The 72,089-nt window shown below is 38.9% G+C and overlaps 2 protein-coding genes across 2 annotated transcripts; one reads left to right on the forward strand and one right to left on the reverse strand.

Annotated features, from left to right (window-relative positions):
- Nucleotides 1-10,101: 10,101 nt before the first annotated feature.
- Nucleotides 10,102-33,680, reverse strand: PTAR1 (protein prenyltransferase alpha subunit repeat containing 1). Its single transcript, XM_070742643.1, has 7 exons — nt 33,412-33,680; nt 23,828-23,997; nt 18,983-19,049; nt 15,859-15,963; nt 14,437-14,650; nt 11,982-12,298; nt 10,102-11,255 (listed from the first exon to the last, which is right to left on the reverse strand). Exons 1-7 carry the CDS (start codon nt 33,495-33,497, stop codon nt 10,913-10,915), a joined length of 1,302 nt encoding a protein of 433 aa, XP_070598744.1. The 5' UTR covers nt 33,498-33,680; the 3' UTR covers nt 10,102-10,912.
- A 3,175-nt stretch (nt 33,681-36,855) lies between these two features.
- On the forward strand, nt 36,856-50,338 carry CFAP95 (cilia and flagella associated protein 95). The gene is made up of 6 exons (XM_070742644.1): nt 36,856-37,223; nt 37,619-37,727; nt 38,325-38,446; nt 39,012-39,080; nt 45,445-45,502; nt 49,595-50,338. The coding sequence occupies exons 1-6, from the start codon at nt 37,126-37,128 to the stop codon at nt 49,793-49,795; spliced, it is 657 nt and encodes a 218-aa protein (XP_070598745.1). The 5' UTR covers nt 36,856-37,125; the 3' UTR covers nt 49,796-50,338.
- The last annotated feature ends 21,751 nt before the right edge of the window (nt 50,339-72,089 follow it).

Raw genomic sequence — 72,089 nt, forward strand, 5'->3', positions numbered from 1 at the left:
CTCTTTAATAGTCAACCTCTATTGAGTGATGGGATGAGGAATAGATTTTTTAATGAAACTAAATGTGGCTTAATTTCCTTTATGTAGATGTCACTTGTTCTTTTTCCTTTAGCGTGTTGTGTACTGGTAATGCGTTGAAATAGATGTTCATGAGAAATTAATCATATAAACTAATGTTTTGTTATAGCAAAAGACTAACAATTTAAAATAGTTTTATAAGTATTGAAATGCCTAGACCAGTGATGGTGAACCTATGGCACGGTGCCGTAGGTGGCACACAAAGTCATATCTGCTGGCATGCGAGCCGTTGCCCTAGCTCAGCTCCAACATGCATATGTGTGCCAGACAGCTGATTTTTGACTCTCACAGAGGCTCTGGGAGGGCGTATTTGGCTTCCAGAGTGCCTCTGGGGGGATCGGGGAGGGCATTTTTACCCTCCCCTGGCTCTAGGGAAGCCTTTGGAGCCTGGGGAGGGCAAAACACAAGCCTACTGGGCCCACCAGAAGTTGGGAAACAGGCAGTTTCCGGCCTCCAGTGGACGTCCAGGAGGTGGGGGGAGTTTTCACCCTCCCCAGGCATTAAATTATGGTTGTGAGCACTTGTACATGCACAATAGTGAAAATACACCCTCTTTCAACACCCAAAGAAAAAAAGTTCGCCATCACTGGCTAGACAATAGGCTGCACAAATTGAGAGCACACAATCAAACATTTTATTAACTTTTTCTTATTTTACCTGCTTCATATTTATTGTTCCTGTTCTTATAAATTGCTAGACAAGGATAGAAATATTTAGTTGTATTTGATTATTGTTTTAATATTTAAGAGGAAATTAAGGTTTAACGGGGTATTTCTGGGTGTGATGTGCAAGTAGAACATAGCTGAGAAAGGTTAAACACTTGGTATTATGATCGTCTTTTTTCTTTTTAAGGATGATGTGATGTATTTACTGTTCACAACTAGTGTGATGCATTTGAATTTACTGGAGGCATAAAAGTGCTTGCAATAAATAAATACACTATTGATGTCTCAACTGTACCAATTCCTTTGCTGCAAGGAGTTTCTCAAACTTCATGATTAAAAAATGACTCACTTCTGATTTCTTGTCAATCAGGCTGGCTCCTCCAGGCTACTTCCTGTCAGATTGTTGGGCCCAAGTGAAATAAATGGATTAAATAGTAATGATAACAACAATAGAGTGCTGAAGTGTCCAAATGCCTATTTGATGTGACAGCTGCCAGAAGCACGGAGCCTTCAACACTGAAGTCCCCTGGTACTTCAAACTCTCTAAGTGACAGCTGCTATTCAGGAGACTACCATATGGAATATAATGCAATCCTCTGTAATATATGCAAGAGCGACGAAATCACTATTTGTTTCCTCTAGGATCTGTTTTTAATCAACGTTTTCATTCAAATGGATTCCTGCTTAGCTCTAATACAGGGGTGAAATCCATCAGGTTCTGACAGGTTCTAGAGAACTGGTAGTGGAAATTTTGAGTAGTCTGAAGAACCAGCAAATGCCACCTCTAGCTGGCCCCAGAGTGGGGTGGGAATGGAGATTTTGCAATATCCTTCCTCTGGAGTGCGGTGGAATGAAGATTTTGCAGTATTCTTCCTCTGCCATGCCCACCAAGCCATACCCATAGAACCGGTAGTAAAAAAAAAAATGATTTCACCACTGCTATAATCTCATTCTTTACAACTAAACGATAGAAGTGTCATCCCCATGATCCAATGTTAAGTGTTTGCAGAAAGTTTTAATAACTAATGCAGAAGTGTCCAAGCTTGGCAACTTTAAGACTTGTGGACCTCATCTCCCAGAATTCCTTGGCCAGCATGGCTGACTGGGAAATTCAGGGAGTTGAAACCCAAAAGTCTTAAAGTTGCCAAAGTTGTACATTTCTTATCTAAAGATATGAATAGCAGGTAGAAATATTTTTTTTAAATGTTTTTAGTGTATGAAAAAATGAAAGAGGAAAACAGAGATTCTAGGAGAAAATTTTATTTAAAAACTGCCTATATTTAACCAGAAAAAGTACACTATTTTTTCTTTTTATACACTAATACAATAACTTACACTGTGCTTAGTACTAGAACATTCTATAGAAACACATACAAAATCCCCATAAACACCCAAATGTAAATGATAAATAGTGAAAAATTCACTTTGTTGCTCAATGCCTTTGTCACTATTGTGATTTTGCTAATTAGAATTGGAAGATATCTGCTTAGGGATGGAAGGAAACCCAAGTGTTAGTCTGTAATCCAAAGTTTCATATAATCAGGAAAAAAAATCAATTTAACATACATAATCTCCAAAGCTGGACATCGGTAGTTGTCATCCACTTTTACTGTGACAACCAGCAAGTGTCATTTTAAGCAGAATAACATTTCCAACTCTTCTCCAGATCCACAGAGAATTTAATAAAATCACAAAATTAAGCATCAGTTTGCAAAATAAAAGATGCCAAATCTATAAAGAGAGGATATAATGATAATGAATATGGAAATATTAAGGGTTCCTAAGTAGTTACAGTACAATAACTTAAATCTAAATTATAGCAGCAATTAAAAATGATGAAAACAGCTATAAAGGACATTTTATTGCACCAAAATAGGTACCGTGTAGTTTGAAAATGGCATAGTCAATGAAATTACACACAAAAGTATTACAAAGTCTTCTACTAAGTAATACTGTAGCAGAAAAAGGTCTACATTTGTACTGCATCACCTCATCATAGTTTCACTGCCTTTGATTTAATACTGAGGTCAATAATCCGAACCATATTTTTGCATCAAAAATGGATCCTTCAGTGAAGCAGTTTGGCATATTTGCCTTATTTTTCTTTAGGAAAGAACAAAAATCTACAAGCTGGGGACAAACCAAAAACGTGAATTCAAAACGCTTCTGTGGTTTATTCAAACTGTTCAGGTTGCTCTGTTTCTTTAGTGAATCATCCTCAAAGGGAAAAAAAACCCCTTCAGTTTTGTCAACTTCAACTCCCAGAATTCTGAGAATGCTGGCTGAGGAATTCTGGGAATTGAAGTCCTCGGGTCTTAAACTTGCCATGGTTGGACACCCTTTATTTAAACTGTACAGTATTTTAAAAAATGCTTTTTCAAAGTGTCCATTACTGTTCTAAATCCTTTGTCAGTATTTTAAGTAGGAAGCAGCGATATTTAAAAATATATAAATATAGCTGAGATTAGCTACTGATAACAATAGTACACATGAAGTGCAGCATAGAAAGAGGCCAAGCCTGTCCAAGTGCAGTCTTCATTGCCTCAAAACTACTATGACAAGTATATTTTTTGTCAATAATATTTGTATATTTTCTACTTTTTCTTTTACAATGTGGCTTAATCATTAGCCTGTAAAGATTGTAAGCTATTCCTAAACTCAGTCAACTATTCAGACTGATCAAGTATCATAAAGCTATCACAATTACTGTCAGGAAACACTGAGTAAGTATGTGTATGTCAGCTGATTAAAACTTTAAAATGAGTTTGTTGCAATTTTTGTTAACACACTTCCTCAATGTAATTTCAAAGAACATCAGAAATGGTTGGAGGAGGAGCTATAACTCAGATTAACATTTCAACTAATGTTCTGCTCTATACTCAAGATATATTATTTTTCCTTAAGGACAAACCAGTGGAATTCCAGAATGTATCTACGCAGAGAAACAAACTACTTAATATTTACTTACGGTAATTTATTCTACCCAATCTGTACTATCCAACAATTTAGGGCAGCGCACAATATTTTGAAGGGCAGCATAAAATTAAATGAATACATACACAAACCCTTCCCCATCAATTTACGAATGCATATGTAGATAGGGACACTAAGAGTGAATTATAATTTTTACTTTTTCGCTTATATTTTTGCTAAATCCAAATTTGGCAGATGTTAGAATCATGTAACCACCATTAACAAATTGGTATCAATTAGAACATCTGCAGTTAAATCAACAACTGCATTGATATAGTTATTGCTTTATCGACATAGAAAGATTCTAAGTTATTAATTGCGAGTACAATGTAGAACAAATGCAGAACATTAAACTGTAGTGTTTTGAAATAAATTGAAATTAATATGCTGCAAGTAATTTACTAGCCATTTGTTACCACTTATTGCAATACAATGCAAAAGCTAGAAGACTAATTCCTTCTTTACATCTGAACAACAGAACAAGCTATTTAGATCTTTATTTTTGATGCTACGCACGCAACTTCATTTCGTCATTTTTTCACAAGGAATGAAAAACGTATTATGTAGACCGGGAGTGCCCAACCTTGGCCCTTTAAGACTTGCAGATTTAACAAGGTTGATTAGGGAATTCTGGGAGTTGAAGTCTACAAGTCTTAAAGTTGCCATGGATGGACACTCCCAATTTAGATGAAAATGGCAAAATGCATTCCCACATCACTACTGAAGGATTAAAAAGCAGGTATAATAGAAAACCAAATATTTCATGATGTATAAACTGAGTTGTGGTAAATTATGAATTTGCTTGTAAGTCCTTCTTTCATGAGGTTAGAAGCTTTCCCCTTGGATTTCAAATAAATCACAGTCCTCCACAATGTTCAGATGTGCACATATTTCTCACCGTGTGTATGTTTCGTGTACTCTCATTCGGATTACTTACTAAAGCTAATTTAAGCCTATTGTGTCAGTCTCCCCCTCTGGCAAGGAGGGGCAAGGGGGGGGGCAATCCCTCTGCTTTTTGCTATCTCGTGAAATACTTTGTTTTCAATTACCGTACATCTGAATCATGCTTTTTAATTCTTCAGTAGTTATGTGGGAATGCATTCTGCCAGTTTATTTGAAATCAAAAGGGGAAACTTCTAACCTTATGAAAGAAGGAACTTACAAGCAAAGTCGTGGTTCACCACAACTCATTTCACATAGTGGGAAAGAATTATTGTATGGGCTTCAGCTTTGTTCTGTTTAACAGGAAGTTCTCCTATCCGAATTAATCTACTTGATTACTTTGGAGCAACAGAACATATGAACTGAAACTAGTTTTGCTAGAAAATTTATGCTGAAATTTCAACAAGGCAGAAAATTTTACTTTCACAAAGTAAAAAACAACAACAGCAACCTAATAAAATAATTCTGGAAAAGCTTCTAAGATTTCAAATAAATGAATTAAAAAACATTTAATTCACTTGTGTTTAAAGTTACTTATGTAACTTTATGTAAGCTGCATTCAGTATAGTGGAAATAAACAAGCTTTTTAAAAGCACATTGTTATACACTATTGTGTTTCATTCCTCTCTTATGTTTAATTCCACACTTAGCTCTGAATACTTTCCACACATTTCAAAATGTAAATCTAACCAATTTAAAATGTAATACACTACTGTTCTATACAAAGACTTGGTAATACACAGTGAGATTTACCTCGTATGTATGAATATTTAGTATTCTTAAAGCCTTATTTTCAGAGATGGGATTTAAATGTGCCCTAAGCTGCAATTCTATGAATATTTATCTGGGAGTAAACTTACTAAAGACCATGTGTTTACATCAGAGTAAATATTAATTAAGTTTCATTGAAGTTTGCCCCATGTTAAAAAGTATTTTCTTAATAATTTATTCTATTAAATATACACAAATATCAACCTAATTGCTAAGGTTTGCATCTTAGAGTATAATATATCTAATCATATAATATTGAATCTACACGAGATTCATATCCTTGGTATTAGAAGAGATTCTCAGTTAAGATGTCGTATTGAGCAGAAGAAATTAATAACATGTTCTGTTAAGTGAAACATAATTTTACCTCTTGATTTCAGGAACCCTCCAATACAAAGAGACTGGTATTTAATTCTAAGATGGGACCCATAGCTATTTTGATTTAAAAGACGAAATAAGTTGTTTCAAACACAAAAAACCCAGAAGAACTACAGCAATTTTTTAAAAGCCATTTTTAAAATAAGATAGAAAGCTAGACTGATAAAATACCATTTTACAACAGTAGACGACATAATGGTAAAAAAGTATTTAATGCACTAGTTAATCTATGCCCTGAGTAAAATTAGCGTAATGAGTTGGAAATCACAGGGAAAAGTCCATTTTCACTACTGAGTTTACTATCTAATGAAAGCATTAACTGACCGCATGTGGCCATTTCCTTCTTTTGACAACAGCAGAGTGCTCAGTTGATGGAAATGGAAAAATGAAGTCTAGGCACTGAAATTTTTTGACTTAGAAAACTATTTGAAACAAGCGCTTCCTAAGGTATCAGATAGGCTTCCCGACAGTTCTCGCTTTTTCAACCCCAAGGATGAGGTTCCACATAAAAAGCAGCTCATCTGAAGAGATGGCCTTATCCCTGTTTTTTGGGAGGTAGTCAAGTGTTACCTATAAGAGACAACATTCCCTATGGTACCACCATGCTCTTTAAGAAGGAAACAACTTAGGACACAAGAAATTAAGCACAGCAAGAGAGAAAAAACGTCTCATCAACGAGTACTGGCTTTGTTCAATAAAAGCTGCCTCAAAACATTTTAGAGTACTGGATTCCCCAGCTTTTTTATCAAAAAGTGTTAAAATCCCAACAGAAACTCTGTCATTTGAAGGAATGTATCTAGGTAAGTGTTTCTGAAAGTTTGGCGACTTTAAAAATGGAGGAATTCTGGGAGTTGAAGTCCACACTGAAGTTCAAGCCTCAGAAACATTGGTCTATAGGTGCGTGTACAATTCACATTGATTTTTCCCTTGAAGCACCCAGGACAAATAAAAAGTTCTGTTGTTTAAAAAAAGATTGTAAAGTTCAGGTTCAGTTATATCCAGAATAAAGTGATATACTTTTTTGGGGTTGATATTATCCAAAAATGCTACTATTTTCAACGGGAACCAGGGAACAGAACTTTCTAAAACAGGTTATTAGATTTAACTGTACATTAATAGTCATTTCCTAATACTGGCAGACAACTTTATTTTCTTAGAAGAGTTACAAACTGCATTATTATGCAAATAATATTCCAGATAAGATATAAAGAGGTAATGAACTGCAGTTTAAAGCAGATGTTAAGGTATAAGGCGAATTAATAATAAAGTGTAATTTTTTTGATATTTTCCTGATGTTTTCTACATAGAGCTAACAGTATGTTTCATAATAACTTAAGTAAATTGCTTAAGTTCTTTAATTCTTTCATTAAAACAACACTATTTAAAAACAATGTATATACACTCTGTCAGTTGTAATAAGCAGGGCAAAACAAATCAACCACTGCTGCAAACATAAAGGTCAAAACCAATGGCTTCTGTTGGGGTGTTGGTTACATTCATACAGACCTTATTAAAAGGATCAGCATCATTTTCTGTCTGGGATAAACATGACTATAAAGCAATAAAGGGAGGAAGGAAAGCCCAATAATGTAACTATCAAGAAAGCTTTTGAAATAGGTCAAACCTTTCAATTCTTTATTCATTAAGACAAGCGTATTTACCCGTACTGAGAAAATACAGGTAATCCTTCACTCTGTGACAACTGAGCCCAAAATTTCTATTGCTAAGAGAGACAGTTGTTAAGTGAATTTTGCCCATTTTACTATCTTTCTTTCCATAGTTGTTAAATGAATCACTGCAGTTAAGTAAGTAACACAGTTCAGTGAATCTGCCTTCCCTATTGACTTTGTTTGTCGGAAGGTAGCAAAAGGGGATCACATGACCACGGGACATTGCAATCCCCATAAATACATACCGCTAGTAAAGTGTCCGAATTTTGATCATGCGATCACAGGTTTGCTGCAACAATCTCAAAATTTGAAAAACAGTCGTCGGTCACTTTTTTCCGTGCCATTGTAACTTTGAACGGTCACTGAATGAATGGCTATAACTCAAAAACTACCTGTAATCATAGTAGGCATTCTGCTTTCACAATACACAATTAAAAGTAAAATAATCTTTAGCAGAGAGTTAATATGATGCAAACAGTATCAAAACAAGGCTAAAACTGGGAAAAAATTATAAAGGCTAATAAAAATTCAACTCTCAATGGCATCTGGGGTACAACTATCATCCAGAAGATACTAGCAATTATATCTGAGGTGGTATCGGAGATGAAGTGTTAACTTTTGGATCAATTCACAAATAATGATGTACTTGCTGTTTGTTTGCTTGTGTTGATCTTCTAATTTATTGTTTTAAAGCAGTGATCCCTAACCTTTCCAGCCCAGCAGTGCAGTGGGGCGAGAGGTAAAAGGATGGTTTTACACACACCTGCTGTTCACAATAATGGAGCTTCGCACACTCGCCTACCGCTTATGTGGCCTGGTTCCCAACCAGTATTGGGCCAGGAACCGAGAGTTGGGTACCCCTTTTTTAAAGGGATTTTGATTTTTGAAGTACCCCATGATATCCAGAAACATCTGCAGTTTACATTTAAGAAAAAGATAGCATTCTTATCAATTATATAAGGAAAAGTAAAAATGGACCGGTTAAAATGTGATGCAATCTCACAAACAGCAAAGTAATAGTCAATTACAAGTGAGCAAAATAGCCTAATGAGCTGAAAAGATACTGGTTAAACTGTGTATATATAACTGTGAATAGGGGAGAATTAGATTATTTGTTGAGAGTTCTAATGAACTCAAGACTACTTGCAATTAGTTGAGGTCAGCATTGTCCATGACACAGGTGTGAATGTGGGATAGTTTAATTTTTCCTTTCTTCAGTTCATTCCAAGCCAAATTTAAATTACTCCATTAGCTATTGGCTTATTTACAGATCAACAAAATTTAAGATGTGAGATTAATAAAATAGCTAATCTTCTAGAATCTTTCTAGCGGAGGCCTCATTTTCAGAGCCAACTAAGGATTGCATTGTAACACTTCCTGAATTCTTAACCCCATCCACGGACTATGCTGTGCTTATAGTGTGCTTGTATTGATACAATTAACAAATTTTATGAAGAAACACTTGGTTTTGAATAAGGTGGTCAGGTGTTTCCTCACTAGCGTCATGGTTGAGTTATTAGGTCTCAGTATTTTGACTTCTGACATGCTAAATGCTTAATATATTGCTATTTAGTAGTGCAGAGCTCCGCTAGGTGCCTTTAATGTATGGTAATAAGCATTAGCGCCCAGAGGCACAGTTAAATATACGTGATTCTTGTATGCCATTTTTCCTATTCTGAGACTTCAAAGGAACCAGTCAAATTAGTGTTCACAAATGGATTTTCAATAAATCCAACTTCAGAAGTTTTTATCTCTACTCTAAATACATACCGTGTATAACGTTTAGAGATGCCTGTCATGTTTCTCTGTGAATTTGTATTTCTAGACAACCCCCGTTTCAGAAAACATGCTTGCTATGCTCATTTATTTAACTTCCAGGTTGCTTGCAACAGCCTCTTAATATTATGCAGTTAGGGCTATAAAAGGCAGGTTCTTATTTGTTCTTCCGCTTCTAATTGGAATTGTTCATCCGTTGTTTCTCTGAATCTTAAAATTGTACTTTTCTTCAGTCATTCTGGTTATATTTCTGTAAACCTTGCAGACATGCCCTCTGTGCTTTGAAAGCTATAAGCAAAGGTTAAAATACAGAAATACTGTGAAATTTAATTTCAGACTAGGAATTTGATTTTATTACATATAAAAAGGGAAGGACAAATGCAAATTTAAAGATAGAATTTGACCGTACTCTATAATGAAAAGGCAGCCAAATTGAATAGCTATAGTTGCCTCTATGTAACTGCAGCGAATCTAACTTGAATTGCAGCTTAAAACTACAAATAAATAAAGCAAAAATGGATTTCAAGTCATGTCCCATTAGGGTCCTCAAAAGCCTTCACAAACTCAGTCCAGCTGAAGCACAGAGGGGATTGTCTCTCCCACCATGAACATGGTTAACCTGAAGAAAACTCAAAACAAGCACATCATTTTGTTGTGCACTGTAATGGGTCTTGCAGAGGAGCCATATGTGGCCCTGTTGCAATAAATGAAAGATGAACAAACCTGCTAGATGTCCATTGCATGCTAGATTGTCCATTAAATGAAACATCGTTACAAAGATAACATTGATAGTCAGCATTGTCTATCATACCCTGTACCTATCATATATATCACCACATACAATAAAATCCAAGTATGAAACGCTTATTATATTTTAGGAATGGAAAAATCTACATGTGCCAAGAAAATTGCAGGAAGGGATAAGATTCGATAGAAGTTTGTTCCTTGGTCATCATCTTTTATTACCATATCTTCCAACCTTAAAATTCACGAAAGCCTCCAAATCCACAAAAGCCAGAGAAAACCCTAAACACCAGCATTCTTATATTGAACAAATTCGTTTTAGTTTGGATGACTTTTTTTTTTTACAAAATTATCCAATTTCACATAACCATATCCCACTTTCACTATAATAATAAAAAGTCACAGAACTGTCAGATTATCAGAGCAATTCGAATGTGAAATAAAAAGAGTTCAGAGGAGCAGTGATGCAATGCAATTATAAAATGAAGACTTGTACTCAAAACCATTTTGACATTGTCACGCTGAATGATTTTCAATTGTTGTCACCAACCAATGACTTTGATTAGGTGTATTTATTATGGATGAGGTATTTAGGAATGAAATCATTTGTTCACCGGTAGATCTATCTTTCTGTTTTCCTATTACTCCAGTTATATTAGTGACTTTAAAATTTGCACTTAATTTATATTAACACCAAACAGTTCCTTTTTAGGTGGGGCTATCCTACAAAGATCCATAAAAATTAACATAAAGTGGCTTAAAAAATATAAATAGAACTAAACCCAACATCAGTAAATGAAGTTTAGCAGTGGCAGGAATAACAGAAGGGTGAAAAGTGCCAGGAGTCCTAACGTACACCTGTCTGTAAAGAGGATATTGCACTAAACAAAGACCCTAAAGAGTTTTAAAAGATCTTCACTGGCCTAGAAAAGAAACTAGCCATTTTCTGTATGAACTTGCAAACCTTGCCTGATCCTCCTCCCTACATGTAGACAAAACGTGATCAATGAACTTATATTCTTCTTCCACGCTGACACTGTCCTGCAGAGGAGCCCGTTTGAGGCGCTTGGTTTCCTGACTGTAGCCTTGTTTGTTGCATTCCGTTAAGCCGTCAACATCCATGGCTTGTGTCGTATGGCAAGTTGTAACATGAGTATGTGAATTATTAACTGTTCCATCAGTATTGTTTGAAGATGATGACCAGCTGTTTGGAACTAGACACTTCTTTAAGTGGTGCTGAAGGTAGAAGATTTGACGCCTTTAAAGAACGGAAAAAAAAAAAGGAAATCAAACTTTTATGTCTTTTAATATGTTCTAAATATAGAGCATTACAGAAAGTTTGAAGGACTATGTTCCTATTAAACATAACCTACATTTTGTAAATAATGTCTGAATGCAACAGCTAAAGACTGTAAATTCCCTGAAAAAGCAGGGAAGCAATTTGTATCGTTTTGTCCATCTGTCAGCAGAATTTACCTTGCTGACCGATCATATTCTCATTCTTCATATATCCTCAACAAACCTATTCTACAGCAGTGGTTCTCAACCTTTATAATGCCGCGACCCCTTAATATATTTCCTCATGTTGTGGTGACCCCCAACCATAAATCTAGCGTCAATTCTCCCAACAAAGCTTTAAGCTGATTGACAGGAAGGACAGAGGGGGACACCCACACTGTAAACGCCTGATTGGTCGGATTGTAAAAATAAGTTCCAAGGTGCCAGAATAGAAGCTTTAGTTCCTGACACCATGGGAAATTTGTCTTTTCCCATGGTCTTAGGCAACCCCTGTGAAATGTTTCTCCGACCCCAAAGGAGTCCTGACCCCCAGGTTGAGGACCACTATTCTAGAAGCTTGGGAATTTAGAGGAGGAATTCAACTTATCACAAGACACAGAAAGACAAACCGGACTTTGGAAAAAGTGCATCCGATTTGAATGGGGTAACTGTCCCTTTCAATCCTCTATTCTTTAAATATTCTTACCTGTGATACCACAACGTTTCATGCCCTGGATAAGTGTTAATTAAATCAGTGCAGAGCTCTATTTCCTCTTTCAGATACAGCGAATGATCTGGCTGTTGCTTTTCCATGCAAAAGGCTTCTCCGCCTTCATCTGCTTCATCTTTTGAAAAACAGCACGTTTGTTGATTGGTTGGGTGATCACATAACTTTATAAGACAATCAGTCCCAGTTCTGACAATCAAGGATTTTAATAGAAACTGGCGGTAGTGGAACCCACTATGGTCTGAAACATGTATGGAGACCCAGTGTTTAGTGGAAGAAAGCTCATCAACAAGAATCTGAGAATTAAAAACATAACAGAATGAAACATTCAACATAAACACTAATCAGCTTTCACTGTCAGATTTTCCTTTATGATAAAGTACTCTAAACTATGGACCTCTGTAGAAATTCAGGCTCCGTGCCGTTTGTTACAAGGAGGCAAATTGCTGGGAGGTAGAAGCCAAAGGGAAGGGGTGGCTGGGAGGGAAGGCTATATTCGGTATATAAGACGCACCCAAGTTTTCACCCCTTTTAAGGGGGAAAAGGTGCGTCTTATACTCAAAAAATACGGTAATTTTCATTTTTATGATGAATTGTTTTGACATCTCCCTACTTTTTGTACCTTTCAGTCAATGTTGACTCCTGTTGAATGCCACAGGTGGCATGTGGAGCCATATCTGAGGGCACGTGATGCATTGCGCTATGTCAGCTCCAGTGCTCATGTGCGTGCTAGCCAGCTGATTTTCAGCTTTCCGGAGTGCGGGGGGGGGAGGCTGTTTTCGAAAACGAACTTCCAGCAGGCCTTTTGAGCCTGTTTTTTGCCATCCACAGGCTCTGGAGGCTTTCCTAAAGGCTGGGGAGGGCGAAAAATGGCCTAATGGACCTACTGGAAGACTGGAGTGCGCGGGTTGAAACAACATTGCATTATGGGTGTGGGCACACACACACAGGCGAGTGTCCTTTTGGTACCCAAGCCAAAAAAGGTTCACTATCACTGGCCTAGACTATCCCTGAAGTTTTCTTGGCAAGATTTTCGGAAGTGGTTGAGTCCAAGGTCACCAAGCTGGCCTTGTGCCTTAATATGGAACTAGAACTCATGGTATTTTGGTTTCTATAACCTAGTGATTTAACCACTTCATCAAATTGGCTCTCATATTCAAATTATTTATTTATTTATTTATTCATTTATTTATTTATTTTAAGAAAATATAATCTTTATTAAAGATAAATAACATAAAGCAAAAGGACTATGTGAATATTGGTACAAATGTATATGAATTTAGAGTATACAGTTATAAATCAAAATACACGCTTACATAAAGAAAGAAAATAAAGAAGGAAATAAAGCTAAAGAGAGAGAAAGAAAAAGATAAAAGGGAAAGTGAAAGAGAAGAGGAAAAAATAAAAAATAAAAAAAGAAAGAAGAGATAAATTCATCTATAAATTTATCAAATGTTGTAAATAGTGTCAACTTATCTGTTGACCCGATTAGTCTACAGATTTTAAGATCTTTACTGTCAACATAGATGAAAGTTTTAGGTTTCTAAACTTGAGTTAGAGTTTAAGTTTTCTCATTTTGAATTTGTTCATCCTTTTATCAATGATTCATAATGTTATTTTATAAGGTTTATGGGATAATTGTTTGGTTGAAGGGATCATGATGGAGTTGTATATTGTCTTTTATCCAGCCAGATGTACCATTTATCCCACACTTTATAGAACTCTGATTCCTCTTTGTCTTGAAGTTCATATTTAAATTTAAGATCATAGATAGTAGAAATGAAAATAAATGGCATTTAAATATCTGAACAAAATATGGTAATGGTAAAGATGCCTTTGTGTCAAGCTCGACCCCTAGTTCCTACATTGACATATCTATGTCATTTTGCGACATAAAGGGGGCAACATTACCAAAGTTTCTTCTAGAATGTTTTTCAGCTTCTCAGTTTATCTTAAAGTCTTGGAATTCTCTAACACAGTGGTTCCCAACTTGTGGCCTGTGGACCCCTGGGGGACTGTGATGTGATCACAAGGTTGATGAAATGCTATGATTTAAATCTTGAATTAAGTCTTGGGAGTCTTAGGATCAGTGGCCACACAAAGTATTTAAAGGGGGTCCCATGGTGAAGAAAAAGTTGAGTGCCACGAATTCTAGGACTAATCAGGCTTGCAAGCTCAAACAAGAATGGTGAAACCCTGCCATCTCATATCTGTTTTCATTTTAATCCTATTGTGCTTTTCTACTGATTTCTGTCCCGAGAGGTCATACTTCTAGGTGACTTCAGCTTTAATCTATTTTTGCATGAATTAGCTCAATTCTTTTTATTATTTTCTTTCCGTCCCAAATACTTGTTAGTTATTTAATTGAATTCAGTGCAAACGTTTTCAAGAAATGTGTCAACGAACATATATACAACTTCTATTGCATCCATACCTTTGCATTGAGCTTTGCTAGATTCTGTATCACCCAGATACGATGGGACCAGGCATTATAATTACTTGGATATCGTCCAGCAGCGTCACAACAGACATCCATTTCTTCTTTCACCAGCCGCTGTATTTTTTCCGTGGGTAATGCTTCTAAGTTCCCTTTAGTCACAAGAGTGGGCAAGGAGTTTTCCTGCATTAAATGTTGCAGAACCCATCGTCTGGTTGTGCAGAATTAAAAATGCAAAAGCCAATTTAATGAAAACATTTTAATTCATTATGTTATTAAATTAGTTCTTAATACAGCACGTAAGGATGTGCTCATGGAATCACCCAGAGTTAGTCAGATCGCCATATGTAATTTCTCAATAAATAACAAAAATAAATATTTGAAAAGAAGTTCACTTATACTATAAAATATTATCTAGGATAATGGAATTCTTTTGTTAATAATTCCAAACAATAAGCTCCTGTTTTATGGCAATAGGTCCTTTAAAAACTGACACTAAAATAAGTCCTGAATACTGATTGTACACATATTCAATCCTAATCTTAGGATGTCATGACTTAAACAAGCCACATATTTTGTTTCAAAATTATTTCATGTGCAAAGCAAAAATATAAAACTATATATACCAAATGCTGGGTTGTTTCTGGTTCAGCTATGATGGTTAGTTATGGCTTCCTGATTTATTTTACTGCTCATTTATAACAGTGGTTCTCAACCTGATGGTCAGGATCCCTTTGGGGGTCAAACAATTGTTTCACAGGGGTTGCTAAGACCATGGGAAAAGACAAATTTCCCATGGTGTTAGGAACTAAAGCTTCTATTCTGGCACCTTGGAACATATTTTTACAATCTGACCAATCAGGCATTTATAGTGTCCCTCCGACCTTTCTGCCAATCAGCTTAAAGCTCTGTTGGGAGAATTGGTGCTAGACCTATGGTTGGAGGGTCACTACAACATTAGGAACTGTATTAAGGATTTGTGGCATTAGAAAGGTTGAGGACCACTGATTTTAAAGAATTAACAAAGGAGCTGCATGCAGGTTAACAACTCTTGTATATAATGGAAATAAAACTGAATTCCTAACCTAACATACATTTTTCATCCTTTTTTCACAATATTAAAGAAATAGACAGAGAAAAAATATATGTAAACTTACTATTTATTCATTCATTCATTCATTCATTCATTCATTCATTCATTCATTCATACATACATACATTCATTCTGTGACTTGTATGCCACCCATCTCCAAAATGGACTCTGAGCTGCTAACAGCAATATAAGTAATAAAAACATCAATATAAAACTTTAAAAACAATTATAAATCCCTTAATTCACACACATACATCCATTCAACAATATAAAACAACAAGATAACACAAATGTGCAATTCAATATAAAGAAGTAAAACCACAAACCTATGAATCCATGTTTCTGGACTTTTTGGAAACTTGGTTAGTGCCAATTTCCCAAGATATAAGTCTTTAATGGGGTTCAAAGTGCCAGACAATATCAATTCTTTTCTGAAACAAAAATCAAAGACACCGCTACTAAATATAATTTGCTGAGTACTTGCTTCCTAATAAAAGTAATGATACATGATACCCATCCCGTATCTATCATTAGTAAAAAGCATGATTTATAATATTAGAACTTCACAACCAAGCGCCCTGGCCTGGTCTGAAGAGTCATTATCAGATGAAGATCAGGAGGACATATCCTGTGCTGCCAAGCCATTAGCCAGGATCACTGTTTTGACACTTTGGAATCAGCAGATATTGACCCAGAAAAGAGTCCCCTCTATATAGGAATGTGGTAATTGTGTGTTTCTAAATACTAAATTATGTATTTCTAAATATTGAATACACAGAGATTTCAAAATGAAAACTCTGATAAATATGCAAGAAGTGCTTCATAATAATATATAGGCCTCCCTGACTTATGACAATTTCTGCTGTTAAGTTATTTATTTGTTTGTTTGTTTGTTTGATTTTTATGCCGCCCTTCTCCTTAGACTCACGGCGGCTTACAACATGTTAGCAATAGCACTTTTTAACAGCCAGTGTATTTCCCCCACAATCCAGGTCCTCATTTTACCCACCTTGGAAGGATGGAAGGCTGAGTCAACCTTGAGCTGGTGATGAGATTTGAACCGCTGACTTACAGATCTACAGTCAGCTTCAGTGGCCTGCAGTACAGCACTCTACCTGCTGCGCCACCCCGGCTCATTGCACCATTTTATGACCTTTCTTGCCACAGTTGTTAAGTGAATTACTTCAGCTGTTAAGTTAGTAACACAGTTGTTAAGTGATTCTGGCTTCTCCATTGACTTTGGTCGCCAGGTCACAAAAGGTGATCCCATGTCCCTATAAAGTTGATCCTATGGCCCCATTTTCAGCCCATGGCCATGCCCCCTCCTCAACATTTCCCCCCCAGAGATTTAGCTTTATGCTTCTACCCTTCCCTTTTAATGGGGAAAGGTAGCAAGTTAAGCAACAGCTTTCCTGTAAGAATCCTAACCAGAAGAAGAGTAGGGTATCATTCTTCAATTCCTTTGGAAAGGGATTAACATTTGGAAAGAGATACATCCTGGGTAAAACACTCAGTGAAGGATAAGGCAGGGAGTGATGTCTCTTATTTTGTCCTACTTGCATTATTTTCACTGTTTAGGAAAATATGATGCAATGGCTATTTGCATCTTCCATCTTCAAGAGGCATAATTGGGATCACATGAATAAATTAAATTAATGGAAACATCTTCCATTGATCTCTCAATTCTCTCTCATTCTTTTCACTAATCACCAGTCTCCTAATTAGAGCTGCTTCAAGTATCACTGTTTTCTGTATTCTTCCATGTATTAAAATGTAGAAATAAGTGATATAGCATTCATGCAATACATTAGTAAGAGGGTGCATCTATGCCTGACAACTGGCATACAGCCTCCTAAGTGCATTCACAACATAGAGTTCAATTTCTGATGTGTCTTTATGCAATTTTTCAGCTACTGAATAAATAATTCAGGCTTATATAAATAACATGAATCACTATTTACAAATGATTTAAAAACTGACACTCCCAAATTATAAATCTAAAATTAAACTAAGATATAAAAAATGACATTTTTACCATAAATTTCATCAATCTACATCAATAGAACATGAAACAGAATGATTTATATTATAGAAGTTTTGATTGTTTCCCATTTCTCAGTAAAAATGATTAAGCACCATTTTACTCTTGTATTAGTCTTAATTAGCATACAAAAATAAAATATAATACAGCAAGATATGAATCTTAATAACCTCTTAGAAGGTGAATGGAAAATGCAGGCTCTGCTTCACAGTGATGATCAGAATTTAAAGTAGTGATTACAGATCAAACTTTAAGACTTAGCAAGAAAGTATATATTTAATCCATCCTTCAGTTATTTTATTAAAAGTAGCAAAAGCCAATGTTGCAGGATTCACGTTCAATCTTTTCATTCATTTAATTATCGTGTTCTGCCTTCATGGCAGTTTTCATCTTTCACTGGGCAAATTATTCAGTGTCTCTTCGCAATCTTTACCAGTAATATATCTCTACCAATAACTCAAGAATAATTTAAAAGTGGACAATTCTGAGATTTTTCAAAATATGGCCAAAAAACCTGGAATTTCTTATAAATCCCATTAATGGCTTAGACAACTTAAAACTACCCCACCTTAAATATGACTTAAGCATAATTCATCAAATTATCCACTGCAATGTGCTACCTATCAATGACTCCTTCAGCTGCAACCACAACAATACACAAGCACACACTAGATACAAACTTAAAGTGAACCATTCCAAACTCGATTGCAGAAAATACGACTTCAGCAACAGAGTGGTCAATGCCTGGAATACACTATCGACTCTGGTTTCATTCCCAACCCCCACAAAACTTTACCCATAGACTGCCTACTGTTGACCTCACCCCACTCCTAAGAGGTCTGTAAGGCGCGTGCATAAGTACACCAGCATGCCTATCGTCAGTGTCCCGTTCCCTTTTATTTTTATTCATTTCATGTATACAAATGATGTATATGTATTATTTAATATGAGATTGACTAAATAAATAAATAAATAAATATTACATAATACAGTAAATAATGGCTTCACGTTCTTAAAAATGTTAAAATGGTGTCTACAGATTTGAAACCAAGATTGATTCATGATTCATGGTGTACTGGACTCCCCAAAAATACACTGCTCAAAAAAAAATAAAGGGAACACTCAAATAACACATCCTAGATCTGAATGAATGAAATATTCTCATTGAATACTTTGTTCTGTACAAAGTTGAATGTACACAACAGCATGTGAAATTGATTGTCAGTGTTGCTTCCTAAGTGGACAGTTTGATTTCAGAGAACTTTGATTTACTTGGAGTTATATTGTGTTGTTTAAGTGTTCCCTTTATTTTTTTTGAGCAGTATATAGTCTATACAGTATATAGTATATAATCATAGTCTAAAACATGAGGCTATCAGAAGTCTTAATATCTGATTTACTAATCTTACCTTACATTCCATGCAGTGGTGAAATCTGGGTTCAGCAGCAACAAGGTACATGTGATATCTATCAACTCTAAACGGAGATAAAGAAGATGAACTATTTTATCAAAATACATATACAGTACACACTTTTGGTGTATCATACCAAATCATACCTAATGCTATTTTTAAAACATTTATTTAGCTTTAGACTTTATATGTGAAACTTGCTCTGTTATTTCTATTTGTGTAGTTTTGATGAGATTCTTATCCCTTTTTCAAACCTTTTCAATTTGTGTGAGAAGTGGAACATTTTCCCAAAATTATGCATCAGACATTGTGTATAAAACATCTGAAATGGCTAATGATATTGGGGGTTAAGAGTTCAGCAATATTTGAGAAATTAAAGGTTCAGCGGTCTGATCGTAATAACATCAGACATTATGTTAGCAATACAACAAATGATGCACTTAATGAATCAGTTTCACATGAAATAGAGCCAAAGTCCATCAAAATCGCATTAAAAGGAAAGAGGGAAAATGTTATTCTTGAAACTTAAAAGCTTCCCCACAATGTGAACAGCTTCTCTTGTGTTACAGAACTCAATATCTGTGCACTATGCAAACAGCAAACTAAAAAAGAAAGGAAGAAAAAGAAAGGAAGGAAAGAAGGAACAAAGAAAGAACAAAGAGGAAGAAAAAAGAAATATGGCACTACATGGAGACCTTTTGGAAACAGTAAGAGAGAGCAGGATGTACAGACCAGACGAGAAAAGGATGCTGGCGGTATAGAAAGTGACAAAACAAAACAAACACAATGCAGTTTAGAGGGGCATGTTATGGAATGCAATAGCAAAGACAAGACAAAATTGTGTTTAAAAAGGGAATGTTTTACTTTATAATGGAAACATCTACTATTCTGCAGGTGGCACTTTAATGCTGGCCTCTTTGAGTTAAAAAAATGTAAAAACGTGACCTTCTGAGTAATTGCAACTATAACAATGGCTTCATTACAATTTGAATTTGTGTGAGAAACAGTATGAAAACACCTTATAGTTGTGAAATGATATTGTAGCAGATGATTTCAAAGACATGTTTCTTATCAGAAGACATGCATCAAAAGGAAATTTACATAAAACAAATATCTATAGAATTCTTCAATAAAGTATTTCTATTTCATTTCATCTTCACAAGAATCAATCAGTCAGGTTTCTGAGCATAATCTTCATAGGTCTACTTATGGTTTACTCTTAGATTTTTAAGGAAAGTTACATGATGTGTTCATACAGTCAGGCAAGGTTTGAGCAAAACTGCAGGGGGTCTTTATGATTTTAATTTAGATTCTTATTATAAATGTCAGCAAGCAATTTATAGTACGGGGAAAAAATACAGCATCCAGCCTGTTTTTATTACATTAATGCATGCAATTTGTACAATGATTATTTGGCGCAACAAATACATATGTCAACAGAAATATACAGATTGCACCAAAAGTCAGGCCTCAGTGACAAGAGTTCCCCAACCTTTTCCGCTTTGTAAAATGGCGGGAGGGAGGAGGGGAAGCTCCCCTATATGTTGCAGACAAGCACGCATAGGCCCATTTGTGCAATCACAAACGTGTGCCTGCCACTCAAGTAAATGGAGCACACATGCATGCAATGCCTGCTGCCTACACAACTGGGGATGCACACATGCAGTCACCCATCACTTCTGCGGCCTAGTTCCGAAAGGCTCAAGTGGGCCGTGGCCTGGAGGTTGGGGACTACTGCCAGATAATTTAATATATAAATATAAAAGCTCAGTGTTTGAATTGGTTACCATTTTCTTCTAAGCAGTTCCTTACTCATTTGATGCATGACATTTATACATTCCTAAGTACCGGAACAATTTCTCTGAAAAAATACTAATAAAATATATTTTGATTGGCCCATGAAGCCTGTCATTCGATACACTGTAAACACTGTATCACAGCAGTAACAGGCATGTTATCTTTCAATACTACAAGATGTGATAATGTATATCAGGCTTTCAATTTCATCAGCACAATCGAGATAAAATACAAAAAGCAATAAAAACAGTGGTACATCTGTACTGTATTTATAAAACTTACTAGCATTTCTCTTTAAATGGATTAAAGTCAATATAAGATTAAATCTATTTAAACTATTTTTATTAAAATCAAGGCTGAAAATCAGGTCTCGATTTCCTCAATTTGCATTAAAAAGAAAGAAATTTTCTTTCCCCTCTGTAGCTCTGCTCATTAAATTTGAGGGTAGCTCTACGGAGGCGGGGAGGAAATTTAGGAAAGAGACTATCTATCATTTGGGCCATTTCTTTATTCTTTATTAGCTAAGGCTTCTACGCTCTTGCCAACTGGGATGACAAATGTTTTCAGCAACAAATTAGGCATTAAAAAGCAAGTACTGTAGTCCCTTAGACATCATTATTATCACTTTCTTGCTGACAGTAGAAATTAAAATGAGAGATGGGAACGCAAAGGCTTATTTTCTTCTCTTTGAAATGGGCAGGTTGGAATTTCTAATTTTATCTTCCCTTGATTCTAATGTGGTAAAACAGTGGTTATTCCCCAATTGTCTCTATTCTCTGGGAATACTGTATTTCAACTTGGTAGGTAGGGGGGAAAAAACCCTTGAGAGAGGGTGGCTGTTTACATAAAGCATAATGATCCTCTACTGCTATGAATGGTTCATATAAATCAGTTGAAGTTCTTTTAGCTTATTCGCTTCGAACTCCTTCCCCGTCTCCCTCTCTAGACAAGTGACCTTCCTCATCTCAAGGAGAGAAGCTTGATTAGAGAGATCCCTTTCACTATGAACTGGCCTAGAAACATATCACTGGTATTAACTTGTGCTCTTGGGAAATGGGTCCAGCGAAGAACAGTTAAAACAAAGGACTGTTATTTTATTCTGGCTAAGTTTTAAAAAAAACACAGAATACAGTGATACCTTGTCTTACAAACTTAATTGGTTCCGGGACAAGGTTCTTAAGGTGAAAAGTTTGTAAGACGAAACAATGTTTCCCATAGGAATCAATGGAAAAGCGATTAATGCATGCAAGCCCAAAATTCACCCCTTTTGCCAGCCGAAGCGCCCGTTTTTGCGCTGCTGGGATTCCCCTGAGGCTCCCCTCCATGGGAAACCCCACCTCCGGACTTCTGTGTTTTTGCGATGCTGCAGGGAAATCCCAGCAGGGGAATCCTAGCATCGCAAAAACGAGTGCTTCGCTGGCAAGGGAAGTCTGGAGGTGGGGTTTCCCATGGAGGGGAGCCTCAGGGAAATCCCAGCAGCACAAAAACGGGTGCTTCGCTGGCAACAGAAGTCCGAAGGTGGGGCATCCCAGCAGTGATGGTGGGTTTGTAAGGTGAAAATAGTTTGTAAGAAGAGGCAAAAAAATCTTAAACCCCGGGTTTGTATCTCGAAAAGTTTGTATGATGAGGCATTTGTAAGACGAGGTATCACTGTACATCCAATCCATCTTGACATGAAATTCTAACAGAAACAGAATTCCAACAAATGTATTGTTCATCTCTTGAAAAGACTGGTCAAAGTAAACACAGCCCTTTAAAATAGAAAGACACGGATGTATTCAGGCTGCGCAAGTGGTGATCTGTGATGGGATGTGTATGCTGGAATCTCCTTCTCTATGAGAGGGGTGGTCCCATCAGCCATGAAGAAGGATGTAGTATAGCCTCTCAAAACACTATTGCTTGACCCAATCATTACATACAATTTCCACTCTTCTCCTTTCCAGGGAGGTGTCCGGGTATACTGAGATACGCAGTAGGGCTTGTCTAGATACCAGAATTTATAGTGAACCAGTGCAGATAAATAATGAAGACACTTTTGTAGAAAAACAGTAGTAAACAGTTTTACTCTTCAGTGCAAGTAAAGTATCTTCTGTCTTAGTCTTCTATTTACAGGAACAAAAGTAAAAAAGTAAAACTTACTTGCACGTAGATACTAAACCAATCCAGGTTTCTCCCTATCAACAACACATCTCTAACTCAATACTCAACCCACACTCAAACTGTTTCAGCCAGCCAACTAACAAACATCACCACCAATAGCAACACCCATTGTAATGGTGCTTTGCATTTTATAATGCTCTGGCCCAATTAGGTTGCAGGTTACTCTCTATGACTCAGCATTCATTACTGTTTAACATGCTTACATCCTTCTTTTATCTTATATGGTAACACAATGGAATATCACTTAGGATAGAGCTAATCCTTAACAGGAGGGTGGTGAAAGGCACATAACCCTGGAACACATCGCAAATACATATCAATTGCCAAGTGCTCAAATTTTGATCAGAGGACTATGGGGATGCTGCAATAATTGTAAGTGTGAAGACTGGTTGTAAATAACTTATTTTAATGCCATTGTAACCATGTTCATTAAACAAAGGGTTTCAAGTCAAGGATTACCTGCAGCTGCTTCACGGCAAATGCTTTGAGTTCCTGCCCTGCCAATTTTCAAAACAATTTTCAAAATATTAAAATTCTAGTTGCTTTACAAGTCCATTACTGTTATTTCTTCAGCTGCAGCGCTGTTTCCAGCCATCATGCACACCAGGTACCACCTAGAATTCTGATGAGCTAATCATATGCTAAAAGGACTCTGGATTATTCCATTGATTCTTCTCAGCGCACAAAAAGGGTTCAACTATGTTCAATATTAATCATGCAATCATGCTTTCGATTGCTAATTTGTTGAGAATTCAGAAAGAGTCCTCTGAAGACAGGTGGGAATGATTAGGTTGTTTTTACAGAAGGTATGGGTGACACAACTTATATGAGCGGGATAAAGCTTTTATGACAGCAAAATATTTTGTACTTTAGGAAGTAACTTACCTTCTTTGTTGAGCCACTGCTTTCTTAGTTTATAGTGAAGAAGCTTGTTATGGACATAGGGCAAGAGAAATTTGACACACCAGCTTTCCACTCCAAGTTTGTTTTCAACCAGAACTATTGGGCTTCGATTATATCTGGCTTCAGGGCAGGGGATTAATCCAATTTCATCTCTTAAAATAATAAAAAAAATTAGGTTAACTATATCTTCCTTTCAATCAGATGTTGCCATATTTTGCATTAACTAAACTTTTTCCATCCCACCCATGACTCTAACCTAACTTATTAACGGAGAAGTGCTCCAAAAAAGTTTATCCCGCAAACTAAATAGCATTGTCGCAAGCAGAAGACTCCAACTTCCAGATCATATTCTCTGCACGGAGAACCATCGAATCTCCAAAGATGGCGATATGGATCCCCACCCTGATACCAAATGACCCTTCAAATACACAGTGAAGAACGTTCCTGGAAGATTTGAAGCCTCTAAACATCATATGAAAAGATGCTGGAGTACTCATCAAGACCAAAAAGGCTGGAGATCACTTGCTGCCCGATGTGCTACATTGCATGGGAGGATCTAATGTTAACACTAATGCTACCCATGGCTCTATCCACTTCATTCTGCCTAACTAATTTGTTTTTCTTCCAATAAAGTAACTAATTTAAATTTTTCTTCTTATGTAATTAATAGGCACTATCTTATATATATGTTGATTTTACGCGACAGTTTTATGGCAAGTGTTCAGAGGATGATAAAGCTGTGATTGTATATATATATTTAATGGAAGCTCTAAAATGTTGTAAATAGAGTAATAAAAAGGCTTTATTGTGTTCTAAATATGCCTTGGAAAGAAAATATACTAGAAAACCAAATAAAATTTCCCCTAAAATTGCATAAAATTGGCATGTGAGAAATAAATACAAACCAACCAGTCACTAACCCATTTTGTAACTCCTTTTCAAATATATGAAAATCTTAATTCCAGAATTTGAAAACTCTACTTAGAAATTTAAAAAAACATAACCACAAAACAATTATTTTTAATTACATTTATTTTTATTCTAACCTTTCAAAAATCCCCTGGCATATATAATTTCTAACCCATTTTATCCTCCTATTCTCCTTATGGTAAAGAGAAAACTATTTACTGAGACTCACTCAATAAATTATCAAAGGAGAATCAGAAATTTTATTTACTGTGTACTGTATTGTGAGAGTTTTGGGTAGTAAAATACGCCCCCAAAGTTGGGTTTGATTTATATTTTTATATTTTTTTATATATTTATAATCAGATTTGTATGCCGCCCCTCTCCGCAGACTCGGGGCGGCTCACAGCAACAGCAATACAAGACAAATCCAATATTAAATTAATTTTAAGAACACCACAAGTTAAAAACCAATCATACACACTAGCATACCATACAAAAATTTTATAAGCCTAGGGGGAAGGAACATGTCAATTCCCCCATGCCTGACGACAGAGGTGGGTTTTAAGGAGCTTACGAAAGGCTAGGAGGGTGGGGGCAACTCTGATATCTGGGGGGAGTTGATTCCAAAGGGTCGGGGCCGCCACAGAGAAGGCTCTTCCCCTGGGTCCCGCCAAACGACATTGTTTAGTTGACGGGACCCGGAGAAGGCCAACTCTGTGGGACCTAACTGGTCGCTGGGATTCGTGCGGCAGAAGGCGGTCCCGGAGATATTCTGGTCCGGTGCCATGAAGGGCTTTATAGGTCATAACCAACACTTTGAATTGTGACCGGAAACTGATCGGCAACCAATGCAGACTGCGGAGTGTTGGTGTGACATGGGCAAATTTAGGAAAGCCCATGATAGCTCTCGCAGCTGCATTCTGCACGATCTGAAGTTTCCGAACACTTTTCAAAGGTAGCCCCATGTAGAGAGCGTTACAGTAGTCGAGCCTCGAGGTGATGAGGGCATGAGTGACTGTGAGCAGTAACTCCCGGTCCAAATTTATCCTTGAATTAACCTAGCTGTGAGTATATACACAGGATTTTTCCTTCACTTTTTAAAAGTACCCATATATCCTGTATACACTTTCATATAAGCGGATCTGCAGATATAATAACTCAGGAATTTTTAACCACAACACCATAGAAAATATGCCATATATGCATAAGCCAGTTGTGAAAATTATAACAATGTCAAGATTGGGTTATCCACAGCAGCCCATTTTTCATATTTTGGTTAAACATTTAAGGGCCAGTTTATCCACAGGAATACATGGTATTCATTATTTCAATATATTTAGCTGCCCTGCCCTTCTCAACTATGTTATTCTGTGAAGAGCAATTTTTAAAAAGTATTAAAAAATCAAAACGCAAAATTTGCTAAGTATAAGAACATTTAAAAAATCATGCAACACAATCCGCAGCAGAGATCTATGAAAATCCATCAAAAATAATCAACCTATTAACTTTAACACAAATCCAGGTTCTAATGCCTGATGACAAAATGAAGCTTTAAAATGACCCAGAGGGATATCAAAAGAAAAAACCCACACACACACTATATTCTAGAAGTGAGGAGACAATGCTAATTGAAAATACTGAACAATCCTGTAACCTGTTGGGTCATCCTTTGAGAGAAAGATAGTGTAATTTGATGGGACCAGAATAAACATTATACTTTGGGCTGACCCAATTTTTTTAAAATCACAGTGCTGGGTGGTCCATGATCATTTACAAAGAGTATGAATCATAAAATAGAAAAACAATTCCAATGGAAAACAATTTTAACAGTAAGTCAACATTTACTTACCGAAAGAAATAAGAAATAAACAGAACCGACTACAAGCAGCAAAAGAACTGTAGAAGCAGGAACAACTTTTGACTTCCTGCCAGGTTCCCCAATGATTTTCCTTATGGAAATTGACAGAAATCATGGGGATGCTGCAATGGCCACAACTTTAAAATAAAATTTGTTTGAATATAGTGGAAATTACAAGTCCACAGGAATAATGGGGTCCAGGTATATTTACCTACTTTTTAAGTTAGCAGCATCGATTCAAAACACATACAGTAAATAAAACGAGTTTTAATAGTCTATAGATGTGAAATGTTTGGTAGCATTATGAAATGGAGAATGATTGTTGCAAAAACACGTGGAAAGATATAGTTGGCCTTCTCCGGGTCCCGTCGACTAAACAATGTCGTTTGGCAGGACCCAGGGAAAGAGCCTTCTCTGTGGCGGCCCCGACCCTCTGGGGCCAGCTCGCCCCTGAGATTAGAACTGCCCCCGCCCTCCTGGCCTTTCGTAAGCGCCTTAAAACCCACCTCTGTTGTCAGGCATGGGGGAACTTAGATAACTTCCCCAGGCCTATACTGTTTATGTATGGTATGTTGTGTGTATGTTTTCTTAAATTATGGGTTTTTAGTTTTAATTATTAGATTTGTATTGTACATTGTTTTTCTATTACTGTTGTGAGCCACCCCGAGTCTATGGAGTGGGGCGGCATACAAATTTAATAAATAGATAGATAGATAGATAAATAAATAGATAAATAGATAAATAAATAAATAATAAGCAAATAGAGAAAGACATGGTTACTAAGAATATAGTATATATAGAGAGAGTAAGCAACAGTTAAGGTAAGAGACAGTAAAAATACAAAACATTTTGTTTTGGAAGTTGGTGAAACAAGACACTGCCAGCAGAGAGAAATGCTAAAAACACGTAAGCAATATAGAACACTGAACAACTGTAAAGTTGCAAGTAAACATGATGAAAATGAAGAAAGATAGTTGTTGTTTCCTTATACAGGGAGGAAACTTTATAGAAAGTTTATACCAACGAATGCATATTGAAACAAGTGAAAATAATTGTATGTTTCCATCTGTAAGGGAGCTTATAAAGTTAAACAAGGAAAAGGATCACTTACATCAGAAGAAAAATAAAAGACAACTGACTACAGAAGAAGTACATTACTGAAGAGAGTGATAAAAATGAATGGATGCAGAATGATATGAACAGAATACAACACTGAATATCCAGTATGGAAAGAAATATATTGAGGTACAATAGTTTGATCATATAGAGCAGATAATTAAGGAATGAATGTATTAAGGAAGACTGAATATGATAAGACGAAGATTAACAAGGTGAAATAAATCAGATGAGGAAAAATGAGTTGCTATTTAAAATACAAAAGCCAATGTACAAACATGCCAGAAGCAAGGATGATTTGCCAAGATAGAAAGGAATGGAGAAGTTATAGTTCTTTTATTCTTATTTCATGCCTTTTTAATTGCTTTGGTATGTTACTTCTTGCTCTGTTTCTCTTCTTTGCATAACATATTCTGATTGGGAATACACTATGATGGGATGTATGGATGCTTCAAAAGTTCAACACACACATATAGTATATTCCACACAATACAGTTTACTTAGCTTTTTCTACACAATAATGCTTATTGAGCTTTCTTAACCCAAGTAATTGTAAAAGTAATTAACAAACACATTCAGCAGTGCCTGAAGAGAAAAAGATAAATTGCAACCAGAACAATCTGGAGCTGAACCCACTCAAAACCGTAGAAATGGTGATAGACTTTAGGAGAAAGCCTCCCATACTTCAACCTCTTACAATACTAGACAACACAGTATCAACAGTAGAGACCTTCAAATTTCTAGGTTATATCATATCTCAAGACTTAAAGTGGTCACCCAACATCAAAAACATCATCAAAAAAGCACAACAGAGAATGTTCTTTCTGTGCCAACTCAGGAAGCTCAAACTGCCCAATGAGCTGCTAATACAGTTCTACAGAGGAATCATTGAGTCTGTCATCTGCACCTCTATAACTATCTGGTTCAGTTCTGCAACCCAACAAGACAGACACAGATTTCAGACAATAATAAAAACTACAGAAAAAAACAATTATTGCCAACCTGCCTTCCATTAAGGACCTGTATACTGCACGAGTCAAAAAGAGGGCGGGGAAAATATTTACTGACCCCTCGCATCCTGGACATAAATTGTTTCAACTCCTACCCTCAAAACGTCACTACAGAGCACTGCACACCAATTAGAAACTAGACACAAGAACATTTTTTTGCCAAATGCCATCACTCTGCTAAACAAATACCATAATTCCCTTGCCACTGTCAAACTATTCGCTAAGGTTACAGTACTATTACTATTAGTCTTCTCATCATTCCTATCACCCATCTCCTCCCACTTATGATTGTATAACTTTAACTTGTTGCTTGCATCATTATTTATTGTTTCCTGATTATTTATTTGTACCCTATGACAATCATTGTATTGTACCTCATGATTCTTGACAAATCTATCTTTTCTTTTTATATACACTGAGAGCATATGCACCAATTGTTGTACATACTCCTGATCAGTTGGAGGATGATGAAGATATTGAGTACTCGGATTCAGATAGTGTTTATGAAGTAGTGGGGGGGGGCGGGGTTACAGGTAGTAGAACAGGTGGGAGGCCAGCCACAGGATGGGGCTATGAGTTCAGGATCTAGTGAGGGAGAATCAAATGCTCGCTGGGTTAATCCTAAATTCAGAAGAATTCAGAAACGTAGAGAGCAAAGGTCTGGAAGAAGATATTAAGGAGAGGAATGGGTTAAATATTGTAGTGAGGTAATTGGCACGTCAGGGGGCTAGTGGAGAAGAAGGGTGGAGTTTCAACGTTGATGAAAGAAATATGGAGGTCCTTTCACCATGCTAAAGTAAGCCAAAGTATTTTGTATTGTATTTAGCCAGTGCTGCTGTCTTTTTTAAAGCTATGTATTTAGGAAATAAATCTTGTGTAGCAGGAAAAGATGTGTGAGAAATGCGGCTAGAAGAGAGATAATGAACCGATTGATGTCTGGAATGTGTTGAAGTACAAGAGAGCAGAGAAATAAATGGAGTTGCTTTATTCATGAAATGATGCATTTAATGAGAGTTATTTGTAATTAGTAAACTTCTACCAGAAAGCAGAACACCAATGACAAATTCCTTGTGTGTTCAATGACACTTGGCCAATAAAGAATTCTATTCTAAATATTATCCAATGCTTCATATACTGAAAACATTTTTCTTTCTGATTAGAAATGTTATTGGATCTAATTTATTTAAATACATTTACTTAATTATTGTTTATAGAGCAACTTCAATCCAAAAGAAGGAGACAATAACAAACCAGTTATTTATTATCCCATATAAAACAGTACTGATATGGTTGAAGCTAGTGGACAGTCAGAATGTAAGCTCAATGTGAAGAACATACTCAATATACTTCCTGTATGAAAAAGAACCTTAAGATCTACATGAAAGATGTAAGACACTACTGAAAAATGCAGCAGGAAAAACTCCCAAATTGTAAAAATGACCAGATGGAAAATGAAAGTTTTGAGTAGTAAGGTTATATAAGCAATGACTGAAGACAGACTTTTAAAGTCAAGCAAGAATTACCACAAAAAGTGGGGGGAAAGATCAGAAAAACCATTGGCAATGGACAGTTAAAATAGGGCACTCAATAATAAACATGGGAGAGATCTAATAGAGCCAAACAAGATTAAAAGAAAAAGGGAATACTATACTAAAATCCTGTACAAATAGCAGTGCAGAGTGATAGAAACATTTGTAAAAAGAGACTATGTTCAGGGATCAACTAACACAAAGAAAGATTGGTTAAAAATGTTTACAGAAAGATTTCAGAAAAGAGGGAAATGAGAGACTGATATTAATTTTCTTATTGTAGAGAAGTATATAAATATACAGATACTTTCTACAATGAAGTGGGCATTTTAGCTCTAATAAACAAACCAGGGTTAATGGAAAGGATAAAATAATTTCTGGAGGTTCACCTTTGCTTCACTGACTGGAGTAAGGCCTTTAACTTTCCAGATTATGCTAGAAAATGAATGTGATAAGACTAGTGAAAATGACAGAACTTATTTTTCAGAAGTACAGTAAAAACAAACAAGATGCTACAGTACAGTAAAATGGAAATATGGAGAAATATGAAATATTCAGGCAATATTAGCTGAACATAAAGAAGAGTTATGCGCTAGAGCTCAGAGTAGCACATTGTGAAACAAAACTCGAAATTGAAAAAAACCTATTTTAATATTAAAAAACCAAAGATAATATCAACTATCATGCTCAGTGAACTCACAGTTGACAGTGAAGAAATGAAGACAATGTAGATAGTTTTGTTTTCTTCATCCCAAAAGAGATAAAATTGAATAGTGCCCTATAGAAGACAGTAAAACTGGAGAAGGTGGCAATGGTAAACTTAGGCAAATGCATAAAGGATATGGATATTCTAATGAAATCAACTATTGGAATAGTTACAATAGCAGCTTGTCTAGTGTTAAAAGATAGCTGTGAAAGCTGAAGATAAAGACACCAGAAAAAAATGTACTTCTCTGAATCATGATGTGGACAAATATCACTACAGATGCTGTGGATTGTAAGAAGAATTGATAAATTAAGAACAGCACGGACTACTCCCATAAATGGGTGATCAGAAAACAGAAAGATACATACTTTGGGCATATGTGCAAGAAGATAAAGGACTAGAATATTTACTATATTTGGCAACATTAAAGGAGATAAATGGGGAAGGAAATACATAATTGAGGCAAATGCCGAGGTTGTTTGGGAATTCTGAGTCCTAAGAAACAAGCAAACAACTTCCAAAAAATATTGTCAAGAAAAGTTCTTCCCCAGGCAGTTGACAGGATTCAAAAACTCAAAAATTGCAAAAAATGGGCCGGGAAGAGGGGTGGGAGGAATACAACCTTTAAAATTTTGACCAGTGAGGCAGCACAAATCAACAAGGTATTTTCACTAATGATATGTTATTATTTTAAGCATATCCAAAATAGAGCTCTTTGTTACCTGAATAATTTTTCACCTGGAACATAGCAATCTGAGTGGTAATAAGTGCATTTCCCAACATGTATGCTGTATTCTAAAACAGGATGTTTTATTGTTAAGGACACCTATTGCATCTTGTTCTGAAAGGCATGTTCTCAGAAATGCATGTCCCACCCACTCTCCTGGGAACAACTCTGAACTAGCCTTCTTGCAGCTTCCTTCTCTTTGCTTTCCTCCTAAATCTCTCAATTTCTTTGTTTCTGGGACAGAGGAATGGCCTGAAAGCACTGAGCGAATATGAAATCCTATTTAAGAAGAGACTATTGCAAAAGTAGATTGACACAGCCATGTTAAAAATAGATACTGTTAACCTATGGAGCATCCCTGGAGACACCTTAATAAAAAAAGACGGTTCTTTGGAATTTAGCTCACAACTTGGGAGCTCAAGATGATGATGATGATGATGATGATGATGATGATGATGATGATTATTATTATTATTATTATGTAAATAATAATGTAAATGTTAATAATGATAATAATAATAATAATAATAATAATAATAATAATAATAATAAAAAAAAAATATACATCACACAGTCCTACAAGCATGGAAAGTGTTTGACTTGTGATATTGTGATACAAAATCCAGTATATCAAACTCGTTTGTTGTGTATTACTGTTTTTTTGTGAATAAAATAACAGTAGTAACAACAACAAATTGGAAAGGACCTTGGAGGTCTTCTAGCCCAACCCCTTTCTTGGGCAGGAGACCCTACACTACTTCAGACAAATGGTTATCCAACAACTTCTGGAGGCAAACCGTTCCACTGATCAATTGTTCTGTCAGGAATTTTCTCCTTAGTTGTAAATTGCTTTTCTTCTCGATTAGTTTTCACCCATTGCTTCTTGTCCTACCCTCAGGTGCTTTGGAGAATCGTTTGACTCCCTTTTCTTGTATCAACCCCTGAGATATTGGAACACTGCTACTAGATGAAGAACTTGGAACGGGAAAGCTTACCATCCACTCTGGAATTTTTTTTAAATTTTTTTTTAAAAGCACCGTTATCCTTCCCTAAAACCGCTGCGTGGACACGCAAACTTTCCAAAGTTTAGCCGGTAATGAATTTTCACCGGTTCCTCACGTTCAACTTTTTCCTCTCCTGCACAGCTGATGTCCGTCCCCGTCCGCCCCCCCCCCCCCCCACGGCCGTTCTGGGTTCTAATATACACCCCCCCACACACACATCTAAACAAATGCAAAGGCCAACAATGAGTCCCAGCCCGTCAAACGGAGAGGAGGATCTCCGGGAACTTCAAAGACCTCTCCACAGCCTTGACTTTGAAGCGTCTCTCGCTCGCTCTCGCCCAGCGACAGAAGTTCAAGTCGGCTCCCTCAACTCGAGAGGGGGGAGCGTGTTGTGTGTTGTGTTTTAACCCGGCCTCCTCCCCTTGGGACAACCCAGCCGAGCCACGCAAGCCCTCCCCCGTCGTGGACAGAAAGGCAAAGGGGGCTGCAGGGTAGGCAAAGGGGGCTCTTCAATGACTCGTGGACTTCAACTCCCAGAATTCCTGAGACAATCATGTTAGCTGAGGGATTCTGGGAGTTGAAGTCCACCTGTCACAGATATACCCTGGCATAAGGCGTTAAAAAGGGGGGGGGACCGTGCGGGGCGAGAAGACGGCGCTGTCCCGCGTTTCTTCGTCGCGCGCGCTCTCTCTCTCCTCTCCACTCACATGTGCGGGTTGCGCTTGAAGGCGCTGTTGATGTCCTTCACCACCCGCTGCACCAGCACCGCCACCTCCTCCGGGGACTCGGCCATCTTCGGGCTGCCGCCGCGGCCGCCACCGTAGTTTTACGACCGGTAGCAGCACCGCCGCCGCCGTCCCGCATAGGAAGGCCGAGGGAAAGCAAAGCGCATCCGGGTCAGAGGCCTCGGCGAGGCGGAGCGCGGAGGCTCGGCGAAAAGTGAAGAAGCCGACGGGGAAGGCCCGCCTCCTCCTCCTCCTCCTTTCGCTCGACCTGGTCGCCCTGGAGCCTGGACAAACGAGAAATTGTGGGGGGGATGGAGGGAAGGGAAAGGGTGCTCTGAATGGCCCGTGCTCGGTTCTCAAGCAGGGGGGTATTAAATCATGAGCCGAATACACAAGCAATGTTTATTGAAGCAACAACTCTAAAACCAGCCTTAATACATTACAGGGGGGGACGATTCTTTATTGGCCAAGTGTGACTGGACACACAAGGAATTTGTCTTTGGTGCATATGTACATACAAGAAAAAGATACATTTGTCAAGAATCATGAGGTACAACACTTAATGATTGTCATAGGGGTCAAATAAGCAATGAAGAAACAGTCAATATTAATAAAAGTCTTAAGGATACAAGCAACAAGTTACAGTCATACAGTCCTAAGTAGGAGGAAAAGGGTGATAGGAACAATGAGAAAAAACTAGTAGCAAATAGAAGTGCAGACTGAGTAAAAAGTTTGACAGTGTTGAGGGAATTATTTGTTTAGTAGAGTGATGGCGTTTGGGGGGGAAACTGTTCCACCTGCCATCCCTGTTTCCTTTACACAACTCCCTGCTCTATTTTCTCCAGGTGGTTTGAATGTGGGAAGAATCCTCCAGATATTTTGAAGTGAATTATTCCTCTTTTAAAAGTCATGGATTACAGTTTTTAATGATGTACAAAACGAATAGCCGCCCAGAGTCCTTAGGGAATGGGCGGCATATAAATTTAATTAATTAAGATATAATTAAAGTCATCCTCAGCTATCTGGGGTTTTAGCGCCTTTCTTCAAAAATAAATTGAACAAATATGGATGGAATTGGAATAATAATAATAATAATAATATTAATAATAATTTATTAGATTTGTATGCTGGTCCTCTCCAAGGACTCGGAGCGGCTCACAACAGGACAATACACAATATCAACAGTAGAGATCTTCAACTTTCTAGGCTCTATCATATCTCAAGACCTAAAAGGGTCAAACTGCCCAAAAAGTTGCTGATTCAGTTCTACAGAGGAATTATTGAGTCTGTCATCTGCACCTCTATAACTGCCTGGTTTGGCTCTGCAACTAAACAAGACAAACACAAACTTGGACAGATAATTGGAATTGCAGAAAAAACAATTGCTGCCAACCTGCCTTCCATTGAGGACCTGTATACTGCACGAATCAAAAAGAGGGCAGTGAAAATATCTACAGACCCCCTTAAATCCTGGACATAAATTGTTTGAACTTCTACCCTCAAAATGATGCTAGAGGGCACTGCACACCAGAACAACTATATGCAAGGACAGTTTTCCCCCCCAAATGCCATCATTCTGCTAAACAACTAATTATCACAACACTGTTACACAATAATGGGTTTCACTTAACTTTGCTGCTGGTTCCGAGATGTGCATGCGCTCACCACTTCTGTACATGTGCGGAAGCTTCTGCGCATGCGCAGATCATCTGTGATAATGTCCAGGTGGGTGGGCGGAGCCTTCCGTCCCCACCCCCACTTTGTACAAAGCAGGGCAAACAGGTAGCAACCCACCACGCCAAACTATTTACTAAGATTGCATTAATATTGTTTTTCTCATCCTTCCTATTACCTATCTCTTACCACCTCTGTGTTGCTTTTATCTATTTATTTCCTATTGTGATTTGATTGCTTATTAGTAATCTACAACTATCACTAAGTGTTGTATCTTATGATTCTTGATGATTGTATTTTATTTTTCTTTATGTACACTGAGAGCATATTCATCAAAGATAAATTTCTGGTGTGTCTGATCATACTTGGCCAATAAAGAATTCTATTCTAAGTTAACAGCTGAATTTTATAATTTAACAATTGGGGAAGGGGAAGAAGATTAAAACCAGTCAACTTTATTTCTCATTCTTATAGCCCTGGGAAAGCCTTGGTCTAATCTGAAACTATCACAGCAGCTGATAAAACTTAATGAAATGTTTCTACTGACTCCCATTTTCATTCTCACAATCTGAGCATCGTTTTTTTTCTCCTCCTCTAAGGAGTCCTCTTCTCTCTTTTTGCTTTGCTTAAGAGTTTACTCATCATACTTATATCATCACACAAAGTCAAAAAAAATCAAACAACTATGTTTTCCTGTATTCCTCATTTTGACTTAGTATTAAATTTGAATTCTGCTATTAAGGGTTTTATTAAACATGCTGTCTTAGCACATTATGCGAACCAAGTCACTGGATTTATAACTCTTGAGTTACCATAATAAAATTGTTACACTAATATAGAGATTTTTGCATTCAATTTAATATGATATGATTATTATATTTTGAATTTATTTATTTATTTATTTATTTATTGGATTTGCATGACGCCCCTCTCTGAGGACTCAGGGCGACTCACAACATATCAAAACAATAAACAATATACGGTACATATCTAAAAAATCCAATTAATATAGCTAAAAACTTTAAAAACTCTAATAAACATTTAAAACCATTCCCATTCACACAGCAAGACATATTACACTTGTTGGCCAGGGGGATAGGGTCTAATGGCCCCAAGTCTGGCGGCACAGATAGGCCTTTAAACTTTTACGGAAGGCGAGGAGGGTGGGGGCAGTGCGAACCTCTGTCTTTATATTGTACTGAACATACTGAAATATACTGAAATTATACTGTCTTCACTTAGCACCTTGTATGATTGAGCAAAGTAAGTGTCATTATTATATCGGTATTCTTTCTTATTTTCTTCAACTGCATATTTTAAAGTGGATTTTCGAATTGCCTTTCTGAAATAGATCTTTTTCTATAATTATTTCACTTACTAATTTTTCACCCAATACTTTATCAGCTTTTTTATTATAAAAAACCCAAAATGGGGACATAAGGTGGGGCTTTTAGATAGAAAAGTCCTGGATTACTGTCTCGTTTTTTTTTAAGTGTTGCAAAATGCACACTTTGATTATTTACAGAAGAAAAGGTTGGAGTAGTCTTGGAATATATATATTGATGGCAAGCTTGGCATGATATCTCACATTTTGAATATTTCCATAGTATTACCTTGTAAGAATTATTTGTAGCTTTCCCCTTGACTTACAATGAACAGACGGAAAAGTAGTTCCAGCCTCTTGGCGGAATGCTTTTGAGGTTTGTTATTTTCCTCTATAGCATCAGTGGTCACCATGGAGACTAATGTGTCCAGCAAAGAATGAAGGCTGCGACAGATTCCTTCCTTCTTTACCGTTCATTTCATTTATTGGCTTGAGAAAATAAGCCAGTGAAAGCTTGGAACTTTGAGAAATAATACAGAGAGAGTGGTCTCAAGATTAACTTCTTAGTTATAATACCCTCATCCCAAACGAATGTGAATATTCTGCTGTGAACTGCTGTATGGTAGGAGGAATAATACTGAATTAATTTCAGATACAGTGGTCCTGTGGAAGTGGTGAAAATCCAAAATCATTTGAAGATGGAATTGGGGCCACCAGATGTGATGGAGCGCAAAGGAGCGCTGACCTTGCGCTCCAATTCAGCATATTATGGGAGACCCACTCTTGTCTCTGGCTGGTAAGAAAAAAATAGTGTTCAATGGTCTGATGTGGTTTAAGATCACTCTTTCTTAAACAAGAAAGAACCTCACCTGATCTGACTAAGCCACAAGGTGTCATTCATTCTGCCTGTTCTCAATATGAAGAAGCTTAGCCATTGAGTTAGTAATATTTGAAGTTGGCTTTCTTTTTCAAATGTTGTGGTTTATTTTGGTATGATTTCAGATTTATTTAGAGACTTCTAAGATTTTCCAAGAAGTGCTCTTATATGGGACTTGATTAAAATAAAAGTGTAATCAGCTCTGCATATACATATATTTGGGGCTGACTTGTAATATTATGCCAGTAGTAATGTAGATATTGGCAACTTTTAAAACATGTTTTAGTATTACTATTTTATTATTTCTTATAAAGGTTCCAGAATAGAGAGGCTGAACCTAAGGATTATGATATACATGAAGTTCCTATGGGTTCTAAAAACTTATGCCAGTCTACTTACTGGAGATTTGGAAACATGGATCAAGTAAGATAGCTTATTGTTGATAGCATGTTTGTTTGATTATGTTGATGTATCCCATTCATATTTATTTATCATCAATATATTACCACACAGCATAGCCATTTATGGGATACAGCTGTACTGTATATTGTTATTAAGTTAATAAATATTATGTAAAAATTTTAGAGGGCTGAAAATGGATATTAAAACCATTTACATTAACTTCAACCAACACCAATGATTTCTAGAATACCCCCTCCCCAAAACCTGGATTGTGCAATTTTGTAGATGTTTTACTATCATTTAGTTGCAATGTTTATTTCCAGCCATGAAAGAGAACTCTGCTTTATTTATGAATAGAAAATGACCAACTCATCCTTAATTAATTCACTACCCAAATGTTGACATTATAACAATAAGAATAGGACATATATATATTCATCATATGAACCAATTGGTTTAAAACATATTGATTGGGGTGGAAATGTATAAATTATAAGAGTGAAGTTATATCTCCAGGATTTCAACAGACATTAAATGTTGGTTATTAGAGCACTTTAAAAAAAATTGTACTGCATTGGAATTATGTAATGATTCCTTGTTCTAACATTTAACTTTTAGAAATGGACAACAACCTATCAAGATTATCTGTCATCTCCACAAAGCAAAAAAGAATATAAAGAACTAGAGATTTTTAAACCTTTGCTGGATGAAGATGGCTTTCACACAATTGTTGTTGACAGGCATTTCTGATATTTTCGCATCTATAATAATTTAAATAATACTATCATATAAAATACTGTATATCATTATCATCTTTTTTGTCCTATTTCTTTCTACCTTATACAGTATTTGTTTTTTAAAACTTTGGGAGCAATTAATCCTTTATTATTACATCTATTCTCTGATAGATTTTACAGTTTATTAACATTCACAAAGCATTAAATAAAAGGAGAAAACAGTAACTGATATCCTGAAAACTACGAAGTTAATGTAATAATGATTCTTTTTAATATTAAAGAGTTTATAATTCATCCACTAGAGGGCAGTGCAACAATGCAAAGTACAGTAAAGAAACAAAAAACACATGTATGTATGTACTGTATGTATGTATGATATATTAGTTTTTTCTAAGGTTGCACTGCCCTACACTTTTTCCTTTGTTAAAGCCTATTGAATTAATTTTGACTTAAGACTGCCCGCCCAACTGTCCATTCAGCATTGCCAATTGGATCTAAAATAAAGCTTGCATTTTCCTTTAAGTTTCCTTTTAATCTGAAAGCTGTTTCTCTCTTTTTTTCCTCTTAGGGACACAGGCCGACCTGAAACAGGTTTTTGTGCTGTATTACCACGCCACCCACCAAATAAGTTTAAAATGTTTGTATATCCATATATGCTACCTATTTGAGTTTTACTATGAAGTCCAGATTTCGTTGTGCTTCGTGTTGATGCTTATTGTGATCTGTAATATGATAAAAGTTTCTATATTTGTACCTCATAATATTACCTTGGTACTTAAAAGTGTCTGATAATTTTATTCTTGGCATTACCAGAATACTTAAACTTCAGTTTCATGTACAGTGGTACCTCTACTTACAAACTTAATTTGTTCCGTGACCAGGTTCTTAAGCAGAAAAGTTTGTAAGAAGAAGCACTTTTTCCCATAGGAAGCAATGTAAAAGCAAATAATGTGTGCGACTGGGGAAACCACATGGAGGGTGGAAGCCCTGTTTCCTCCCAGGAGATTCCTAGAGAGGCCCTATGGAGGCTTCTCCCTGCTTTTTCTGGTTACAGTTTCAGAGGCTCGGGTTTGTTAGTAGTGGAAAATGGTTTTTGAGAAGAGGCAAAAAAATATTGAACACCCGGTTCTTATCTAGAAAGGTTCGTAAGTAGAGGCGTTTGTAGGTAGAGGTACCACTGTATTTCAATGTTTTTCTTTTGTACTAGAGAACTTATAATTTATCGGTTTATTTCCATTCAAATTAATGAAACTGGTTTCTTATAATTTCTGGTTGACTTCTTTGTCTTGCTACTTATAATTTAATACAATATCCTAAACTTTCCTTAAGCCTTTGGGAGATTCGATTCTCTAGTGGGTGGGTGGGGGGTTGCCCATAACAACCTGTTGGATTTGTAATGCATAACCATCAGGCTGTAAACTCAAGTTTCCTGTGCCTGTGGCTGAACTTACTTGCAAACACATTCACCGCTTTGGAGAAAGATGGGAAGAAGGAATGGAAAGACAGATCAGAAGTAAAGACCACGTCCTTTGATTTTTCCCACAGCTCTCTGGGGAAGTTTTCATCTCCTGGGCTGCTTACTTGCCACTACTCCACTAAGCAAAAACCACTAGTAGGATGTTTGGTTTTTTAAACAAGAGCAGTCTCTAGTTTGTAGCTGGTGTGGTTGTGGTAATGCCAAAGGCACTTTTGTCTGCATACTCAAGGTTTTGCTTGATTTGGTCAAGTAACCACTTTTTCCCTGTGTTAGAAGAAATTCATGATCCTTTTTAGAGCTGCTGTTGCAAAGAATATAGGACGGTTGTTAGAAGCAGAAGTGAAATTTGAGAGCATGACACACAGTCATAGCAATCACAGGTGGCCATGAATCATAGCTTTAGAGTAAGTAAGTAAGTCCTTCTATTGTTCTTAGACAGTATGTGCCTTCTAGGGATTACTGGAAAGCACCCCTGGTCTGATAGTGAGGAAATTCAGTTTAACTCTCTGAGGATTTTTGCAATCTTTTATCTTTGGTGAGTCAAGAGGGGGTGATTTTGAGGTGAAGAGTTTGCGTAAGGAAATGTATTTTTGAAATGAACAACTAATAATATCTTGAGTAGATTTTCTTATGTAGTGAAGCCGGTGACATTCGCCAATTTCATCTATGTTGAGACATGCTTTGCTTTCAGCCTAGGTGTCAAAAGGTTTAAGCTTTCGTTTCTATTGTCAGAGTACATTGGGAAGGAAGGAAGGTAGGAAGGTAGGAAGGTAGGAAGGAAGGAAGGAAGGAAGGAAGGAAGGAAGGAAGGAAGGAAGGAGAATCAAGATGACATGGAGTGGTTTTGTCCTTCCTACACTTGTTTCTAAATTAGGTAAAAACAGAAACATGTAACAATTTTAATTATCTAGGATTATTATTTTTTGCTTGCATATTGTTTCAACATAAGTAGTAGTAGAAGTAGAATTTTTAATTGGCCAAGTGTGATTGAACACACAAGGAATTTGTCTTTGGTGCATATGCTCGCAGTGTAAAAAAAAAAGATATATTTGTCAAGAATCGTAACATATAACACTTAATGACTGTCACAGGGTACAAATAAGCGATCGGGAAACAATCAATATTAATATAAATTGTAAGGATACAAGGAACAAGTTACAGTGGTACCTCTACTTAAGAACTTAATTCCTTCCGTGACCGGGTTCTTAAATAGAAACTTTCTTAAGAAAAAGCAATTTTTCCCATAGGAATCAATGTAAAAGCAAATAATGTGTGCAAGACCATTAGGAAATAAATAAAAGCTCGGAATTTGGGTGGGAGGAGGAGGAGGAAGAAGAGGAGGAGGAGGAGAGTCACTGCTGAAGGAAGAAGGTGAAGTGAGGGGAATCAAAAACATCCATAACTTTAAGGCTTTAAAAAAAAGAGGGACTCTGAGCTGGCGCGGAGGAGCACATGCCTCCAATACATCTGGTGCGAGGCTGCCTCCCATACACTGGCTGCTGCTACCTACTGCCTCTTCCTTCCCATGCTGAAAGGCTCCCCTCTCCTCTCCCTCGTTTTGTAGCCAGTGCCTTTTCTTCACTGTGGTGACTCTTCAGGTGCCTAGAGCGAAGGGAGCATTTCTTTTCTCTGGGCGCTGGCAGAGATTTATTCCCTCTCCAAGCGCCCAGAGAAAGGAAAATGCTTTGTTCGCTCTGGACTGCCAAAGCCTCCTTAAGCATCACCGAAAGGCTCCTCTGGCAGCTCAGAAAAGCCCAAGATGGCCAGGATTAAAGGGGGACTGGCAGGAAACTGGTCGGGCCTTCATGCCGCTCTCAAATGTCCTGGGAAATTTTTCCGGGCTTGGGTTGTTAAGTAGAAAATGGTTCTTAAGAAGAGGCAAAAAATATTGAACACCCGGTTCTTATCTAGAAAAGTTCTTAAGTAGAGGCGTTCTTAAGTAAGGATACCACTGTATAGTCATACAGTCATAAGTGGGAAGAGACAGGTGATAGGAATAATAAGTTGCAGCCTTAGTGAATAGTTTGACTGTGACGAGGGGATTGTTTGTTTAGCAGTGTTATGGCGTTTGGGAAAAAATTGTTTTTTCCCGAACGAATGAAAGTATTGAAAGCTATAGATTACCAATAGCACAATGATTAATTTACTGATTATCCTGGGCCTAGAAAGTTTAGAACTAAGACGCCTTAAACAAGATCTAAGTATTGCCCACAAGATCATATGCTGCACACTTTACCCTTAGATTATCTACGGTTGACCTATCCAGATTCCTAAGAGGTCAGTAAGGGGCGAGTACAAGTGCACTAGAGTGCCTTCCGTCCCCTGTCCTATTGCTCTCCTATATCTCCTATACCTTTCTTCTATTCCTATATCTCTTCTATTCTTTCATTGATATGTTCTATTACTATACTGTACCTTCTTTTCTATTATTCCTTAGATATCTTTTACTATGAGTATCTCCTCTATAACCTTCATCATGTATTTTACTATGTGTATATAGATATATACCCACTAAAACCCTCATTGTGTATTGGACAAAATAAATAAATAAATAAATTATACAATATGGGCAACTAAAGAGGCAGAATAAGAACCCTTGAAACAATTCCAAGGAATCAAGTATTTTTCCATTTTAAAAATCAATTTTGAAAATAAGAACATTGGTACTACAGTAATCCACAAAGATGCTACAGAAATATATCAAGTCTTATGGTGTTAAAGGTCACTGCTTATAAGGAAACTAATTGGATTGCACTTCTGTCCTGCTGTTACCTAGTCAGGCTGAAACAGAAAAGTCAACTTCTAAAGATGCTTGAAGTTGGTCAGCCTAACTTTCAGCAATGTTCAGAGTACATTGTCTCCAAAAGTAGAGCTACTAGAAATCTGGTGCATAAATCTAGGTAACCACCAGATGGCAGCAATCTTGATTGCACTCTAGTAATTTTCTGGATTTTTTCTCCAGATTTCCTAGCACTAGGGGTAGGGGTGGGAGGAACTCTGATAACTAGATTTCATAAGCCATTGGGAGGGTGGGCTGCTGGAGCACATAATGCATCCCCAGCATTATCAACATCACAGACATTATTCTGTGCAGGAAGTGAGTAATGCTGGTAAATTGAACTGATTGTTGACTAGTTTTCTTTCCACAGAAATAAGATATATTATGTTTGCTCTAAGGAGAATGATAAACAGATCAGGGAAAGAAAAGGAAGAGGAAGCTAAATCCAGCTCCTAAAAAACAGATTTTATTTTGCTTACAAGAGATGGATCATCTGTCTTGATTGTATCTTGGAAATTGTTCCAAAACTTAGTCACACGTTTGGAACAGAAACTTAACTGAGGTCATTTTTCAAAGAAAAGGTGGTACAAAATGATCTTTATTGCAAGATGATAAGGCAGGGTATGTTTTGTTTTTTATGTATGGACATGGTGCCTTGCAAAACCACAAAAGGTTTTATCATAGGGCCTTAACTATGATAAACTCTAAAATGTGAGGGGTCGTGCTTTCTTCTTCTGAGTGTCTGTGAAAGAAATGAGTAAAGGGAGGCGAGATGGAAATTTGTCTGCCACAGATCCCTTTAATACTCAGAGTTATGAAAACATTAAACATATCTCAAATCCAACTTCATCCTTGAACTGTGCTAGTTGTCCTAAAAATTCGAAGAGATAATTTTAAACTTGCTGTGGCCTGTCTGCATCCTGCACAGATGATCACATATTCTGAGGATCAAGAGATGGGTGTGGGTTGGTATTATTATTATTATTATTATTATTATTATTATTATTATTATTTTAATTGGATTTGTATGCCGCCCCTCTCCGCAGACTCGGGGCGGCTAACAACAGCAGTAAAAAAAGTACAACAAAATCCAATACTAAAAAACAGTTAAAAACCCATTATATAAAAACCAGTCATACATACAAACATACCATGCATAAAATTGTAAAGGCCTAGGGGGAAAGTGTATCTTAGTTCCCCCATGCCTGGCGGCAGAGGTGGGTTTTAAGCAGCTTACGAAAGGCAAGGAGGGTGGGGGCAATTCTAATCTCTGGGGGGAGTTGGTTCCATAGGGTCGGGGCCGCCACAGAGAAGGCTCTTCCTCTGGGTCCCACCAAGCGACATTGTTTGGTTGACGGGACCTGGAGAAGACCCACTCTGTGGGACCTAACTGGTCACTGGGATTCGTGCAGAAGAAGGCGGTCCTAGCCCCAGTGTGCTTGGCACCCGAATCTAATAGCGAGGAGGTCAGAGAGGATGTGGGGGTCAGAGGCTGAAAGCCAACCAGGGCCTGTTGCACCTCCAGAGGTGTACACAGAGGTGGGCTGCTAAGGTAGGACGGTGACATGTGCTCGCCCCATGGCTCTGAGTGCTAGCGGAGTCCAGGGCAATTACGTTACTGCACCTGGGCAGTTAGCAAAATTGCACACGGATACGTAATTGCGCTGGACTTCGCTAGCACCCAGAGCCACGGGGGCGAGCACATGTCACCAACTCACCTTAGCAGTCCAACTCTGGGTGTACATGAGTGGCCCAGGAGAAGAGGGAGCGCCTCTTCTTTATGCTAGAATATGTAGAAGTGTCTCAGAAGGCATGAGTGGCTGAGCAAGAGGAGGTCTCTGCGTGAATAGATCTCTAGAACGCTTAGCCACGCCTTTTGGCTATTTAAGGGTGAACCTTGTGACGAGCCCGTGCGGATATCAATTTTTGAATGTACAAGATGGATGCTTGGATCTGGCTCTTGGACCCTTTATGTTGAATTACAAAGTTAGAAAGTGGAATCTTTGTCTCCAGTTTTCCTGCCAACTCAGAGTGAGTCATGTTAATGAGAGGTGGCTGATCACAGAGAAGTATTTGGGGAGTGTGATTTACTGCTTGATACTGTAATGAACAGCTGAGAACAAATGGACTTATTTCTTGCTTTGTTGATGTATTTTAAACACTCTGCCTACTAAACTATTAGGATTACATGCATAAACCTTGTCAAATCTATGTGTGTGGACCTATTTCTTGGAGGGCTCGTCGCTGGGACAGAACAAAACCTTGTCTGATTGCTGGGACAGTAGAGCATTTAGTCTGTTTGCTTGTAAAACAGTGAGAACTTTTGAGGCTGAAGATATAGAAATATTTAACTCAATGTAAACAGTGAGACGTCTCATATATATGTAATTCTCCTCTTCAGAAACATTTTCAACCATCTAAGAATACACCAGTTTGTCATTGTGTGAGACATTAATTAATCAAATAGATGTTTGAAAATGTTTGTTTCATATGTTCAGATCTTATAGCATGTTTTCTGCAAAAACGAAAACAAAAAACTGACATCTGCAGAAATAAGTTATAAGAGAAATATAATAGTGGCTAGAGGATATTTTAATTGCTTTGAAAACACTTGCGAAAAATTGTTTCGATTTTGGTTTCTAAGAAAAATATTACCTACATTTTCAATTATATTTAATGAGCTTGTAAATATAGTTAAAAATAATAATGTGGAGCTAATCTTATTACATGGTTTATGTTTTACAGGTTTATGGATACAACATACCGATTAGACTATATTCCACCATATGACTATATACCATATGTAAGTATATGGGAATAGAAAGAATATGGGGGAAATAAAGGATATTGAACTGTTAATGCAAAACAGGATTTTAATAAGCAGATACTGCTGGGTGAATATTATGATAATTGACTGTAAGATTTCAGTTGGAGCTCTATAATTTAACAGATTTTATTTTGAAAACAGTTAAGAAATGTCCAAAATTAGTACATTAGTACTAGTACAGCATTGGAGTTGGCTTAACTTAAAGATGTGAAACTGAAATAACATCCCCAGGCCTATATTGTTTATGTATGGTGTGTTGTGTGCATGTTTTTAAATTATGGGTTTTTAGTTTAAATTATTAGATTTGTATTACATTGTTTTGCCACTATTGTTGTGAGCCGCCCCGAGTCTACGGAGAGGGGCGGCATACAAATTTAATAAATAAAAATAAATGTGATCTTACAGAGTGCCCTAAAATATGGGAAATGACACAACAGGATTACAATATATTGTAAGCTGCCCCGAGTCCTCGGAAAGGGGTGGCATATAAATCCAATAAATAAATAAATAAAGAGGACCAGAAGCAACACCACCAGCCCAGCCCTTGAAATCTCAAAGGGGACCAGCGTTTATGGTCAATACCACTTCAGGAACTGAATCCAGGGTTCTAACTTACCTCACTGCCATTTTGCTACTTCCTGCGCTATGTGTGTGCGCCTCGTGGGCACGCATGTGCTTTGTGCGAGCATACATGCGCAGTGCCAAAAAATCCAAGGGGGGAAACCCCCAAAACAAGATTGCGGCCGCATTCATAGTGCCGGAAACTCAGCTTCTGCACATGCTGAGAAGAAAAATGAAATAAAAATTGAAATATTTTTTTTAAAAAATATATATGGCGGCATCCACGGACCGGCATTGACCGAACCAGTTCTGTGACATTGTTGTGATGTCACAAGCTGGTTGCTACCAGTTCAGGCGAACTGTTCCGAACTAGGAGGGACCCACCTCTGACTGAATCTGAGGAACTGGAATCTGGAGTAATCCAAATTCTCCTAGTATCCATCAACCCACTTCAGGCTACAGCTTATGCCCAGCCTATTCAGCTGAAGAGCTGGGTGGGGCAGAAATGGCAAGGCAATGGCCAGATGCTTAAGTCAGGAGAGAAGCCCTTCATGGCATCGGACCAGAATATCTCTGGGACCGCCTTCTGTCGCACGAGTCCCAGCGACTAGTTAGGTCCCACAGAGTTGGCCTTCTCCGGGTCCCATCAACAAAACAATGTTGTCTGGCGGGACCCAGGGGAAGAGCCTTCTCTGTGGAGACCCCAACCCTCTGGAATGAACTCCCCCCAGGAGATTAGGACTGCCCCCACCCTCCTTGCCTTTTGCAAACTCCTTAAAAACTCACCTCTGTCATCAGGCATGGGGGAATTGATTCCCCTGGGCCGTTTCCGCTTTATGTATGGTTTGTATGAGATGTGTGACTGTTTTTATATTAATGGGTTTCAAATTGTTTTAATTTTGGATTTGGATTGTCTCTGTTGTTGTGAGCCGCCCCGAGTCTTCAGAGAGGGGCGGCATACAAATCTAATAAATAATACAAAATAATAATAATAATAATAATAATAATAATAATAATAATAATAATAATAATACAAGCTGCATCCAAAGACCCTCCTTAAGCAAGCAGCTGCCCGCCCTCCGGCTGGACCTTTGCTGGTGCTCGCTTGAGGGTGTCCCCATGCATGCGCACACTCCTGACCTTGCCACACCCAGCCATGGAATTGCGAGAGGGGAAGGAGGGTCTCCCAAAGAGAAGCCTCAACCAGAGGTGGCTATGTTCCTCAACCAGTGCTAGACAATCAGCCCCAGCTGCATCTCCATTCATGCCGTCACCCTGACCTTCTCAGGGAGGGTGAGGCCAGCCAGTGATGGATAGGGAGCCACAGCAGGGGGCCCAAAGAGCCGCATATGGCCCCGAAGCTGCAGGATGCCGACCTCTGGTATAGGACAAATAACTCTGGGCTGTACTAGAAATCATCGATAAGCTACGCATGACTACAAATGATGGATAAGGTAGAACACAGGTGTCAAACTCAATTGTGTCATGGGCCAGATCATGACTTGTTGTGACTTTTTTGCTTTTGCGGAGCCGTGGTGGGTATAATCTGTGTATGACATATTTGGCCTGTTTGACAAACCTTAGGCAGAAGATAAGATAGAAGATGAAAATGGGAATGCAAAACATTAACATAGAAATAAATGAAGGAAGGATACGCTTTTCTGTTAACAATCTTTGATTTCCATTGTTTTCTAGTGCCATTTGTAAAAGGTTGCATTACAGTGTTCCCTCGATTTTCGCGAAAGTCGAATTTCCGCGAAGTAGAGATGCGGAAGTAAATACACTATTTTTGGCTATGAACAGTATCCCAAGCCTTCCCTTAACACTTTAAACACCTAAATTACAATTTCCCATTCCCTTAGCAACCATTTAGATTATTACTCACCATGTTTATTTATTAAAGTTTATTTTTAAAAATGTTTTTTAAAGGCAGACGAAAGTTTGGTAATGACATATGATGTCATCGGGTGGGAAAAACCGTGGTTTAGGGGGGGAAACCGCGAAGTATTTTTTAATTAATATTTTTGAAAAACCGTGGTATAGATGTTTCACGAAGTTCGAACCCGCGAAAATCGAGGGAACACTGTATTTCCATATCTCTGGTATATCTCAAAATAAAATCTGTGACAGTGTTTCTTATTTGGATTACAAAATTGCATTGCATTCTTTATTAGTCTCTACTTTTATGATTCTGAAGAAAAGTCAATTATATAATAACACTCATACAATTGAAAAAATCAGGAGAACATTGTTATGTTTCTCTGTCTGTGTATATCTGTGATTTCCTTTAAAAACCAAAAACAAAAAACCTTTCAAATTGCAGAAGGCCAACAAATGATTCACTTTGGATTCCTTTAAAAAAATAAATTAGGAATAACAAAATTAGATTGTGATCATGCTTTTTGTAACCATGGTAGCCCCCAAAAGAAAAAAATATACATCTTAATTATTCTGATGGAATAACTCTCTTTCTCTCTCACATGGTCACTCCTGAATAATTTTGTTCATATTAAAAACAGGAATATTAGCTTCCATCAGCTGTCAGTGTATTTCTTTTAAATTAGTTTATAGAAAGTATTTCTCATATTTTGCTTTCCTGAAGTTCTGTTAGTAGTCTACTGCCTCTTTCCATTTCCAACCATATCTAATTCATAATTTCACAGTTTCTGTTCCCACACATCCTTATTCCTTACTCCACATTTTTCATTTTAATTTACCCCAGGACTGTCTGACCTTGTTAATTTGAAGATCTGTGGACCTTCAACTTCCGGAATTCCCAGCAAAGTTGGCTGGGGAATTCTGGGAGTTGAAGTCCACAAGTCTTCCAGTTGCCAAGGTTGGATAACCCTTATCTATTTCCTTCCAAATTGCCTAAGGATTAGATCACCTGGCTTCCTTGAACTTAATGGCTCCTGGATATAATTCTATATTGCCTCCCAGCCATTAACTTCACTTCTGTGTTCTTATTAAACCAAGTCCTTTGTATCAAAAGAAAAATGACCCATTAATTCCTAAGCTCTTTGAACGATTTTCATTTTCTGGGTCTCTATAGTGGTCACAACTCAAGAACTATATGCAGATACAAACCATGATTGAGAGAACACTGCATTCTTCATAGGTAGCAAAGATTTTGCTGGTTTTGGAAACAGGATGGTATTATGTAATATTACAATCAGTTTCAATACAAATTCCTTGAGTTTCCAATCATTCTTGGGCAATAAAATTCCATTCCATTCTATTCTATTCGACATTGAAAATCATATGCATTAGAGATGAATACAGATTTGCTGTTTTGGAACATCTGTTTTAAAATGTTGCCACTCACATACGGTAGCTTTTTCCATGCATATTTCTTAATTTGAGAAATGTGAATAATCAGAATGTTATTGGAAGAGAAATGTTTCAATTGATTACATTTATTTTTGGCATATAATGGAGCCAATGTTAATGTTTGCTGCTTAAAACCTTCTTTTGAGTAATAATGTACATGAATTGCCTCCCCTTTAGATTACGCCTGATTTGAGCGGGTACTCTGTAGTACATAGAAAATGTAATTCCCAGTTTACTGACACAGTGGATTACAGAAGACATGGGATCAACACATGGCAAGATGAAAGTGGAGTTTATGCTAATTCAGATCTAAAGCAGAAAGTATTTCCTGTAACTAATCCTATACCAAGATATCTGGAAGAAGGAACTAAGCAATGATTCTACAAATTAAAGGATATTCACATATATTAATGCCTGTCAGTAGAATTATTCTTTTCAACAGCACTGAGCTTACATAATATTTAGTTAAAAGACCAGGGAAAGAAATCTTGTACAATGGAATCTTAAATCAGAACTATATTATTTTTGTCTGCCACTTGATTTTAAAAATACTGCACAAACAATTTCACTCTTCTCTGTAACTGGTACCAAGGAGAAGTTGTGAGACTGCTCAGCATACATCTCAGAGCAGTAATTCTTTCCTATTTTCTGTACAAGGATATAAACAGATTTATTTTTAGCATTATGTAATTGCATAAATTATTTTCAAAAGGAAGTCTTGGAATGTAGTGCCTAAAAGTACCTAATTATTAATCAGGAGTAAAAGTTTAAGCTGACTCAGGAGTAAAAGTTTAAGCAAAGATTATATTAGAAAGACTCTCAAGTAAGTATTGTACCGTGATTCCTTTTGATGTTGACCCAAAGTCTATTAATGAAACACTTCATTGTTCTAGCCTCCTTAAATAAATCATTGTGATGGTATTGGATTCCATGAAATATTTTTTACAAAACAAAAAATATAGCCAACATACTTCTCTAATAAAAGGTCAGTGCTACTTTATCTCACACTGTCTAAAATTACTACATCAGTATATTATCTCAGGGACCGCCTTCTGCTGCACGAATCCCAGCGACCAGTTAGGTCCCACAGAGTGGATCTTCTCTGGGTCCCGTCAACTAAACAACGTTGCTTGGCGGGACCCAGGGGAAGAGCCTTCTCTGTGGCGGCCCCGGCCCTCTGGAACCAACTCCCCCCAGAGATTAGAATTGCCCCCACCCTCCTTGCCTTTCGTAAGCTACTTAAAACCCACCTTTGCCGTCAGGCATGGGGGAATTGAGATCCTCTTTCCCCCTAGGCCTTTACAATTCTATGCATGGTATGTATGTATATATGTATGTATGTTTTTTTTATATTAATAGGCTTTTAATTATTTCTAACATCAGACTACTATTGTACACTGCTTTTTTGTTGTTGTTAGCCGCTCCGAGTCTCCGGAGAGGGGCGGCATACAAATCAAATCAAATCAAATCAAATCAATAAATAAATATTGCAAATCTTGACCAGATAGGTAAAATTAGACGACTTTTTAAAGTACAGGATTCCCCCCACCCCCAATCATCAATTGTTCCTAAAAGTACTGCTTCTATGTATCCAAAAATGGAAAATAGGACCTGGGCAGATTCCAGTGGCCAAGAGTTTCATTTCTGTGGTCGTTCTTAAAGCACTACAATTTATGCATGTTGTAAGCCTTGTGTTGGAAGAAGATGGAAAGCAACAGCTGCAAAACTACCAATAAGTTCAATCTCAGTTATGGGCTGTGGTTAAAATGTCTGGATGCCATGCCTTTAAAGGACATTTAACAACATGTCTTCAAGGTAGAGCTAAGGGAACATGTGGCTGTGTTCAGAATAGCTGCAGTAATTTTAAGTTTATTTTTACTAAAGATAATCAAGTCGGAAAACAAATCTTTAATGCTTGAAGTAAAAATTTATATGAATATTCAATTAGAGAAAAGTGAAAGAAAACTTTCTATATTACTCAGGTGACCTAGAACTGCTTTAGTTCCAGGTCACCTCCGTAATGTATCCAATATATGGCAACTCCTAATCCCATCTTTAGTTCAGATTACTGCTGCTTGTTCATATCTCCCTATAGGGGCTAATATAGGAAAGAACACTTGGTATCTTCTGATTATCATTTTATAAGTTACCAAGGCAATACATCACTGAAGTTTGACAAAGCAAATTCTTCAGTTGTAATTAAGCTTATGCCAAAGGATTATAGCATCACACATAGTGTACATAAATAAGGCTTATGATAAGCAGTGTTACACTAAAAATATTTTGTGCAGTTTTAGTTAAAATGATGATGATGAAAATGCGTAGAACAAACTATTTTTAAATGTTGTTTGTTCCTGTTTCCATAGCAATAATTGCTTCTGATCTTTATATTTGCAAACACAGTGGTATCACACTGTGTTTATTATACAGCTCTGACAGTATAATTGAAGAGCAGTCTACAGTGGAATTAAAATATGATGCTTTCTGCCCAACAACTGTTACCCCCAAACTCAACTCTTTGTAACGATAGGATGAATTCAAGTACTATGCTTAATTCTGTAATTCTGAAAAAAATATATATATATTTTCTTGTCATTTCATAGACAGACTCAAGTTGAATTTAATCCTTCTGTAAATAAAGTGTCTTGCTCTACTTAGTAGTCTTGGTGCCATAATGAAGAACATAATAGGCCAAATAATACTTCTTTTTTCATTCATTCATTCATTCATTCATTTATTTATTTATTATGCCGCCCTTCTCCTTAGACTCAGGGCAGCTTACAACATGTTAGCAATAGCACTTTTTAACAGAGCCAGGCTATTGCCCCCACAATCCAGGTCCTCATTTTACCCACCTCGGAAGGATGGAAGGCTGAGTCAACCTTGAGCCAGTGATGAGATTTGAACCGCTGACCTTCAGATCTACAGTCAGCTTCAGTGGCCTGCAGTACAGCACTCTACCTGCTGCGCCACCCCAGCTCATTTACTACAATTTCTTAAGTCACCCTATTACTGCTTTACAATGATGAAGAATTATGAATTATAAAGAAATATGAAGAGCAGGTATCTTCTGTACAGACAGGGTTACCAAGAATAAAATTTGAAAATAACATAGCAGCAGTGAAGGGCTGCAAAATGTTTTTACTATCACACTGTGGATGTGGCTTATTTTGTGGGTGTGGCTTGCTAACCATGTGACCAGGTGGGAGTGACTTTGATGATCACGTGACCGGGGTGGCTTAAAGGTCATGTGACTGGCTTAAAGGTGGCCAACTTGACATCACTCATGTCAAGGGTTTGGGTTACGGTGCCTGGTCTCTCCTTCCCTCAAAGAGATAGAAGATATTTACTATTACTGAACATATATTATTATATACTATTTAATCCTATGTATATATGCCATATGTATACATACATATTTTACACAGGCGCACATAAATATGCATTATCTACTACATAAACTATGTGTATGTATACCCACACATAGCTCTTCTAAAATTATACACATTCAACCTCATTTACTGCAATAGAAAAAACATACCCACAGCCCCAAAAGGGGGGGGGGGATTTAAATTTTTTCTACCGGTTCTGCATACCTGACCATACTCGTAGGAGCCCATCACTGCATATCAGTTATAATAGTTGCATGCCTGTAAGATCCAGGTAAAATGGGATTTGTGAAAGACCAGGACACAGCAAATATTTGTTTAAGGAAAATAAATTGAAATTGAAAACACTTTCTGGAAAACCACATTCTGTGGAATTCTTGGTTGTTTGCTCTGCAGACATTTCATTATCCAACAAATGTCTGCAAAGAATCAACTAAGCTCAGAGAGTACCAGGGACACAAATACATTCTATTCTGTTAAAACTACATTCATTGCGTGCCAGAAAATTAAACGACGAAGTTACCAAGAATTCAATTCACCCAAAAGGGCAACTTTAATTTTTAATTTTAGCAGAGTTAACACACCTAAACAGAGGTGTCAGCAAGGGACAAAAATATCAACAAAAGCTCTGCCCCTTTTTATGCGTGGCACAACACATATTAAAAGGGGGAGAGGGGCTTCAGTTGCAGGGTTGTGGCCACCACTTTATTTTCCAAATCCTCCCGACAGACACTCCTGAGCATAAAGTTGAAGTTTCTGTTTAAAGGTGAAGATGAAAACAAGCAGAGAAGCTCATAAGATGAATTCTGAGCAAGTGGCAGCTATGCACCAGCTGGATTGACAGTACATGATCATTACCATGTTTTTCAGATGTGAATCATGTCCAGCATCTACATTTATGTGCCTTTCAGAGGCAGGTTCCTCCTAAAGCTGCTACCTGCGTGCTGCGTGCACAACTTCGGATGTTCAATGAGGGTGAGCGCCCGGGAGATTTTGCTTCTGCGCCTGCACAGGAAGCAACATCTTGTGAGGGGACGCGTGTGCGCGTGAGATTTCAGTGATTTTTTTTTTTACTTCCACGCATCACCAAAATCTTGCATACATGCATATCCCCTCGCGAGACATCGCTTCCTGCACATGCGCAGAAACAAAATGTCACTGGGACACACATCCCGCCTGTCAGACACCTGAAGCTGCACGTGCAGCTCAACTTTTGCTACTGGCACGGCGACTTTTATTTATTTATTTATTTTATTATTTTATTACTTTATTATTTTATTATTTATTTATTTATTTTATTGTTGTATAGTTTTATTATTTTACTATTTTACTATTATTTTACTATTTTACTATTTTACTATTTTACTATTTATTTATTTTATTATTTATTTAATAATAATAATAATAATAATAATAATAATAATAATAATAATAATAATTTATTAGATTTGTATGCCACCCTTCTCCGAAGACTCGAGGTGGCTCACAACAACAATAATAACACTATACAGTGTAACAAATCTAATATTAAAAATTATCTAAAACCCATCATTTAAAAATCATACAACAGAAGCATACCATGCATAAACTATATAAGCCCAGGGGAGATGACTCAATTCCCCCATGCCTGGCGATATAGGTGGGTCTTAAGCAATTTACGAAAGGCAAGGAGGGTGGGGGCAGTTCTGATCTCTGGGGGGAGTTGGTTCCAGAGGACCGGGGCCACCACAGAGAAGGCTCTTCCCCTGGGGCCCGCCAGACAACATTGTTTAGTCGACGGGACCCGGAGAAGGCCAACTCTGTGGGACCTTATCAGGCGCTGGGATTCGTGCGGCAGAAGACGATCCCGGAGATATTCTGGTCCGATGCCATGTAGAGTTTTATAGGTCATTATCAACACTTTGAATTGTGACTGGAAAATGATCGGCAGCCAATGCAAGTGACGGAGTGTTGAAGAAACGTGGGCGAACCTAGGTAACCCCACAATGGCTCTCACGGCCATATTCTGCACGATCTGAAGTTTCCGAACACTTTTCAAAGGTAGCCCCATGTAGAGAGTGTTGCAGTAATCAAACCTCGAGGTGATGAGGGCATGAGCGACTGTGAGCAGGCATGAGCTTGTTGATACGCATCCAGACCCCAAAAGCCTCCAGGCACCGGCACATCACTTCCACTGCTTGCTTGCTTGCTTGCTTGCTTGCTTGCTTGCTTGCTTGCTTGCTTGCTTGCTTGCTTGCTTGCTTGCTTGCTTGCTTGCTTGCTTGTTTGTTTATTTATTTATTTATTTATGCATTCCGCCCTTCTCCTTAGATTCAGGGTGACTTACAACATGTTAGCAATAGCACTTTTTAAAACAGAGCCAGCCTATTGCCCCCACAATCCAGGTCCTCATTTTACCCACCTTGGAAGGATGGAAGGCTGAGTCAACCTGGAGCCATTGATGAGATTTGAACTACTGACCTACAGATCTACAGTCAGCTTTTAACGTTCTGGTAGCAACCCACTACTGGTGCCTTTACATGGAGTGCCTGTTTCAACTATTGTTTGGAGGGATTGTACTCAAAAGCGCTAATTACTTTCACATTTATCAAATCATTAGAAATGTACAGCTCTTATAAAAACTCGATGCTACCTGAGTTGCCACTACAATAAAATAAGGCTAGGGTAGAATTCTTTTTCAATGCAAGATTATGTGTTAATCCCCTTTTCCCCTGAATTAGAATTAAAATCCTAAACCCATTTCTTAGGGTCATGATGCGATCATAAAAGTTCCTCACCAATCTGCATATTTTTGTAATGATTACCAGACACAGAAAGGAAAATTCACATCCAACAAGTTATCCAACTTTTGGAATTAGGAACAGTGTTTGTTGCCATAGTGAGGCCTATTGTTACCATTAATTTGACTAATTTCAAACACTTTTCTGTTTCTTGGCTTCTCCTTTGTTACAGTTCTTTTTTCAGTTTGCACTGAAATAAAATATTTTTCATTGTTGTGAAAATAATGTGGGAAGACCACCCTGAATGGCATGTTTTCTTTCAAGGAAAAATAGGATAGGATAGGATAGGATAGAATAGGATAGGATAGCATAGCATAGCGTAGCATAGCAGAGCAGAGCAGAGCCGAATAGAATAGAAACATAGAAGTCTGACGGCAGAAAAAGGCCTCATGATCCATCTAGTCTGCCTTTATACTACTTTCTGTATTTTATCTTAGGATGGATATATGTTTATCCCAGGCATGCTTAAATTCAGTTACTGTGGATTTATCTACCACGTCTGCTGGAAGTTTGTTCCAAGGATCTACTACTCTTTCAGTAAAATAATATTTTCTCACGTTGCTTTTGATCTTTCCCCCAACTAACTTCAGATTGTGTCCCCTTGTTCTTGTGTTCACTTTCCTATTAAAAACACTTCTGAACCTTATTTAACCCTTTGACATATTTAAATGTTTCGATCATGTCCCCCCTTTTCCTTCTGTCCTCCAGACTATACAGATTGAGTTCATTAAGTCTTTCCTGAAACGTTTTATGCTTAAGACCTTCCACCATTCTTGTAGCCCGTCTTTGGACCCATTCAATTTTGTCAATATCTTTTTGTAGGTGAGGTCTCCAGAACTGAACACAGTATTCCAAATGTGGTCTCACCAGCGCTCTATATAGCGGGATCACAATCTCCCTCTTCCTGCTTGTTATACCTCTAGCTATGCAGCCAAGCATCCTACTTGCTTTCCCTACCGCCCGACCACACTGCTCACCCATTTTGAGACTGTCAGAAGTCACTACCCCTAAATCCTTCTTTTCTGAAGTTTTTGCTAACACAGAACTGCCAATACAATACTCAGATTGAAGATTCCTTTTCCCCAAGTGCATTAAAACAGAACAGAACAGAATTCTTTATTGACCAAGTGTGATTGCACACACAAGAAATTTGTCTTTGGTGCATGTGCTCTCAGGGTACATAAAAGAAAAGATACATTTGTCAAGAATCATGAGGTACAACACTTAATGATTGCCATAGAGGTGAAATAAGCAATCAGGAAGCAATCAATATTGCTTATTTGACCTCTATGGCAATCATTAAGTGTTGTACCTCATGATTCTTGACAAATAGAATTCTTAAGGATACAAGCAACAAGTTACAGTCATACAGTCATAAGTGGGAGGAGATGGGTAATAGGAAGGATGAGAAAAAAATAATAGTAATAATAGTGCAGACTTAGTAAATAGTTTGATAGTTTCAAGGGAAGGTTTCTCCTAAAGTCTATCACCATTTCTATGGTTTTGAGTGTGTTCAGTTCCAGATTGTTCAGGTTGCATCATGAGGCTAGTTGTTCAACCTCCCATCTGTTCTGTCAGGCTCTCTGGTAGAATCCTCCCAAAAATTCACAGGTACAAATTTCAGACACACACACGTTTGAAAATTCAAAACAATGTTCTTTATAATGAAAATTCACTTAAACCAAGCCCTCTTTTGGTATAGCAAAGAGCACTCGTCTCCAAACAAACTGGTAATTTGTACAAGTCCCTTATCAGTTCTGTGATACTTAGCTTGCAGCTGTGAGGCAATTCACAGTCCTTCTTCTTTCACAAAGTGAAACACACTTTGCCCTGGTTTAGTTTCAAAGTGGGGAAAAATCAGCACACAAAAGGTCAAAGTCAGTAAAGCAGTCACAAAACACAATGATCAGATAATCCTCCACAATGGCCAAACCCAAAGGCTGCTATTTATAGCAGCCTCACTAATTACCACAGCCCCACCCAACCACAGGTGGCCTCATTTTCTTTGATAATAATCTCTCAGTTGTTGTTGCCTATGCATCGCTCTCCGCATGCGTGGCTGTATCATTAACTCTTGTTCTGAATCCAAGGAGGAGCTAGATAATTGATCTCCTTCTGAGCTGTCTGCCACACTCTCCTCCTCCCTGTCACTCATGTCTTCTTGGTCAGAGGAGCCTTCATCATCAGATTCCACCGGGGGCAAAACAGGCCTGCAGCATGTGGATGTCTCCCCCACATCGGCAGTCCTTGGGGCAGGAGCTGGGCCAGAGCTAACCACAACACCATCTATATGCAGTTTCATCGTTGTCTTGAATGAGACCAATCACTGTTGTATCATCTGCAAACCTCAGTAGTTTAACAGATGGATTGTTTGAGATGCAGTCATTGGTATATATAGAGAAGAGGAGTGGTGAGAGTACAGAGCCTTGTGGCCCCTTGTGCTAATAATGGTCTCAAATTTGCATGGCCTTGCCCTTCTGCAAACATGCTTGTCACTTTTTGGGACAGATGGTTAAAGTGGGGGAAACTGGCCAGTTTTATGACAATCCCATTTGCTCCAGTAGGCTATTTGTTATTAGGGAGGAGAATGGAAAAATGTTACATATAAACGTTTCGCTATTCTCAGCACGGGGCTCAAAAATAAATGCTAAGGAAAAGCCAAGTGATTTGTTTAAGCAGTGCAGGGTGACATTTGGAATTTGCCACTGGTGCTTATATGTCTGGTCTGCATAAGAAAGTGAAGCGGAGAGCTGAGTGAATCAAAATACCGCCAATACACACAATGCTATTAAGAATTTATTTAAAATTCTCAAGAATTCCTTAGACAGCGTAGGACTGAAGATATTTTTTACAATTATTTAACTGCTGGCAATAGTTTCATTTAAATAAAAATTCATATAATAGGGTTTACTTTAAAAAAATATACAAACTGCTGTTATGCACTCAGCAGTATAAACCTTTCTGTTTGATAGGGTTTATTATTTATTTATTTATTTATTAATCAGATTTGTATTCCGCCCCTCTCCATAGACTCGGGGCAGCTAACAACAATAATAATACAATGTAAACAAATCTAATATTTAAGTTAATTTAAAAGACCCCAATTTAAGAAACCAGTCATACATACTGACATACCATGCATAAATTTTATAAGCCTAGGGGGGAGGGAAAGTCTCAATTCCGCCATGCCTGACGACAGAGGTGGGTTTTAAGGAGCTTACGAAAGGCAAGGAGGATGGGGGCAACTCTGATATGTGGGGGGAGTTGGTTCCAAAGGGTCGGGGCCACCACAGAGAAGGCTCTCCCCCTAGGTCCCGCCAAACGACATTGTTTAGTTGACGGGACCCGGAGAAGGCCAACTCTGTGAGACCTAATTGGTCGCTGGGATTCGTGCGGCAGAAGGCGGTCCTGGAGATATTCTGGTCTGGTGCCATGAAGGGTTGCTTGCTTTTAACCAATGGCACACAACTTTAATGTTGCAACCCTCAATACGATGATCTGAGAGTCATCCCTCCAGGGAGTTTCGTTTCATTGAGTGATGTATAGAGTAAACAGATTTACACTGTGGTCTCTCAGGAAATGACTCTGAAGACTATCGTGCCTCTGGACAGACTCCCTAAATTTCTTTATAAAGATACTTCAAGATGGGGAGGGGGGAACACTCTATGGACCATTTAGGGCAGGGGTCAGCAACCTTAAACTCTCAAAGAGCCACAAAAGCCCTAACTGGAAGCCTCCCTTGAAATTTTGGAGCTAACTAGAAGTCCGGTTCCCCCACCATAGAGTCTCCTCCTAGTGTGGCATCTTTTTTCATCTACCAATTCTAACCAAAAGCCCTAGCAATTATGGAGCTGACAGGAAAAGTCGCCCCTTGCCATAGAGTCTCCTCCCAGCATGCCCAGCTTTCCCCCACCCCGACCGGAAGCTCCTCTCAAAATTGTGGTGTCGACCAGTGACAAGGAGCTGCAGCAACGGTATGAAAGAGCCACATGCCACGGGTTGCTGAGCCCTGATCTAGGGAAGAGTTTGGGGAAGAACTATTGCTTTGCACTATGTCTTGCCTTGGAAAGGGAGATAAATTTTAACTGGTTTTATTTTAGAATTCACCATGCTCATGATCACATGATCCAATTTGATGTTGCACTGTATCAGCAGCACATGTGCTGATGAACCATGTAAAGCCATGATCGACATATGTCTAGTTTCAAATATGGGTGCATCTTACTTCTATTTTCTAAACTGATGGGGGAATCACGGTGGTAAAATCAAGGATTGTATAGGTTTGTACCAGTTTGTCACCATGGCCACTAGTGGGATTTATTTCCTCACCTTTCTCCATCATCCCTTTCTTCTCCCTTTCTCCTATGCAGTGAAGGATTGCAAAAATTTTACTACCACAATGTGGGCGTGGCTTATTTTGTGGGTGTGGCTTTCCAGCCATGTGACTGGTGGGAGTGGCTTGATGATCATGTGACCGGAGATGGCTTAAAGGTCATGTGACTGGCTTAAAGGTAGCCAACTTGATGTCACTCACGTCAAGGTTTTGGGTTAGGGTGCCTGGCCCCTCTTTGCCTCAAAGAGATACAATTTCCCTATCTATTTACTATTACTGAATATCCAAATATACTATTTAATTCTATGTTATATATGCCATATATTACATATTACACACAGGCAATGTTCCCTCTAAATTTTTTTCGGTGTGGACGGAAACGTATAGTGTCTGAGCGACAGTCCCTTTGGGACTGGGCGGCATAGAAGTATAAATAAATAAATAAATGAGTAAGTACACTGCACACAGGCACACAAAAATATACATTATCTACTATATAAATTGTATGTGTATGTACACACCTGCACACACAGCTCTTCTAAAATTATACACATTCAACATCATTTATAGGAAAAAGATACCTAAAATTTTTCTACTGGTTCTGCACAATTGACTGTAACATCACTGTCTCTATGAGATGGTAACAAAACAAAATCCCCCCAACAATCACTCTTCTTTGTGTGGGACAGGGCTGGAGCTTGATAGTCCACTAATTTTTGACACATGGAAAAAAATCAATGTGGTTTTGTATAAATCTGGAAAACCATATTCTGTATTCCAAAAAAGCCTGATATTGGTTGATATAAGCTGATTTCATTTCATTCATTTCATTTATTGGATTTATATGCCGCCCCTCTCCGAAAACTCGGGGCGGCTAACAACAGTCATAAACAATATACAGTAAAAATCCAATACTAAAAACTAACTTAAAACCCCCTAATGTATAAAACCAACATACGTACAAACATACCATACATACAGTTGTATCAGCCTAGGGGGAGAAGAGGTCTTAATTCCCCCATGCCTGGCGGCAGAGGTGGGTTTTGAGTAGCTTACGAAAGGCAAGGAGGGTAGGGGCAATTCTAATCTCTGGGGGGAGTTGGTTCCAGAGGGCCGGGGCCGCCACAGAGAAGGCTCTTCTCCTGGGTCCCGCCAAGTGGCATTGTTTCGTTGACGGGACCCGGAGAAGACCCACTCTGTGGGACCTAACTGGCCGCTGGGATTCGTGCGGCAGAAGGCGGTTCCTGAGATAATCTGGTCCGGTGCCATGAAGGGCTTTATAGGTCATAACCAACACTTTGAATTCTGACCGGAAACTGATCGGCAACCAATGCAGACTGCGGAGTGTTGGTGTAACATGGGCATATTTGGGAAAGCCCATGATTGCTCTCGCAGCTGCATTCTGCACGATCTGAAGTTTCCGAACACTTTTCAAAGGTAGCCCCATGTAGAGAGCGTTACAGTAGTCGAGCCTCGAGGTGATAAGGGCATGAGTGACTGTGAGCAGTGACTCCCGGTCCAAATAGGGTCGCAACTGATGCACCAGGCGAACCTGGGCAAACGCCCCCCTCGCCACAGCTGAAAGATGTTTCTCTAATGTGAGCTGTGGATCGAGGAGGACGCCCAAGTTGCGAACCCTCTCTGAGGGGGTCAATGTTTCTCCCCCCAGGGTGATGGACGGACAGATGGAATTGTCCTTGGGAGGCAAGACCCACAGCCACTCCGTCTTGTCTGGATTGAGTTTGAGTTTGTTGACACCCATCCAGGCCCCAACAGCCTCCAGGCACCGGCACATCACTTCCGCTGCTTCGTTGACTGGACATGGGGTGGAGATGTATAACTGGGTATCATCGGCATATTGATGATACCTCACCCCATGCCCTTGGATGATCTCACCCAGCGGTTTCATGTAGATGTTAAATAGCAGGGGGGAGAGGACCGACCCCTGAGGCACCCCACAAGGGAGAAACCTAGAGGTCGACCTCTGACCCCCCACTAACACCGACTGCGACCGACCGGAGAGGTAGGAGGAGAACCACTGGAGAACAGTGCCTCCCACTCCCAACCCCTCCAGCCGGCGCAGAAGGATACCATGGTCGATGGTATCGAAAGCCGCTGAGAGGTCAAGAAGCACCAGGACAGAGGACAAGCCCCTGTCCCGGGCCCGCCAGAGATCATCCATCAACGCGACCAAAGCAGTTTCCGTGCTGTATCCGGGCCTGAAACCCGACTGCTGGGGACCTAGATAATCGGCTTCTTCCAAGGACCGCTGGAGCTGGTGTGCCACCACCTTCTCGACAACCTTCCCCATGAAGGGAAGGTTGGAGACTGGACGGTAGTTATTGAGTACGGCTGGGTCCAGGGAGGGCTTCTTGAGGAGGGGGCGCACGAGCGCTTCTTTATAGAGTGTTGGAAAGACTCCCCTCCCCAAGGAAGCGTTGGTAATCTCCTGGGCCCAGCTCCGTGTCACCTCTCGGCTGGCCGAAACCAACCAAGAGGGACACGGATCCAGTGAACAGGTGGCAGAACTCACAGCTCCAATGGCCTTGTCCACTTCATCAGGTGTCACCAAGTCAAACTCCTCCCAGACAGATGGACAAAGACGTTTAGCCCCAGTCACCTCGACTGACTCGTTGTCAGTCGACTCTGTTTTACAATTGGAGTCGAGATCGGCCCGGATCCGAGCGATTTTATCAGCGAAAAACGTGTTAAAGTCCTCGGCACTACTCTGTAAGGGCTCCCCAACTCCCCCCTGATTAAGAAGGGAGCGGGTCACCCTAAACAGAGCGGCCGGGCGGGATTCCGCTGATGCAATCAAGGCGGAATGATACGCGCATCTTGCCGCCTTGAGCGCCACTTTGTAAGTCTTAATAAAGGCTCTTACAAGTGTTCGATCGGATTCGGACTTACTCTTCCTCCATCGCTTCTCTAGACGTCTCTTCTGGCGCTTCAACTCCCGGAGCTCCTCGTTGAACCATGGAGCTCTACGGGGTCTAGCGCCACGGAGAGGTCGCAACGGCGCAATACGGTCAAGGGCCTCTGCTGCCGCCTTGTTCCAGGCCTCAGCCAGAGACTCTGCCGGACTGCGGACGAGTGTATCTGGAAGAACCCCAAGCGCCTTCTGAAAGCCTTCTGGATCCATCAGGCGTCTGGGGCGGAACATCTTAATTGGTTCCGCCTCCCTGCGGGGGAGGATTGGAGCCAGGAAGTCAAGCCGCAGTAGAAAATGGTCTGACCATGACAAAGGCAACACTTCTAAGCCCCTTAGTCTCAGACCATTACTCAGTTGCTCAGAGAGGAATACCATGTCGGGTGAGTGCCCCCCCTCATGAGTCGGACCCTGAACTACTTGGGTCAGGTCCATGGCTGTCATGGTGGCCATGAACTCCTGTGCCAATCCAGAGGATTCGCCGAGCGACGGCAGGTTGAGGTCTCCCAAGACAATAAGTCTAGGGAACCCCACCGCCAGCCCGGCTACCTCCTCGAGCAGCACAGGCAGGGCTTGTGCCACGCAGCTGGGAGGCAGGTACGTGAGAAACAAGCCCACCTGAACCCCTAAGTCCAACTTCACCAGGAGGGACTCACAACCCGCAATCTCCGGAGCAACGAGTCTACGCAGGCAAAGGCTCTCCCTGGCTATAATAGCCACTCCTCCCCCCCTTCCCCGGGGTCGAGGTTGATGCCATATCTGAAACCCGGCTGGGCAAATTTCAGAGAGAGGAACTCCTCCCTCTGGGCCCAGCCAGGTTTCAGTTACACATGCCAGGTCGGCCTCCTCATCCAGGATCAAATCCCGGATGAGGAGAGCTTTATTTACCACCGACCTGGCATTGAGTAGCAGCAACCTGAGCCCAGGGCCAGATATCTGGATAGGGTTACAATTCAGACATTTTAAACATGGGTTTAACCTCATTCCATAAGAGCACTGAACCCATGTCCAAATATATGCCAACAGCTGATAAAGGGAGGGTTGCACCATAAGGTGGCAAAGAAACACGGCACACCCTCTCCTGCTACTGTTGGTCAGCTGTTACTTAGCAAATCCATGTTGGGGAATCATTTTAGAGACTTAGTTATACAGAATGAGTTGACCCTGAAAGAAACAGGCTCTGTTGCTCTCCAAACCAAACAGCATAGTTCAGTGATGGCGAACCTATGGCACGGGTGGCACACGAAGCCATGTTACTCCAACACTCTGCAGTCTGCATTGGTTGCCGATAAGTTTCCTGTTACAATTCAAAGTGTGGGTTATGACCTATAAAGCCCTTCATGGCATCGGGCCAGAATATCTCCGGGACCACCTTCTGCCGCACAAATCCCAGCGACCGGTAAGGTCCCACAGAGTTGGCCTTCTCCGGGTCTCGTCGACTAAACAATGTCGTCTGGCGGGACCCAAGGGAAGAGCCTTCTCTGTGGTGGCTCCGACCCTCTGGAACCAGCTCCCCCCAGAGATTAGGATTGCCCCCACCCTCCTTGCCTTTCGGAAACTCCTTAAAACCCATCTCTGCCGTCCGGCATGGGGGAATCGAAACATCTCCCCCTTGCCCATGTAGTTTTTGTGTATGATTCAATTGTGTGCTTGCTTTTTATATATTGGGGTTCTTTTGGATTTTTTAACTTAAACTGTAATTTAGATTGCTAAATATTAGATTTGTTACTATATATTGTTTACCATTGTTGTGAGCCGCCCCGAGTCTGCGGACAGGGGCGGCATATAAATCCAATAAATCTAATCTAATCTAATCTAATCTAATCATATCTGGTGGCACGTGAGCTGTTGCTCTAGCTCAGTTCCAATGTGCATGTGTGTGCCAGCCAGCAGATTTTCAGAGAGCCTCCAAGGGGGGTGGGGGATGGCGTTTTTACCCTCCACAACTCCAGAAAAGCCTTTGGAGCTTGGGGAGGGTGAAACACGAGCCTACTGGGCCCACCAGAAGTTGGGAAACAGGCTATTTTCAGCCTTCAGAAGGCCTCCCGTTGGCAGGGAAAGCCAATTATGGGCGTGGGCACTCATGTGCGCATGCTCTTTCGGCACCCAAGGGGGAAAAAAAAGGTTTTGCCATCACTGGCATAGTTCGTATCAGCTTAAAGCAGGGATCTCCAAACTTGGCAACTTTATGATTTGTGGACTTTAATTCCCCGGGCTGGCTGAAGAATAAGGCTGGAGACACCTGGCTTAAAGTAACCAATAAGAACCTGCCTGGGCCAGTCTTAATCCTTTGTAATCCCTTGACCAAGTTAACGACAGCTGGGGACAACTTTACCTATCCCTTGCTACACTGTTTTCCACCAGCTGCTTATAATGACAATGCCTTTATCCCCCCCCCCCCTTTTTTTTGGACTTGTTCCACTTTTAAGCTTTACTTCCTTCGAAATCTTCAGTTAATTGGTCACTTGGGGCACATTCATGGTGAACTGCTACTTTCTTTTAGGTCGTTTCAATTTTCTCTCCAACCAGCTGTAGCTGATTTGCAGCACAGTTGGGAGACCCAGCTGTTTAACTGACTCATTACTCAGCCATTTCATTGGCCATTAATTCCACTAAAAAGCCATTGCCTGTAGCAGCATAGGGATACTCACTGGAATGGGCAAGTTCTTCATTCTCTGAATAAGCGTATACAGTGGTACCTCTCCTTATGAACTTAATTTGTTCCGTGACCAGGTTCTTAAGTAGAAAAGTTTGTAAGAAGTAGCAATTTTCCCCATAGGAATCAATGTAAAAGCAAACAATGTGTGTGATTGGGGAAACCACAGGGAGGGTGGAGATTCCTAGAGAGGCTCCACGGAGGCTTCTCCCCACCTTTTCCAGCCTTGTTTCCTCCCAGGAGATTCCTAGAGAGGCCCCACAGAGGCTTCTCCCCACCTTTTCCAGGCCTGTTTCCTCCCAGGACATTCCTAGAGAGGCCCCACAGAGGCTTCTCCCCACCTTTTCCAGCCCTGTTTCCTCCCAGGACATTCCTAGAGAGGCCCCACGGAGGCTTCTTTTTCCCTTTTCCGGTTACAGTTTCAGAGGCTCGGGTTTGTAAGTGGAAAATGGTTCTTGAGAAGAGGGGAAAAAATCTTGAACACCCGGTTCTTATCTAGAAATGTTCGTAAGTAGATGCGTTCTTAGGTAGAGGTACCACTGTATAAAAACCAAGTGCTAGTATATTCTGCACTCAATTCTCTTTCAGTGGATACTAAAAACAGACTTTGAAGAGTTACATAGCATACAGGACTAAAATGGTTGATTTATTTGTAACACAAGATATTGTATATTAATCTGGACAGTGTGACAGGGTAATGTTGCCATAAGTTTGAATCCAAACAACTGAGTGAATTCAGTCAGCAAATGTTCAGTATGCTTATAGGTTAGCGGGTTGTTCAAACAAACCATTTGTTCCCTTTACAGAACTGACATTGCCTGTAACTAACTAAATAAGTTTATGCTGCCCAAGTCTCCTAGAAGGTGACTCTTGTAGGAATAATAATAAACTTTATTATGTTGCCAACTTTAAGTCTGTAATGTTAAACAACACTGATGGCGGTGTTGCACTCCCTTATTAAAATGACTTCTTGCTACCAGCAGTAAGGAACTGATTAGCAATGCAGCAGAAAAAGATACTTTCTAAAAAATATCTCCATCTCAAACGGAGGGCAGGGGAGGGCCTTCTCTGTTGCTGCCCCAGGATATTCCTATGGAATCAACTCCCCTCTGATGTCCGTACTGCTCCCACCCTATTGGCCTTCCGTAAGGCCATGAAGACCTGGCTTTGCCGATAGGCCTGGGGGCCATGAATCAACAACAACAATGGCCAATTTGTATGAATGTTTAGTATGCATGTTGGGTTAGTTTATTATGTTTATCAGGGTTTTTAATTAATGGTTTTATAGCTTAGTTTTAATAAGAATTGCTTAAAGAATTCTTTTTACTGTCTTGTATTTTATATTGTTGTAAACTGCCCTGAGTCCTTCGGGATTGGGCGGCATAGAAGTCAAATAAATAAATAAATAAATAAATAAATAAATAAATAAATAAATAAATAAATAAATAAATAAATGAATGAATGAATGAATGAATGAATGAATGAATGAGTGAACGAACGAACGAACGAATGAACGAACGAACGAATGAATGAGTGAACGAACGAACGAATAAATAAATAAATAAACAGACAAAGAGACAAAGAGACAGACAGACAAACAAACAAACAAACAGACAAACAAATAAACTTATTTCAGTAGGATTGCTGATCCAAAGAACCACATTAAAGCCAGATGTGTGGAAGGAACATCCTTTTATTCCGGGACCAGAGTTGGGTTCCTCCCAGTTCGGACCGGTTCACCCGAACTGGTAGCAACCTGCTGGTGACATCACAATGATGTCATGGAATCGATTCGGCCAGTGCCAGTCCGTGGACACTGCCATTAAAAAAAAAAAAAATTGGATTTTTTTTTTAGAATATTTTTGGGCGGATTTTCCCCTGCTTTTTTTCTTCTGCACATACTCAGAAGCCGAGTTTCTGGCACTGTGTGCATGCGGTCACCATCTTGTTTTTGGCTTTGGGGGGGAGGGGTTCAGTTTTTTTTCTTTTGCACAGGGGCAGAAGCTATGTTTCCACACTGTGCATGCAGTTGCTATTTTGTTTGTGGGGTGTGATGTTTTGGATTTTTTATTTTGGGGCGGAGATTTTTTAGGTTTTTTTTTCTTCTGCATATGCGCAGAAGCCGAGTTTCTGGCACCGTGGAAGTGGTTGTCATCTTGTTTTCAGCTTTTTGGGGGGGGTTGGAATATTTTGCCATTGTGCATGCACATGTATGGTATGGGAGGAAGCGAACCAGCAGTGAGGTAGGTTAGAACCCACTCCTGTCCAGAACCTCTCATCTTCCTTCCTCTGAGCCACTTACTCCCAGCCTGGATATCAACTTTCAGTAAATGTAGTCTAGTGGAAGAAATACAGGTAGTCCTCGGCTTACAACATTTATTTCATGACCACTCAAAGTTATAACGACACTGAAATAAGTGACATGACCGTTTTTCACAATCCACATAATCAGGTAATCAAAATTCAGATACTTGGCAACTGGGTCATATTTAAGACGATTGCTGTGTCCCAAGGTCATGTGAACACCTTTTGTGAGCTTCTGACAAGCAAAGTCAATGGAGAGACCATATTCACTTAACAACTAGGTTACTAACTTATCAACTTCAGTGATTCACTTACCAGTTGTGGCAAGAAAGGTTGTGAAATGGAGCAAAACTCACTTAACAAATATCCCAGTCAACAACATAATTTTTTAGCTCTACTGTAGTTGTTATGTTCTATCACCGAGCCTCCCAGGAATCAAATACAGACCACCAGTGTAGATAATAAAGGGTTTACTTTGTACAAGGAATATACAGTATATTTACAAGTAAAGTCTTCTGAATAAAGTAAAAGTCTCTAATTATCTTTCCTGGAATGACAGAGAGAGTATTATCAGCTGGCAAGAGTCCCAGAAAGAGAGATAAGCACCAAAATAATTACCCAGAAGCAGAGAGGCACCAAAATAATCTTGAAGCCCAGAATCCTTGTGAAAGCAAGAATGTTCTTTCAAACACAAAACAAATTATCATAAAACTATGAGCCAGAATGAAATGTGTTGTTCTCTGCAACGTGGCATGGCTCAGCTCACTCTTAAATACCCTGAGGGCGTGACCCAATAGCCTGCAGTGCTACTTCTGAGTGACTCTCCTCTTAGCCAACCATTCATGTCTCCTGGATGGCCTCCACACTTTGGCATCCAAAAGAGGCTCCTCCTGTTCCTCTGAGTCACTCAGCACAGGAAATGCAAAATCATTCCTCACAGGAAATGCTGATTCACTCATCCTAGGAAGTTCAGAAGTCTCTTGTTCTGACCCTGACCCCTCATCTGCTTCATTGTCAGTCTCAGGTGCCATGAACATAGGACGCCTGTGCAGCACCTCCCTAGTCTCTGCATTCTCTGAATTCATATTATTTGTGCAGGACGCAAGCGAAAGACCACAGTAGTAGCACATCAAGGACTACCTATAGTTAAATGTTGATTTTTCACTAAGGAGTTTGAAGCCAACCCAATTCAGTCCCTAATACCCTTGTTACACCAGAACTTGAGTGGAGGTTGGCAGTTTCCTTAGGTTCTCAACTGAATTTTTTTCCCTTATTGAACAGCGGCTCATTTAATGTTCTTTTAATGTTCTACCTCTCTTCGGCAGCCTGCTGGGAAAGAGGAGCGGCAAAGGAGGGCCTTGCTGCCCCACCCTCAGCCCGTTACTGCACATGCACACCCTGGCGCAGTGCCTCCTGGGCGATCTCGCTCCCTCATGCGAGATCGCCCCACGCTCTACCCTCAAGATGGCGGCTTCCATGTGCTCCAGCCCCACTGCAACTGGCGCCGGTGTAGGTAAGCTGCCGACTGTCCCTTGGAATAAAAGACCTCTAAGATCCCTTTCATCTGTTCTATTCTATTCTATTCTATTCTATTCCATTCTATTCTATTCTCCTCCTGGACTCTATTATTATTATTATTATTATTATTATTATTATTATTAATTAAATTTGTATGCCACCCCTCTCCGCAGACTCGGGGCGGCTCACAACAGTAACAGAAAACAATATATAATACAAATTCAACAATTAGAAAGCTAAAAACCCATAGTTTAAAAACATGCACAGAACATACCATACATAAACAGTATAGGCCTGGGGAAGATATTTATACATAGATGTCTATGCTACCATGTCAAGAGTTCCTCAATGGAAACAGTGCTTTTGCTAATATGCCATTGTTTTCATTCAAGAATTCACTTGATGTTGGAATGAAAATCACTAGGATGCCTTTTGTGCCAGCAGTCACTTAGTACCAAAGGTCTGGAAACATGCCAAGTTTTCTTCCTGCCAAAACCTCTTGAATGGTTTCCCACCAAAATCCTTTTCTTCTCTCAATGAGGCGTTTATGAACATGCTGTGCAGTTGTTCCAGTTCTGCATCCTGCCTCCCCGCTGACTTCTGTTACTGTAAGTCAAAATGGCCATCAACATCTTGTCCAACCTCCTTACCCAAAATAGAGAGGAAAAGCACCTCTCTAACCCTGTTTTATTCACTTTCTTTGTTCGTATATTCATTTATTTGCATGACTTATCTAACTGTCCATGTCATAAGAGGGATTTTGGACAGACATAGAGGATTAACAAAGCATAATATAAAAACAGAATCTAAATTAATAATAAAATATAAGATATAATATAAAATAAAACAGAATCTATAATATATCAACAGAATCTATAATATAATATAAAAACAGAATCTATAATATAATATAAAAACAGAATCTAAATTATTTATTTATTTATTATTTAGATTTGTATGACATAGAGGATTAACAAAGCATAATATAAAAACATCAAATCAGAAAATTATTTAAATGGAAAAATATAAATGCCCTATTTGATAACCAAGTCAGATGAAAAAGGGGATAATTTGGAAAAGTGGAACTCTTTCCCCCTCAAATACAATGAAAGAGTCCCATTTTCAAATTGTTCTTATAATTTCATTGGGCAGAATTAATCCTAAATGAAGTTATTTGCTCTTTTTGAGAAGAAATAATTTGTCGAAGAACATAAATCTTCTCAAACATGCGCCAGCCTCACAAACCAGTTGAAAAACTATTGCCTCTGATTTTTATTCTGAAAATAAGTACATTGAAAGCTTCTCAAACTTCGCTTTAGGCGACTTAAAATTAGTATTCCTTGACAATTGCAAGGCAATACATTTGGCACACCATAATCAAAAAATGTTAAATATTTTTTAGCATAACAAGCTGGGCTTTACTTTTATATGCATTTTTAATCTTGTTTTAGTTAGAAAACATGTTGTAAAATTGTTTATATTGTAACCTTAGAGAGAGGGGTAAAGTATAACACTACTCGTAACTATTGTTTTAAGACTGGAAGCCTTTTCTTTTTCCTTTCCTTCCCCCTTTCTTTATTTCTTTGTACGTTTTTCATTTACAGTACAGTAGTACCTCGTGATATGAACCCCTCGTCATATGAACCTTTCGAGATACGAACCCACCACCACAAACGGCGAACGCAGAAATTTGGCAAAAGTTCGGGTTCGGGTTCGGGGAGGCCGCCGAGAAGCGCCACCGCTCAGCTGTCACCTTCGCAGAAGAGCCGTGGAGCTGTCAACCGGTCGGGAGGCTCAAACGGAGGTGGGGAATCCCAATAGGGAATTCCATGGGCGGAGCTTTGACGTCACGGAGACGTCCTTCCCAACTGGCCGACAGCTCCTGCAAAGGTGACAGCTGGGAGGCAGCGCTTCTCGGCGGCGTCCCAAACCAGAACGCCGAACCCGAACTTTTGCCAAACTTCCAGGTTCGGCGTTTGGGAGAACGCTGAGAAGCCCCCCGGCTGTTACGGAAGGTGACAGCCAGGCGGCGGCACTTCTCAGTGGCCTCCCAAACCTGAACCCGAACTTTTGCCGAACTTCTGGGTTTCGTGTTTGGGAGAAGGACGAGAAGCCCCCCGGCTATTTCATAAGGTGACAGCCGGGCGGCGGCACCCAGCGGAGCGCCGTTTTTGCAAATTCTTTTTGCTTGCACACATTAATCGATTTTACATTGTTTCCTAAGGGAAACATTGTTTCGTCTTATGAACTTTTCACCTTACGAACCTCCTCCCAGAACCAATTAAGTTCGTAAGACGAGGTATCACTGTACTTATTCCCTTTTTAAACTTTGTTTTTCTGTTTCAAAAACATGCATTTGTATTGGGGGGGTTTTTAATGCTAAAAAAGTTGCATATAAATATTTAAAAGGTATTATTGGTGAATGCATATATGTGCATTTAAGTGCATAAAATTTACTTTTAGTTATTCATGTTGTTGTAAAGAGAAAACTGCTCTGAAACAGGATTAGAAATATTTGCCTCAGTGATTATTCTGAGCATTTAGCACATTTTTTTGAACTTTGTTAGTAACTTCCCAAGGATATATTTTACCACATAATTGCCTACTGTCTGTACATGTCGGAACAATTTCTGAGAAATAGTATCTCATAAACCATCCTTCTGTTCTTGAAAAAAACATATAGGAAGATATGTGTCAGGGCATCTGAATCCTTTGGTGAGCTGACACCAGAGGCAGAAATGTCCTGAAACACAGCTGTTTCAC

The sequence above is a fragment of the Erythrolamprus reginae genome, chromosome 2 (assembly GCF_031021105.1).
Source record: "Erythrolamprus reginae isolate rEryReg1 chromosome 2, rEryReg1.hap1, whole genome shotgun sequence".
In the NCBI taxonomy this organism is placed as follows: domain Eukaryota; kingdom Metazoa; phylum Chordata; class Lepidosauria; order Squamata; family Dipsadidae; genus Erythrolamprus; species Erythrolamprus reginae.

Bases quoted from the DNA above. Each gene is read 5' to 3' on its own strand.
- PTAR1 (XM_070742643.1), bottom strand. From the start codon at position 33,497: ATGGCCGAGTCCCCGGAGGAGGTGGCGGTGCTGGTGCAGCGGGTGGTG. The intron at 23,998-33,411 runs GTGAGTGGAGAG...TATTATTTTAAG, and splicing joins TTCAAGCGCAACCCGCACAT to AGATGAAATTGGATTAATCC. The intron at 14,651-15,858 runs GTTTGTGGTTTT...CTGCACAACCAG, and splicing joins CCAGAAACATGGATTCATAG to ACGATGGGTTCTGCAACATT.
- CFAP95 (XM_070742644.1), top strand. From the start codon at position 37,126: ATGGAATTGGGGCCACCAGATGTGATGGAGCGCAAAGGAGCGCTGACC. The intron at 37,728-38,324 runs GTAAGATAGCTT...TTTAACTTTTAG, and splicing joins GATTTGGAAACATGGATCAA to AAATGGACAACAACCTATCA. The intron at 45,503-49,594 runs GTAAGTATATGG...CCTCCCCTTTAG, and splicing joins CATATGACTATATACCATAT to ATTACGCCTGATTTGAGCGG.